Raw genomic sequence first — 60,948 nt, 5'->3', positions numbered from 1 at the left:
TTATTTTTTTCTTTTGAATTTCTTGATTTAAAAAAAACTTTATTCTCTGCGTTCTTTTCCAATGCCATTTTCCGCAGGACTCCCATCACCCTATTCCACCAACCCAAACAAATGCTTCAAACTTCTTCTTCGGCTGCTGCTACTACTCTTCCCGCCGTAGTGAGTGTGCGTGTTTTTCACACGAACGGCGTGCACAACTACGGACGCGGGACCTGTTGAGTCCATGGCCGTGCTCTGGAGCGCAGGAACTCCAGCTCCAGTGCTCACAGGGGAGAGCACATAGAATCATTCGATTGCCAACATTTTCCCGCGAAGGGTGTGACGGGTCGTTTGAGTTGTGCCACAGCAAAGTTTCGCAGCCTTTTTGCGTGTTGGATTTACTATTGCTGTGCGTGCGTTCCAGATTGATAAAAATGGCCGCCAATCTGGCCAAATCGGCGGACCCGCTGGACATGAAGAATGCCGTCGAGATTCCGCTCACGGACGAGGCCACGGCAGCTGCTGAACAGAAGGCCCAGCAGCAGCAGCAACAGCAGAAGAGGCAGATCAACTGGAAGTTCTGGGAGGCGCTCAACTGGGAACCGTTGAAGACACCCCGGAGCGTGCTCAAAGGCGGACAAGTGGTTAGTGATAACGATTTGTGACAGTGTGTGCGTGGGTGTGTAAGTGTGTGAGTGTGGGGGTGCGTGTTTTGGATGCTGCGAGGTTGTGAGATTGCATTGAAGACAAAGGGATGAAAATTTGGGAAAAAATTTCAGTGGGGGCGCGTGATGCTTTGAAGAGAAATTGGAGAATAAGGTGCTAAATGATAATACAATTTTACTGTTTTCTGTAAAAAATAGCTAAGGTTTTACAGAATGATGAAATGAATGAGAAATGAAATAAACAGACCTCAATCCGTGCCAAATGCAATGCAAATGTTGGAATTTCTTGAGCTGTAGCTGTAATGCAATTTTGTTTATTTGGATTGTTTCAGTGCCAGTTCTGGCAAGACGATGCTAAACTAGAATCAATCTGTCTTGATTAATGTGATTTTCAGTCAACTGCACTAGCGTATAATGCATATTTAAACACAATTTTAATGAATTATTCTTAATTGTTACTTGTCTTAATTGTTTTGGAAATGTTGTGATAGTGCTTGAAAAATGCCTTATTTGTCTCATAAAATACAGTACTTGTTCGGTAACTGCTGCTTGCTAACTGGGCTGAACGAAATGACGAAAGAACCATAAAAAAAACAATTCGTCCACTTTAACGACCCCCAGGTCTATTGCAAGTTTCTGCTCAAACGTAGGAGTCCAAAGGCTTGAATGGGGAGAGCACCTCTTTCTACTCCAAGGAACCTTCAACCCCAGGGTTCAAACTGATAACCTTTAGATTGCGAGTCCAACCGCCACCAGCGATTCCACCAGAGCAGGCTTGGTTTCGTCTGTTGTTTGTCTTTATTGCATGGAGACGACTCCTACACTTGGAACGCCTTAACGGACTAACAACAACCATTGCCAGGACCGACGTTTTACTTTCCCATCCGATGGAAGGAGGCTGGAGCAGATGGGAATCGAACCCATGATCATCCGCTTACAAAGCGAATTGCGTGACCATTAGGGTGGAATCAAGTTGTATGGGAAAAATGAAAATGGCAAAAATCCAATCAGCAATTTTTTGGGTCCCTTTTAGGGTCCCAAACAACCTTCCAAAATTTGGGAGTGATTGGTTAAGCCCACGATTGGCGCAAATCGATTGAAATTTGTATGGAAATTACTATGGGGAAACTAGCATTTTCACATTTTTCAATTTTAAAAATTCATTTTATATTATTTTATGAAACTAACACCGTAGCCCTTGATGACCTTAACAACTCTCCAGTAGACGGTATGGTGCTAAAGTGCGTCACAAAAAAGATACAGAGTTTTCAAAAGTATTGTATTGAAATAATCAGTGAAACTTACAGTTTCTGCCAACATTGCCAAATGAACCATAAAATAAAAAACAAACATGATTGTTCTTATTTTTTGATGAACCTAACGTATAATCGATATGAAGAAATGTTCTGAAGATGTTATTTAGTTCAGTTGTGCCCCAATTCCTCAAATTTATTATAGTTTTCGAAAGTTTCCACCTGACTTGGCAGTGTTGGCCAAAAGTATGATTTTTACCGAGCATGTCGAAATGTCTCATTTGAACGCTCTGTAACTTTTGTTAGAAGCAATTCAGCACCATACTGTTTTCGGGAGAGTTGTTCAGGACATCCAGGGTTATACTTTTACGGTGTTAGATTCATAAAATAATAAAACTTGAATTTTGTAAATAAAAAAATGTGAAAATGCAAGTTTCCCCATAGTAATTTCCATACAAATTTCAATCGCTTTGCGCCAATCGTGGGCTTAACCGATCGCTCCCAAATTTTGGGAGGTTGTTTGGGACCCTTAAAGGGACCCAAAAAATGTGTTGCTGAAAAAAAACTATTTTTGATTCCACCCTAGTGACCATTCGGCCAAGCCGAGGATTCCGAATATGTCAAAATTGAGACCAAAATGTGCCGTCTTTGTGGCCCACAAAAATACCTACAACTTTGCCGAAGACATCAAATTGATCAGAAAATTCACTCAAAAGTTACAGCTGTTTGAATATTTACGTACCATTTTTGTATGAACAGCTGCCAAAATTGTATGGAGACTTGTATGGGTGAACGAATGACACAAAATAGCTTCTTTGGTCTAAGGGAATGCCCCCAAAAAGTTTTGAGTCAAATAAAAAAATACAAATAACAAATAACATTTCCGGTTTTGGTAGAGATTTGCTCTTTTGTAAAATAGTCATCAAAGTAGCTAATTTTGACATTTAAAAAGAGTGTCTTTCAAAATTGGGACCAATTGAAGCAATTCTGGATTCGGATTCAGCAGGCAAAATTATACTAAGAACACATATATGTTGCATTTTATAGAAAATTGTCCAAGAAATTCGATAAAAATAAAATTTCAACCCTTAAATGCCCACTAATATTATATTTTAACGTTTTAAGTATAAAAATTCAGTTTTGACCAATTGCTTATATTTTTATTTGTTTTATTTTATCACCATCGTGTTCCCCGGACAATTTTACATAATAATCAATGTAGACTTCAAACTAATATGAACTATTGACGAGATACAGCGATTTTACTGAAAAAAGTTTGATTTTGCGCAGCACTCGGAAGTTCATGGTGTACTTTTCAACAAACAGGAATGAATCTCGCATAATTCGGTTTTTATATGTGAGAAACTTATTTCGGATTTGAATTCATAGGACAGAGTGCAGCGCAAAATCAAACTTTTTTCAGTAAAATCGCTGTATCTCGCCAATAGTTCATTTTAGTTTGAAGTCTACATTGAATGTTATGTAAAATTGTCCGAGGAACACGATGGTGATAAAATAATACAAATAAAAATATAAGCAATTGGTCAAAACTGAATTTTTATAATTAAAACTTTAAAATATAATATTAGTGACCATTTAAGGGTTAAAATTTTATTTTTATCGAATTCTTTGGACAATTTTCTATAAAATGCAACCTGTAGAAAGTCTTTTGCTCAAATAATTGCAAAGTTATGATTAAAAGAAAAAAAAGTTTTTTAGAAAATCGCCAAAAAAGAGGGCGGTTCCATAAATAGAGGGATGGTCCAATCAGCACCAAACTTGGGATTTCTGTTAACTATCGATAGATTAACGTTCCCTCCAAGTTTGGTCCAAATCGGTGAAGGTCGAGTCCAAAAGTGTACTCAGTTGACCTGGAATGACTAGTCATCCTAGTGCGAAAAGATTCTTCAACTATCAAGAATGTTGATGATGATAATGATGATGATGGTCCTACCTCTTACCCCTATAAAGGTTTGAGCTGGACGAGTTATCGTTATGATATTTTATTTGAACATTTAAATCAGTAATGCAAAAAAGCGAGCTGATTTTCAAAGCAAAAATAAATAAGCCTTTCAATTAACTTCGTCATTACATTTTACTTTCGTAGATTACTAGTTGATAGGCCTATAACTGTATCAGCTTCAAGGAATCGCATTTGGTACTAGGGGAACTATACCCTTTTTCAGCCTATTTCTATTATCGGCCTATCAGCACTTTGATCACAAATTACAGCTTTCATAAAGTGTTTTTGACTGTTCCAAAGTAATAAATAGCTCAAACAAAAGTGAGCAAGCAACTCTCCATTGTTGATACATCTGAAAATGTTGATTTAATAGCGGAAAACGGCAAAAGTGATGAGAATTGGTCGAACGGCTTAGGGTGATTAAAATGGGTATATTTCCAACTACTGTTACAGAATTTATAATAACGTCGCTTAAAACTTCAATTTGTTTTTAAGCTCTTCTGGCAACCATCAGCTTGCATGGTTGCATGAGCGTCCGCGACGCCTACCTCAATCTTTTCTGCAGGAGCAGCAAGTGCTGCCAGAAGAGAGTGAAGAAACAATTCTTGACTTTTTTTTGATAAGGTCCTATAAACAAATGTAAACATTGAGTGTATCCCTTTCACACCTCATGTCAAAGTCCATCGGAGTAAGCGGGATACACTCAATGTTTACATTTGTTTATAGGACCTTATCAAAAAAAAGTCAAGAATTGAAGTTTTCAGCAGTGGTGTTAGGGGGGGGGGACTATGTCTCGGCAATGGTTTGGTTTAATTTGATTGTTATGTAAAATTTTCTGGGGAACACGATGGTGATCAAATAAAAACAAAAATCATGGAATGGGTCAAAATCACGTTTCAAATCACAAACTACAAAGAAACAATAATAGACGGCACTTGAGGGTTGATATTTTATTTTTAATGAATCCCTTTGACAATTTCCTATAAAATGCATCCAGAAGACGACACAACTAGACACGACGAATTGTTACAATTTTTTACAAAAGTTTGAGATCCAGTTTTCAACTTGACTAACTTGATTAAATTCGGTGTGCTACACGTGATAAAGAAACAAATATTGCAGTCTTCCCGAAACGCGCGCACGCCGTACACGCCGTACAAGTTTTCAGTGCAGATGAACCTCAAACACACCAGGCTACCATGTTCGAGTTCTCTCCGCACGGCGTACTCAAGTTTACACGCGGTGTAAACACGGGGTGCACACCTCGGGTACAACGCCGTGCGAGCGAAGAGCGTATAAAGAGACGAAAAAAATGACTGCTTCTCACTCTCTCTGTGGCAAACACTGTAGTGTGACTGCAGCGGAGAATGAAACACCACTTTACAGCAGAGGGAGAGTGAGGAAAATATTTTTGTCTCTTTTCTGCGTCGTCGGCCTGCACGGGGTTTGTACCCGAGGTGCAAGGTTCGGTTTAAACTTGAGGTTCGTGTACGGGTACAGCCTGTACACGGCAGAGTTTAGGTTTGCTTGTACGCGTGCACACGCGGTGCTGGTGTTTGATCGAGTACAGAAAACAGAGAACGCGGTTGAACGCGGTGCACGGGGATCACTGAAATATTGTATTTAACAAAAAAATTGCAGAACAATGAGCAAATTTACAAAATCAACACATTACTTCTCAATAACCCAATTCGAGTTTGCAGCCCTCAGCTGCTCGATCGCCTCGTGAGACAACTTCAAGCACCGAAACACGTTCAGCTGCTCCAGCCCGGGACGATGCTTCAGGATGTGCCCGGAAGAGGCATCGGTAATCTCCGGGCAAATTTCCACGGTCAGCTCCCTGAGTTGGGTCAGCTTGAGACAAACCGCCAGCACGACCTGATCGTTAAAGTGTCTCATATTGCTGAGGTGTACCTCGCGAAGAGCGGGACAGAGACCGACCAGTTTCGCCAGTGACTTTGCTGGGATGTCACAGTTGACAAGTTTCAGCTGGCGCAACGATGGAAACTCGTGGGAGAACCGGTTGTACTCGGTGGCCACTTCGAGCGTGGTGAGTTCTAGACGGCGGAGCTGGGAGTTGTTTTCGAACGAGTTGAACAGTTCGCCCCAGCTGCGGAACGCCGTGTGCCGGTTGGAACCGTGCAGAATGAAGGTGCGCAGTTTGGGAGCGTAGTGAAGGTAACGCTGCAGGCCGCCTGTTGTTTTGTTACCGTTGAAGTCGGCGAGATAGCGGACTAGGCGGCTGCCGTCCAGCTCCAGATGTTCCAGGTTGGGCGTTTCATCGAGGAACTCCAGGGCCAGATATTCGAACTGCTGGATGCGGACCTGGAGGTGTTTGAGCTTGGGATTTTCGGCGCCGATTTGGCGCAGGGTCTGGAAACAATAGAAGAATGATAGAAATAAATAAGACTCGATACTGAATTCCATACCATCGCCGTTCCCGGAATGCCAGCCAAATGTTCAAGCGATCCCTGCGTTCTGCTAATGTCGGCCAACTTCCGCATGATGTTGTTAATGAAATAGTCGTTTTCGTAGTTCAGCGTTAGGCGTTTCAGGCTGAGCCGCTTACATTTCAGAATTTCTTCCATCAGGGCGACCTTGTCGTCGATCTCGAGCGTATCCAAAGTATCCTGCAGTTTCTGCAAGAACGCTCCCAGCTGATCCTCGTCCAGGCAGATACTTCTGGTGATGGAGACGACCTTCAAATGGGGACATCCTTGGCCCAGCTTTTCCAGCACTTCTTCCGACACCGACTGGTAGTGCAGAACCAGTTCTTTCAGTTTATCCAAGCAGAAGGTCACCTTGGACGGTCGGGAATCAAAGTATCCTCCAGAGCACAGCTCCAACCTACGAAGATTCGGCGTCTCACTTAAAATCTCGAACAGCGTTTGAGGCAGCAAAGAACACTTCGAAAGTTTCAAGTAAACTAAATTTCTTCCAAATCCAGGCCACCACAAATTGCCCGGATTGAAGACGATCTCCTGCATCAACGCCCGGGACGCCTTCGGGTACAAATGGGCGGGCTTGACCCGTTGCTTCGGAAAGAACCCCGGCCCAAAGCGGACCATAAACTTGCCCGCCAACACAGGACTCCCGTCGACCAGACTCATCCAGTGGTGACAACAAAGACGAACGGGCATCAGTTGGGTGTCGCTCAAGTGGCGGAATATCTCCACCCATATCTCGTCCGGCAGTTGGTACTGCTCCTCTTTTGGTGCAGGAACTGCCACCGCAACCTGCAGTGCCGGACAATTGTCCAACCGTTTGAGGTTGTTGTTGTCATCCAATGTAGCTTTGGGAGTGGCAACCATCCCACGACAAACGTTGGTGGAGGAACTCCCAAGCAGCTGGTTCACCTTGTCGTCCAGCGAATCGATCTTCTTCTCCAGCCGTAGCACGGCCCGGTACAGGTTGCCCAGCGTTGGGGAGCAGTCTTTGGCCGCACGATTTCGGCGCGATCTGGCGTTCTCCGTCATAGTGGTAACGGTTTTTGGTTTTGAACAAAGTACAAAGAATAGCAACAAACCTAACTTTTAATTTTCGTACGATCTCACATCTCATCCTTCGGTCTCACACGCTGAAGATCTCATGCGATGTTTTCGAACACGCTTGTCTGCAGAAGTAGAGAAAACAGATTTCCCAAAAACAAATATCTCTAGAGTTACAAAATGTGTCGGTTGTAGAGATGTCGTAATAGATAAAAGGCATCGAGTCCAAAATTTAATAATCAAATAATTTCAATTCTGAGGGCAAACTGATTCATATATTTTGGCGTGGCCTTTTCTAGATATTTGAGTATCAAATTTGCATATATTTTTGCCATTAAATTGATGTAACTTTTGACTCATAAGTCCCAAATATTTTTTAAGACGAAAATGTTTGTTTTTAGGTGCTCAGATTCCAGGGTTTTTTTCTTAAAATGTATTTTCCCTAAAAGAGCACTCAGCTAGCAAAATCTAAACGTAGAAAAATTTAATATGTATCCTCCCTGCAAAGGCTTATGAATTGATCTCAGTTGAAAGGTTCTCCAAATCTCTGAATTGCAAATGCAGAACTGAATTGCATCCTGGAACAGAATTGCTAAATTCCAATAAAATCAAAATTGAAATTTAAAGTGCTCAGATCATCTCTTTTCGCTTAAAGATCTATCAACCAGGGGCGCCGACTCTAGGGGAGGGGGCATGGTACTTTTTGCCTATCCTAAAAATTGGACTAGGGGGTAGCCCATACAATGTGACCCCCACAAATTTATTTTGATTTCACATAATTTAAATAAAATTTTAAAGATGTAATAAAAAATAATATTGAAAACATTATTGGGACATTGTCTAACATAGATACAATTCTTGCCATCAAATCCGAAATTTTATAATATTATTTTCAAATTCGATGAAATTGTTTTAAATTGTTTGGATTTTGATGCAAATGAATTCAAAATCGACAACATTGAAAATTATTTTGAGGGAAAACATCGTCAACATAAATTGTATGGATTAGCTCACAAGATCGTACTTTTTCGATAGCATCCATCAAGTAAGAGAAGAAAAGTGTTTGGCTAGTAAATTTTTTAAAATGGTTTTTTTTTTTACTCTTTTTACATTTTTAAAAATGTTTATACATTTCATCAAAACCCTTCTTTGGGCAATTTTGGAAAATAAATTTTAATTGCATTGCATTGGATTTGTTCAAAATAATGTGTTATTAAACTTTCCAAAAAATCATTCCATACCAATTTTTACCAAAAAAAAAAACCATTGTTTCAAAAACAGCATCGCTTTACTAAGAAATCATCAAATCCAAACAAAAACTGAGACTATTTAAAATAACAATCTTAAAATTCTGTTCATTTCATTTGAGGTTTAAAAAAAATTATTTAAAAAACAGAAAATTTCTAGAAAAAAAACTTCTACAGCCGCTTTAATGCTTTGCGCAAAATTGATTTTTGAGATCACAGAAACTGATAAATACCACTTTTGGAAGTTTTTTAATTGACATTTTTGCACGTTTTTGAAAGTAGCATAACTGCCATATAGCTTTATCTATTTTAAGGTACCTTTTAAAATTTTATTTTTGAGGATTATGCATAAAAATAGTTTTTTTATTATCCTCCCTTGCCCGGGGCCTAGGAACAAAACCTTAAATAAAAGTTTGGCAATGCCGTTGCGCAAACACTTCTTTTTACTGTCCTTCACGAACAACAAAATCGCCAGCATTTAAAAAATAGTGTTCACTTATTAAATATAAAAATATGAAAATTGACATTACAAGCAATTATTTGGATGAAAAACAGTGGTTTAAATGCATTTTACAATCAGTAGATTTCAAAATATCAAAATAATGACGAATTTTTTTTTTCGCGATTTAAAATACTTTTTTCATTCCAATGTTGACATCATGGCCCAGGCATGCCAGATTTTGAAGATTTTCGGGCACATCACAAAACCGCAAATGAGTTTAACTTGAACGAATCCTAGATTGAATATTACCTCTTTTATGATGTAATTTTACCTCAATTTAGACTGAAAAAGTGACATTACAACAGATAAGTGATAAAATTACACATTTTCAGAGGTAAAATTACACATTTTTTCTGACATAAAAGATGTACCCCTTCCCAGATGTAATTTTACCATGATTTTTTTTTCTGTGTACACATATTTTCATATTTATTGCTCTAAAATCTTGTGTACCTTTTCAGACTCTAGTCACGATTTTCCCCACACAGAAAAAAATAATGTTTGGAAGCTGTAATTTTGGAAGGTTGAATATTACATCTTTTATGATGTAATTTTACCTCAATTTAGACTGAAAAAGTGACATTACACCAGAAAAGTGGTAAAATTACACATTTCCAGAGGTAAAATTACACCTTTTTTCTGACATAAAAGATGTACCCCTTCCCAGATGTAATATTACCATGATTTTTTTTCTGTGCAGCTGACGATAGTAACTAATAGATAATTTGTAAAATATGTTTTGTATAAAACATGAAATTAAAAAATAATCTTAAATTTAACATTGACTGGTATCGTTTTATTTGCTGTCGCTTTTTTACATTTTCAAAGAAATTTTTCAAGCTTTTCTTGTCATGCCACATAAAACATATTGTTTTTTTTTGGTCACTCATGGTCATTATTTTTAAAAATCGAAAAACTACCAATAAAAATTAAACACAACTAATAATTAATCAAACTTTCGATGGCTATATCTTGAAAATGGGGCCCTAAATAAAAATATATGTAAATTACTTTTCGATTGCAAATTGAACTTTATATAGAAAACCAGGTAAATTTGTTATTTTTTCAAAAAAATCATAACTCGGCGGCAGATTTTTTGACCATTCTTCTCTATGGCTCAAAAGTTGCGAGTTTTTGTCCCCTAAAACATATCAAAAAATCTCGAAAATCGAAAAAATACGTATTTTTGGAAATTGAGTTTTTGTTATTTTTTTCTCGTGCAACTATTTTTTTCGTAATAGTCTCCAACAATACCTACAACTTTGCCGAAGACAAGACTTGCCGATTGTTTTATCCTAATTTTCTCGGAAAAATACAACGTGATGTAAAATATATTTGTGCCCTAACCGTGGACTATGCCAACGACACGATATGATTGTGATGACGATAGTAATCTTTATTCTACAGGCAAAGGAGGTTAAAAAATAATAACAGAATCTGAATGAGAAAATTCACTCAAAAGCTACAGATTTTCAAATAATTACGTACCACGGACGAACGGACATGACACCAGCGTTTTGATTTTGAAGCTGTTCTTCTTTTTCTCCTTCTTATTCTTTTTCTCTGCATGCCTTCAGGGCGAGAATGCAAATGTCAAAACAAATTTTGACAGTTTGCTTGATTTCTGAGTTAGGTTCGTCGGTTGATAGAACGTTTTGAAATCGTCGATTTGCGTGTTTAATTTAAGGAAATGGGACGTAAGTGCAATGTTTCTTCGAATTTCCCCTGAATCCTGCTGTGGGTGGAGTTTTTTGGGTTGCGGTCATGCGTTGATCAGTACTCGTGCGCCTTGGAAACCAAGTGCGGGTCGAGCGAAGTACTAAGCAGTGCCATCATCCCTGCAGCCAAAGGCGGGTTGAACTCCGGCGGCTTTTTGTACCGGCAAGCTGAAGGCTGGTCCAGCGGAAACGCTGAGAACCCGAGCGTTCTGGAGAAGACGAAGACGTGGTGTGGACGAAACAAGCGGTTATCTCGAGTACTCGTGCGCCCTGGCGAGAACATACGGGTCAAGTCAAGAACTCGGCAGATTGAAGAGAACTATAAACAGTCTTAGGGAACGGAAAGGCTGCGCGAATGTGCCTTCCATTGCCTTGAGATATTTGTCGAGCAAACAATAAAAATGTTCGAAAATATAACATAAATTTTGGTTTTATTCAAACAAACGTAGACTTCACAAGAATCCACTGTTAATCCACCGCAGCGAAGCCATTTCAATGTGTTGAGAGGCCAATCCTCGAGTTCCGTGTGCTAAGCGCCCTTCTGTTTCATACGATCTATTTAGCCATATCTTGGCAATCTTTAGAAAGCTGGAAATCCGGAAAGTGGAGGAATGGCACGTCATATTGAGTGACTCCCTCTGTGACTCCTGTGTACGACTCCTGGAAATTTGAAGCTGCATCTCGAGCTTAAAATGAGGAAATACTCATGTATTCAAGAAAGTTGTAGGAAAATGAGCTAAACTTATTAAATTTCACATAAACTTTGCTCATTCTGCTTGTTTTGTTTATTTACATATTCATGATTTGCTCCAGATACTATTGTTGATATCAATCAAAAATGTACAACTACCGTTCACCGCAAAAAGAACAGCGCGCTGTGAAAAACTATTGGAAGCGGGAAAATCAACGACAATTTTCAATCACCGCAGCATGACAACATTTTGACTGAAAGTGGAATAATATCGATACAAATATAGTTCGCCAACGTAAACACATACGGCGCTAGTGTTTCATCGCGGTTTTAACGTATTTTTATTCGGCTGAAATTTGAATTTTGCCTCAGAAAATCGAGTGAAATTTGTTCGTGGTGTCATGTCCGTTCGTCCGTGTACGTACCATTTTTGTTTTGGACAGCTGCCAAAATTGTATGGAGACTTGTATGGGTGAACCAATGCAAAAAAAGGATCTTTGGTCATAGGAAAGGTCCCCAAAAAGTTTGAGCCAAATCAAAAAATACAAATAAAATCCATTTCCGGTTTTGGTAGAGAATTTCTCAAATACAGTTTCCACCTAACTTTGCGATCTGGACCACTATACGATGTAATAAAAAATGCCTTTTTTGGTTCTACAATATCAAAGACACATGAATTTGACAGCAATTCGCACCATGCCAAAATAATATGAATAATATCTAACACAAATTTTGCCTCTCTCCCCCCTCCCACAGCTTTTCGGCACTCTCTTCCTCTCCACCATCCACGACCAACTCCGACGCTACCTGAACCGGGCCTTCCCGGACTATTTTCTGCTGTTTGGGGCGTACAACGTGACCGTCGTGACCCTGGCCCTGCTCATCGATTCCGTCATCAAGGCCCAGCCGTTGCGTGCCAGCTTCACGCCCCGCCTCTGGGCCCGCGCCGAACTTTGGCTGACCGGCCTCGTCGCGCTTGGCTTTCACGTGTTGGCATTCCGCATCGGCGCCCTCTCCGAGATGGTCAACCGGGAGTACATAGAGGTGGGGGTCGTCGTGGTCTCCCTGCTCGGCTACCTCACGGCGGCCTTCTACGCGGCCGACTGGTGGCGCATGTACCGAGCCCGGCACGAGAAAACCATGGCCGGAACCACCAGCAGTAGCTTCGAGAAGATTGTCGTCGAGTGTAGTTAGATTTGAGGAGGAAAGCGCACCCTCTTTGGATGAATGTTTATCGTGTATTTGAAATTATACATATATGTAATGAAATAATGAAAACAATAATAGTCAAATCCAACCGAAACCAAAGTGTGTAAACATCGACCAGTTATATACAATCCATGTGTAAGCTTATATCAATAAAGGACCGTTTTACTCGTATCGATGTGAAACTTTTTGCAGTTTTTATTCAGCACTTCATTGAGAAATCAATGAAGTAGGTAAATTGATATGTAGAGTTATTTAAATCAGTTAGAACTAAAAGCACACCACAATTTTTGTTTAGCTTGTCGCAGAAAGCCATCAAGGTTTTTTTTTTTTGCTGATTTTCAGCCTTGACTTACATGCGCTAAGTTATTTACTGACCTCCTTTACCTGTAGCATAAAGATTACTATCGTAATCACAGTCTAACCGTGTCGTTGGCCTGTACCGTGGTTAGGGCACTAATATCTAATACATCAAGGTGTACACAGAAAAAAAAATCATGGTAATATTACATCTGGGAATGGGTACATCTTTTATGTCAGAAAAAATGTGTAAATTTACCTATGAAAATGTGTAATTTTACCACTATTCTGGTGTAATGTCACTTTTTCAGTCTTAATTGAGGTAAAATTACATCATAAAAGAGGTGATATTCAACCTTCTAAAATTACACCTTCCAAAATTACACTATTTTTTGCTGTGTATATTTTCCGAGAACATTAGGATAAACAATTTGGGAAGTCTAAACAGTTGGCACCACGAAAATGGACATATTTCCAGGTGAATTACATTATTTCGTCGGGGGCTTAGATCAACTTTTTTCGATTTTTTAAGATATTTCTTCAGAAACGTCGCTGAAAATAAATGGATCCATGTACATTAGCGTGGCTTACGGATGTATACATCATATATGAAAAAGACAAAAGTGTTTAAATTCGAGCACATCTACCGGAATTTTCAAGTATTTTGGCCCCAGAAAAAAGTTGATTTGAGCTCATTAGGTAAATGTTCAGTGAGTCCAGTTTTGACCTAAAGTTAGAATTGAATTTTAATCAATTTTATTTATATATTTTTTACTTTTTTACTCTGCTCCTAGAATGTTTGCCTAAACTCGAAAAAAAAATTCTTCTTAGAGATTTCATACAGGTTTTGATTCGGAGAACAACTGCGTAGAATATTTACAACGGCTAGGAATTGATCCCAAAAATATACATGTAATTTTTTCGAGCACGTTTTAAAATTATGCAAAAAAAATAAATAAATTCCAAACATCCTGCATCTTATTGGGATCAATTTCTAGCGCTTGGCGCTTTTCTACAAAGTTGTTCCTCGGGTCAAAACTTTTCAGAAACTCAAGAAAATGAAAATTTGATAGAGTTTTGAGAAACTTTCTCTAAGAAGATGATACGTGCAAATTCCCCATAGTGCAGTTTGGACTCAATTATCCGAAACCTTGATTATCCGAAGTTTGATTATCCGACTGTTTGTATATGACTTCGGATAAACGAATGAATAACAAAAAAATGTTGTTTATTCGTATTTTTTATTTTCTTACTTACCAAGTGCATTTTTCCTTTTTTTTTTCATCACAGTCGTTTTGGCCGCCATTTTGAAATTAAAAGATCTAAATAATTTTAAAGTAGTTAATAACCCGTACTTAAGGGGTTACAAACATGTAAATTTTCAAAAATGTCAGAGGTTGGTATGATCACACATTTAAATTTTTTATAAATCTTTTTGCAGGACATTAAAGTATAAATTTTCATCAATTAACAAAACAAATTTGAAGACATTTGGTTGTATCATTGCCGAGATTTTGCTATTTTAAGTTAGCAGTTTCAAAAAACGGGTGCCACGATATCTCAACACTGCCTTGACCAAATCGGCTAGAATGCATGATAAAGGCCAATTATCAAAAACTTATCCTTTAAGAGGGATGAAAATATTTTTATGTTTTACATGTAACAAATTGTCAGTTTTAGATTTTTGTATTTTTTTTAAGCAAAATTTCAAAACCAGGCTTCGTTATGCACATGAGATATGTCTTGAGAGTCTTCTTTCCAAATTTCAGCCAATTTGGTACATCCCATCTCGAGATATAAATATAAATCAACCCGGTGTTTAAAGAAAAACCCTCACAAAGTTTGACGGTTGCTTTGCGCATTGAAAAATTGTGAACTTAAATGGCCTTTTACTCAGTTTAGTCACGTCATCTTTTCAATGGATTCAGTGAATTTTCTTTAATATGAAATTTTGTGATTTTCTACATGTATGTAACCCCTTAGCTCAATCAAAAATCAGAAGAAGGAAAAAACAAATTTTCGTGATTTGATTTCCGATGTGATTTTTTACGAGGCCTTCGGATTGTAAATTGATTAAAATTTCATTCTAACTTCGGGAATTCCGGTGATAACTGAACCCACTAAACCTTAACCAAATGAGCTCAAATTTTCAGGAAATGAACTCAAATATTTTTAAGCACCCAACAAAGGCATGAAACGGGTATTCGCCTACTTGATACAGCATTTGACGTATTGATTCCACGGTAAACAAGATCTAACTTTTTTTTCAAAAATGTGTCATTTAATTATTTTATAAATCAAATTTACGACTCCAATACGTGAAACATACCTTAAATTTCCCGAGTATTCCGAATATGTCAAAATTGAGACCAAAAAGTGCCGTCATAATAGCCTACAGGGCATAATTTACCGTTGTTAAAAGTATGTTATAGAAAAACCGTAAAACTATGATAAAAACTGCGATTGGCCAAAATTCAATACCGTAGGCTTATAGTCCATGAAATTCCCTTACTTTTGCCCTAGGGGATTAGGGGCGTTGGAGGTTGTTGCAAAAAGATATTGAGGTTTTACAAAAATCAATTTTTAGCAGTGATTTGCAAAAGCTATGAGAAAAAGTCAAAACAAACTCGGATGTTTATGGCACATTTTGAAGGGCTTCAAAAGACCATTTGAATGCAACTAAGAGAATTGAAATTGATCTAGTTTAGCAATTATAATATTTTTAATGTTTTTTGGACCTCAAACTTCAGTGCCCGTTTTACCCTACTTCCCTTTGACGTAGAGGGCTCATATTTGGCATGAGTTCATCTTATGTCTAACCCTAGCGCAGACAGTCTTTGGCATGAGTTCATCTCATGTATAGACAAATAAACGCTGAAAATTCCATCTAAATCGGAGCACCTCGATACGACCTCTAAAACAAAACACAACTTTTCAACATATAAATATTTGCATTTATTTCCAATAAAACTCTATCGCTTTTCGCTACAACGTTCGATTAATAAAGTATGCTTCGATCGATTACAATTTGTTTGATTACTCAACTAAACTAACACGACTATGTGTGGATGGAAGTTATTAAACGTTTTAATTCCTATCCAAACTCTACAACTTAATCGCTTTAGGTACGCATTTCACAACTGCCACGTTAGTTTTCCCTCGAGGCTCTCCGTAAATAAGTTAGCAAACAACGGTTCTCCCACGGATGTCTCTTAACATAATCTTCTACTGTCAGACGACTTTACACGGTATTTAACTAGAATTGATTTGAAGCTTGATTTTTTTTTGTGGTGCGTTGATTGTCTTTACCAAAGTTGTTATTTGTTAATGATCTGTTAAATGGCTGTCAATCCGTTTTCTTTTGGCTTTTGTTTTTTATATTATTGCGCGTGTTGTTTACCTTCACATTTTGTTATTCTTTGCGAATAAACACATTGAAAATTGTGTCCTTAATTAATAATAACAAAAAAAAATATTATAAAAAATAACAAATGTTACGAAATAATATGCTTACATAGTAAAATGCACTGTTATTTGTTTGCTGCCTTTTTTGTTTCCGACCCTTAAACTATAGCAGCGACGTGATTGTGTATTTGTTTTTTTTTCTGTGCGTAATGTTACGATATTAGAAATGACTTTCAAGCACTGACAACCCCGGTCCAACAGTTGGACCTCCTTTAAACGCCGCTCGATTTGTGCTCCACGTACAGGAAGTAGGTGCCCGCCGCGTACGCCAAAAAGTTGAACAGTCCAAACACCTAAAAAACGAGATGGTTCGATTAAACAACTTAAGAAAAAAAACATTTTTGAATTCTTAGATATCGTGCAAAAACACACAAATATAATCCGATTTTGATTTTGTTTTATGCATTTGTTCAGAAGGATTTCTCTTGAGTGATAAATTTATTTCATTGAAAAAAAAACTTTCAAAAGATTAATAGGTTCTTTGGCTCTTCCAACTTACCCCCGCGGCAATGTTGGCACTTCTTCCGTAACCGATGATGTTGGACCACGAGGCCAGCTGCACGATGAACGCGATAAAGTACAGGAACGTCGCAATGCCGGTGTTGAGCAGTTCCTAAAAGATATGAAAACGAAGCGTTACAAACGAAACATAACCTCAAAAGTGGGCTGCCCGCATCTGCAACCGCAGAAATGTCATAAAATCCATTCCGCCCGACCGAGCACGGGAATCACGCTCGGTTGCGCCAGAATCGATTACCGATGATGACTCTGGTCTGGGTTTGTAGGTGGAACATCACTTGTGGACGCGCCCACCTCCTCCACTTTGGCCACACCATATTTGGGCCGAATCTCTCTCTCTCTCTCTCTCTCTCTCTCGGTCTATTTTGCTTTTCTTCATACCGTCAAGATCCAGTTGATGGGCAGATTCAGCACCTCGCGGATGCCCAGCAGGTACACGAAGCTCCAGAGGACGGTCGCGATGAACGAGGTGACCACGACGAACAGGAACCAGTGGGTTCCGCCGAGCAGGGCCGGGGACGCGCAGGCCATGCAGATGATGCCAAACAACTGTCGAGAAGAGAAGAGGAGACACCATTTAGTCATTAGAATAACCAGTTTTGGACTGCGAACGCAGTAGGCCGACAACTACACTGAAAGAAAGACACATAGCAATATCACATGTTTCACACGTGATTCTGCCCCATTCGACTTTACATGGGAATGTCATGTGCAAATCACTTGAACAAAATTCATCGCGCGACGTGGTAGATTCAACGGCAAATCACGTTAACCTCACGTGTCATTGCACATGATTATCACATGAAATATTTGTGGGAATGAAATGGATTGCACATTAATATCAAATGATTTTCTGTTCAGTTTCAAGTGAAAATTTTATGTAGCATATTATCAAAATAAGTTTCATATGTCTTTTAGTTTTGCCTTTTATTTTTATAATATAAATAACACTTAACAAACTTCACAAACACTTACACAAACTTAACTTTTTCGAGAAATTTAACTTTCACAATTGTTTTACAATTCACACTAAAAAATAAGATGCACGCACATTCTGGACGATCAGCGATCCGTGACTCCTTGGCCGCACACCGGATCTCTCACCTCACGGAGGTCCTGGAAAAGTCTCTTCCATGGAAATCCCTAAGTTTCGCTGGAAATTAGCCAATCCGTGATTTCCTGGAAAAATGGTATAAAATTGTCTGCTTAGTATTCAATTTTGCTAAGAATTAATTAGAAAATACTTACCACATAATCCTGAAATACTTAAAATATTAAAACCACTTTTTTCGGGAGCAAATTAAAATTAAAAGTGCGAGCTCCAACTCGTACCCATTGAAAATTGCCATCTTGCTTCAGGATTAATTTTCATCATCAATAGCATTTAAAACTAACGTGAATTTCGCCTGGAAATCAACGGACAAGTCGATTAGGGCAAATCAGAATGAAATTCATTTAAAACTCACGTGACTTCCACTTCAAAACCAAAGGACAAGCCGATTGGGGCAAATCAAAGTGAAATTCATTTGAATCCCGCGTGAACACCAAGCAAAAGATGAGTGAATGTTTCTTTCTTAATGATCAGCTGGAGCTGACTGATTTTCACATTCATTTGAAATGAAAAGCATGTGAGAGTCAAAGGAAAATCACGTGAAGTTATCGTGTTGGTTTTTGGAGTGACTCACGTGAAAAAACATTTGATTTTTCTATGTTAGATTTTTTCAGTGTAATGGTCATTAATATGATGATCACGATGGCAACACTGCCATCCGCGGGTCATCCCACTTTCCCTTAGGTTTTGGAAAGCGATAGCCCTAAACTATGCCATGAGTGATGCCCCTGTGACAGCTGGCTGTCGCCAAGTTATGGATCCAAGTAGCCCGGGGTTGGGCGCGTGCATGTCATTACGGCTGACCGCTGTCAGAGGGGCTGGCAACAAAGTCGGCGGCTGAAATGGTCGTCGCCTTCTTGGACGCAAAGACAGAGACGCTTCGTTGATTAGATTACGACGGAGTCATCAATTTATCGGCGAGGAGTTGCCGAACGGTTGCACAAAGTTAGAAACCTGGACGACGATGGCGACGACCGGAGGTGAAATTACAAACAAATAATAAAGATAAGTGACGCGGTGTCGTGCGACGTGTGACGATGGCAAAGATAGGGACTATCATATGATGGATCGGGTGACGAGTTTTTACGTGATTAATTTGGGCCTGCTAATTTCATGGTTGAAATGATTGAATAAAAATTTAAACTTTATGAATTTCAAAACCATGTTATAGGATCCGGAACTGGAACGAATGGAACAAATCCGAACAAAATCCGTTCAGCCATAGAACTTGATTCTGTCGATATGTGTAAATTGAGGTAGGTGAGCAATTCTCCACCAAACCCGAAAATGGATAACTTTGTTGGGGCCTTTCCTATCACCATAGAAGCCATTTTATGTAATTGTGTCTCCATACAATTTTGGAAGCATGTCATACATACAAAAATGGGACTTAAATATTCGAAAATCTGTAACTTTTCAAGGATTTTTCTGATTGATTTGGTGTCTTCGGCAAAGTTGTAGGTATTAATAAGACCATGCAGAAAAAATAGGAGTACGGATTTTTTGTGATTTTTTATTAACAAGTTTTCATAAAAAAATTAATTTCCCAAAATCCGAAAGTTTGAATTAATGAATTTTTATGCGTTTTAGGGTTAAACCCCCGCATCTTTTAAGCCATTCAGCAATATGGACATTGGGTCTGGGGGTGAGTTTGGGTCATACAAAAATGCCGAAAGTTAAGGACCCAATGTCACCCCTGATGACGGTACCTTTTTTTTACCTATAATCAGGGATGGAATAATCGTAAAAAACTAACTTAATCCACCTATGTGGTTGAAGCCTTCCTCACTCATCACCAACAATGGCTGTACACAAATTTCATCTATTTTTTAGATCCGGAATAAAAAAGTACATCAATATCACTTAAGTGGCCATATCTCAAGACAGGGTTGCCAGATCTTCATTGTTTTGGACTCGTTGGAAAGGTATTTTGATAACCTAACCAACGATGGGTCGAATGGTGGATCCGGACATAGTTTACATACATTGAAGTGAGATCCGGCTTCCAAAAAGTACATCAATATCACTTAAGTGGCCATATCTCAAGACAGGGTTGCTAGATCTTCAATGTTTTGGACTCGTTGGAAAGGTCTTTTGATAACCTAACCAACGATGGGTTGGATGATGGACCCGGACATAGTTTACTTAGATTTATGCGAGATCCGGATATATGTGAAAACACATTTTTATACATAACTTTTGAACTACTTATCGAAACTTCAGTCTGTATAAAACTCGATCTATGGGACCTTAAACCAAGTCGAATGCAACAGGTTCGGGTCAAATCGGTTCAGCCAGTGCCGAGAAACATGAGCTAGTTTGTTGGTCACATACATACATACACACACATACACACACACACATACACACACACACATACACACACATACACACACACAGACATTTGTTCAGTTTTCAATTCTGAGTCGATATGTATACATGAAGGTGGGTCTACGACGTTTTTATACAAAGTTCATTTTTAGAGCAGGATTATTGCCTTACCTCAGTGAGGAAGGCAAAAATCAATTTCGCTTGCGAACTTTCTTCACTCGCGAAAGAGAGAGGAGGCAAATCACGCAAAAGAAAATCGCTTCCGAACTTCTCCAAGAAAATCAATCTGCTGAGATGATTTTTTTGTGAATTTCCTTGTCAGCACCACTTAAACATAATTATTTCACTTTTTTTACACACATTACCCATCTACAAAATGTGACAGGTCATATTTCAACGTGTGACGTTACACTTGCAAGTGTAGTAGTGAAAAAGATGTTCCGCCGAATAATCAAGATGATGATTTTCTTAGATTCCTTTCACCGATCTTTCGTGTGCGAGAGAGGAGAGCCATGCTCCCATCGTTTTTTTTTCTATTGATGAACGTCCAATGATTTTCTATTGATGATGATTATTCCATCGTTGCCTATAACATACAGATTTTCGAATATTTACGTACCATTTTTGTATGGACAGTAGCCAAAAATGTATTAGGTTTTACAGCGTGACGTCACGAGTGCACACGCACACACATTTTTACTTAGACACACGTGCAAAAAATGTAAACAGTGCAGCCGAACTGTCAAATTTCTAACCTAAAAATTGAGTCGGCGTAAAACCTAATGGAGATTTGTATGGGTGAACCAATGACACAAAATGGCTGCTTTGGTGATGGGAAAGGCTCCCACAAAGTTTGAGCAAAATAAAAAAATACAAAAAATAAAAATGGTCGAAATAGGCCGATTTCGTAGAGAATTGCTCAGGTATTAGAGGGCTCCTTGAAAAGTTCATTTTTCGAGTGATTTAATAGCTATCCTAAGTGAGGTATGAGTACCACCCTAGCGCGTGCCATTCTCGTGCACTGAGATTGCATTGCAACGCGGATTCCTCTCACTCTCTTCTCAACACCCTCGTGGAAGATTGAATAATACGGCGTGGTGCGCATCGAGCTGAAGCTGAATGAATGGTTTAACGGTTTCCCACAACAACAACATCAACAACAACTTTGAAAACACCGTGCAGACTTGGTGGGCAAGTCCAAGTAGGCTTGCGCTGGTACCTCCGGTCTACGCTGACCAAGTGGCGAATGAACTTGTTTTGGACCTCTTTAACTGAGTAGGCTTGGAATGCTTACCTTCTAATGATATCTTCCTTCCCCCTGCAGGTCTTTAACACACTGTTAGTGCGGATTGCGCGCTGGTCATTCTGTAAAGTGATCTCCCCCCCGTGAATGATGCACAGTTAGAGGGAAGGAGTCATTACATGATAAATTCACCAGGTTTGCATGTTTACTTTCTAGGTTATGATCGTTTGCTCCCTTCTTTCTGAGCAATGTTTGTCAATTTATGTTTGTTTTGTTTACTGGCTGCAAAGTGGAATATTCAAATTTCCAGCCTTCTCTGACCAACGAGGAACGTCTTGTCTCTTTGTGTCGTAGCATAATTTTCAGATCTGAGACACTGCCTGAAACACTGGTGATGGCAGCAGGCTTTGAAGAGAAAGACGACCCGTTGTGGATGTCGGCTGAGTTGGTCCACTTCCACACTAAATAATTGGTATGCAACAGGGTCATCTTGGGTTGGTTGGTTGGTTTTAATTTGACGGTGCTAAAACAAAGGAAGCTTTTCAAAAGAGCCCAAGGGAAATGTTGAAACGGTACAGTGAAAATTCAGAGGTTCATAATTTAAACAAAAAAACTAAAATTATTTAAAATCTAAATAAAAAAAATCAAATTATTCGCTCTACAGCATTGCCTTGGCGTTCTCGATTGCGAGATTCCTACTCGAAACTAGGTGTTCGAAGGCTTGATTGTTGAGGCAATTGCAAAACTCTTTTTACACCTTAGCTTCCATCCACCCCGGGATTCGAACTGACGACCTTTGGATTGTTAGTCCAACTGCCTACCAGCGACTCCACCGAGGCAGCACCCAGGGAGACGACTCCTACACTTGGACTGAGCTAACGACCTAACCTTTTTAGGTTAGTCCAGGGCCAACATTTACTTCCCGTCCGACGGAAGGTGTGATCAGACAAACCTCGTCTCGAAAAATGTCACCGGGACCGTCTGGGCTCGAACCCAGGCCGACTGGGTGAGAGGCAATCACGCTTACCCCTACACCACGGTCCCGGCTCTTTAAAATCACTTTAAAATTTAATTCATGACAAATTACTTTTTTCCCCAAAAAAGCAAAACGAAAGCCAACCAATCGCTTACGGGTCATAGTTTCCCTCTGTACGCTGATAAAGATCCAGCTGTAATTGCGATTCGTGATAAGCTTTGGAGGTGGGGTGCAATTCCAATCGAGTCAACGACATCCCGTCCCAAAACCGGTCCCCTATTGCAGTTCTGGAGGGCCACTTTCGATCGCCGATGTGCGGGTGAAAGTTAAAAAAAAAGCCCATTCAAGCACGATGGTGATGGCATACATGCATGGAATTTACACACATGCTTGTCGATGCGACCGCGATAAAGACTCACAGGTTGGGATTTTACAGATAAGATAACACAATACTTGAGCTTTGTACGCACAGAATGGGTTAACTTTTGTTTGAAGACTTTAACGACGGCCTGGGGTGGAATTTAGTTCCCACCATATAAATCACTGCAGTTGCACAATATTGCCCTGGAAGTCGAGCTACGACAATGTGGTTTACAAGGGGATTCCACGAAGATTTGAGTCATATACTCTTATAGATATTTTACAACTTATGTGGCATTCACGTGTTGGTAATTTGAGTCATACGAAGATCACTTCGAATTTTAAAACAGGAAAAGCACTTTTAAATGCACATCATAAAAAGCATTTAGAAATATTATAAATGAGATAAGATCTACAGTCAGCTAAAACGTTTTTGAAAAACAAATATTTTAAATTCTTCGCATTTAATGATATTGTTTGTTTATTAAAATGTGTCGTTTTGTCTTATTTATATGAAACTGACGTGCTCAAAACTCAAGGATCAATTCAAAATATCGATAACCCAAAAACAATTAACCCTCTATAACCCAACCCCGCCTCTAGACGGACTTCGATTTAAAAAATCGCCAAAAATCCATTTTTCAACCAATTTTTGATCTTCAAAAAGCATTGGAAAGAAGAACTTTTAAAATTTTGGAAAATTTTAGGGTTGGAAGTTTGACTTGTTTTATGTGACTTTGCCAATGTTTTTAAAAATGTAATTTTTTTAGGGGTCAACTTTGGCTGTGTTTTTTACTAACATTTCCTATATTTTAAGAAAAAAGAAGTATGCAGTAATTTTTCTAGTGCCCCAAACTATGCCTCTACGCATTTATTTACAATTAAAATGATAATGGTTCCATTTTATAGCAGAAAATGTGAAAAACATTCAAAAAATTGAAAAAGTTACTGTAAAAACATGAAAAAATTAGATAGGCAAAATGTAATGATAGGAGGTGGTAGAGTAGGCCAAATACTACCAAAAACAAACATAAACTAAACAAGATAAATGCAAATTAAAATACTAAAAATGAAACAAGAAAAACATAAAACAAGAGAAGTAAAGTTTTTTCGTAGAACAAAAGTTGCTCAAAATGACCTCCTGAACACGAGAAAAATAAAAACTTTCGAAAAAAAAAATTGGGCAGTAGAGGGTTAACGCTCTGATTCAATTTACGCCAAAGGAGATAAGAAATCCAGAATTAGATCGAATATTCATCAAGTGCTTGATTATATGTTAATATGGAACCATACAATGCCCAATGACCTACAAATTCTGCCATTATGAAATGAACCGGGCATCGGCATACGAGAGGATGAAGAGCACGATTCGGCAGTAAAATGGTACTGTGTGCGGACGGAGAGGATAAATCCCGAAACTACCGAGAGTACATTACTCATGGGTTCATCTTCAAAAAAAAGTTCATCTATCAAAAAAAAAGTACCGGAACCGAGACTCGAACCCAAGACCTCCGGCATATTGAACCGTGCCTTTGCCGTATGGGCCACCATGGTTCGGCGACTAAGTGGCGGTCATTTGTCCATATAAGCCACTCAATAGGATGAACTATTCCAATGAACGAATGAACACGCGAGAGGACTTTACTCTCGCAAAATAGCACTTTCCTCACGTTTCTTTTCGTGAGGACCATCTCCTCGTTCTTTAACTTTGGGTGTGAGTCTGCTTTATCCAAAACCAATAAAAAATATCCAAATATCGTGCAGTAACAGTAACAGTATTATTTTAAGATGCTCAATGTTTCATGTTTCAATCAATGAAAAAGAGTCTGAATCGGTAAATGGTCTGCATTAACGAATTGTTTGGACAATTTTACACTTAGGACAGTTAACAAGTGTTAAAACAGAATTCAAAAATTTATTTAGATTAAAAGAGTTTTCCAGTAAACAATGCTTCGCAGTGAATTTTTTTTTATTATTATTGCTGCGAAATTGCTTGTGCTTTTTAAACTTTTTTTTCTAAGCCTCAACGTTGTATACATTATATTAAAAGTAATAAACTTAGTTAAACAAACATTTGATTATAAAAGTATCATATGAAACATTGAAAATAACCTTACTAATGGTTTACTTGACAAAATAAATTCAATTTGCACACTATAAGGCAGATATTTGCAAGAATCACAGTGATTTTCAAAGTCACCCCGGTTTTTATAATAACAATTATTAATGAAACTTTTTTTAAGGACCTTTGAAAGAATATTTTTTAGAAAAAACGTGCATGGACATTGTGTGTCCTATCCCAGTATATGTTTTAATAATAGGAAACTTGAGACCAGTCATACCGTTTGAATAAGCTTTAAAAATAAATTGAAATCCTATGAATGTCACCTCGGTTTGCGGTAGTTCCTAGATCGCACTTCGCTGTCTCTGGGTAGTTGTAGAAGACGTCATTTTGAGCAACTTTCTCCAAAAAATCAAAGCTTTTTTTTAAGGGTGGCACAGCAACCAAAGAAGTTGTTGTCTTCTTATTCAAAAATTGTCAAACTTACGGAAATAATCTGATTGTAAAAATAGTCAAACTTTGTTGTGAATAACTATGTAGACAGTACTTTAGGGAATGAATAAAAAATTATATCGATAGTCCCATAGTTAGGCCGTTGCAAATATTTTTCAAAGATTATGAATAATCAGGGGGCAAAAATATATTTTTTTCGAAAAACCTAAAATTTGTAATTAGAATTAAATTTTAACTTTCAACCGAAAACCAGTTAAAATGCATTTTCCTGTGTTTATAATCATATTTAGCATGTTTGAACTCCTTTAAAGAAATTTTTGAAATACCAATGTACAGTCCCACAAAAAGTTTTTTTTTTTCGAAAAAAAAATTTCGTCAATACAACGATAATTTGAAAACTATTGATTGGAAAGCAACTGGACGCGTGTAAAATGCATTTTAAGACACTTTTTTCATCCAAATGTGGAAACCTAGGCTTGTAATTAAATTTTTTATATTTTTTTTTTTTTTTTGCCCCCCCCCCCCCCCACACCCCCTCGACTTTGGTCAGAGCCGAGGGACATAAACTTCAAAAAATATTTGCAACGGCCTTATGAAAATACTAGAATGTTTGTAACAAAAATGTAGATGCAAAAGCTCTGATTGATGTGCACCGTTAAACGGGAATTTTTAAGAGCAATTTTTATCAATTAAGTTTTATCAATGTGGGCTTTCATCGAAGATTTGAAGACTTCAAGTCATGACTTCAAGACTTCAAGCTCATGAAAACGAACAATTCTATTAAAACAAATCAACAAAACATCGAGTCATGGCTTTTGGCAACATCGGAAAGTACACATTCTTTGGTGCATTTGCTGAAAAAAGTTCAGTTTTTGTTAAACTCATTTTATCCTCAATTGAAAATAAGCATTTTTATCCGAATTTTCAATGCTTAGTTTTCCTTTAACTATTTGAAGAAACAATTTCTGACAAAAAAATAAATAAATACGAAACCATATATTTTTAAATATGAACTAATTTTGCAAACTTGTTGTTTCAATATTTTCATTGAGATTTATCCAGGGAATAGTCCTGGAATATTTCGCTCATTATTTCGCCCCTGAGCAATTCTCTACGAAATCGGTCTTTTTTCTTCAATTTTAATATTTGTATTTTTTAATCCGACTGAAACTTTTTTGGTGCCTTCGGTATGCCCAAAGAAGCCATTTTGCATCATTAGTTTGTCCATATAATTTTCCATACAAATTTGGCAGCTGTCCATACAAAAATGATGTATGAAAATTCAAAAATCTGTATCTTTTGAAGGAATTTTTTGATCGATTTGGTGTCTTCGGCAAAGTTGTAGGTATGGATACGAACTACACTGGAAAAAAAATAATACACGGTAAAAAAAATTTGGTGATTTTTTCATTTAACTTTTTAATACTAAAACTTGATTTGCAAAAAAAACACTATTTTTATTTTTTTTTATTTTTTGATATGTTTTAGAAGACATAAAATGCCAACTTTTCAGAAATTTCCAGGTTGTGCAAAAAATCATTGACCGAGTCATTTCCTTTGTGGACCATCATTCAGTGAGCTACTCCTGGATTTTAGCTCCTGAAAAGTGCTTAAAAAGTGCAAAAATGCCTCAGGGTAAGAAAAAGAGGCGGTCCTCACCAGCAGGATCGGCAGATTTGAAGAAGCTAAAGAATGCCGAAGCGCTACCTGCAAAGCCAGGCAGTTTGAGCAAGGACGCTCAAAAATTGTCTGGAAACCAGTTCGCTACCCTCCCTGTGGACGTGAGCGAGAAGGAAGAATTTGAACGACGGGAAAAGTTGCCACCCATTTTTGTGAAAACATCGTCATCGGATTCGGTGCGAAAGTGGCTGACCGGGTTTATCAAATCTGGTGCTTTACGAGCTTCCATTCGCTTGTGTGCTGATGGACTCAAAATTCTGCTACCTACCAGAAAGGATTACAACTACGTTCGGGATTTCCTGAACAACACTAAGATTGAATACTACAGCCATGACGATCCAGGTAAACGCCCCATGAAACAGGTCCTCCGTGGCTTGTACGACATGGATGTGAGTGTGCTGAAAGAAGAGCTCAAAACTCTTAAGTTGAACGTGATCGAAGTCTTCAAGATGACGAGACACAACAAGGACATCAAGTATCGTGATCAACTGTACCTGGTTCATCTCGAGAGAGGATCGACAACGCCGTCTGAGCTGAAAGCAGTTCGGGCAATTTTCAACATCATCGTGACTTGGGAACGTTATCGTCCAGTGCACCGTGACGTGACGCAATGTTCGAACTGCTTGCAGTTTGGACATGGTGGAAGGAACTGTTTCATCAAGAGTCGTTGTGCAACCTGCGGAGGTGAGCACAAAACTCAAGCTTGCAACACAATCAACGAGAACATTGAAGCCAAATGCTTCAATTGCGGCGGCGACCATTCAACCAAGAATCGGAGCTGCCCAAAACGTGCTGAGTTTGTAAAAATTCGGCAGCAAGCGACGACGAGGCACCAACCAAATCGTCGCAAAACACCTCCAGCATACACGGACGTGGATTTTCCTGCTTTGGCATCACCTGGAGCGGGATCTGTTCGAGTGGTTACAAATCTGCAGCCATTGCCGTTGAATCAGCGGCAAAGAGTTGCAGAGAATACAACACCTCCAGGCTTCAGTCAGCAACCGAGGGAAAACCAACCAACATCAACGGGTGAAGGCAGTAGTGACCTGTTTTCACCACAAGAACTTCTGAACATTTTCATCGAGATGACAACAACTCTGCGTGGGTGCAAAACTCGCCAGGATCAAGTAAGAACTCTTGGAGGATTTATCTTAAAATACAGTTCGTAGTTTACTCGTTCTAATGATTTTGAATATTTCAATGGATTTATTTTTTTAGGTTTAGGTTAGGATTAGTTGTTAAAGTGATTTTTTTCTTTTTTACCCAAATGTATTCAATTCAATGCAATAATGTAAAACAATTTGAAGCAAATAAATAAATGTGATCAGTTAATAATAAAACGAAAAATACAACAAAGATGAAGAGCATTACGCCATACCACTTATCATGTAAAAGAAATGTAATTATTATAAGAATATTCAATAAAGACATATTTAATTTCAAAAAAATTTCAAATTTCATTGACCGAGTTATGAATTTTTTAATCAATACTGATTTTTTCAAAAAATCGAAATTTTGGTCGTAAAAATTTTTCAACTTCATTTTTCGATGTAAAATCAAATTTGCAATCAAAAAGTACTTTAGTGAAATTTTGATAAAGTGCACCGTTTTCAAGTTATAGCCATTTTTATGTAACTTTTTTCAAATAGTCGCAGTTTTTCATTTTTTTAAATTAGTGCACATGTTTGTCCACTTCTGAAAAAAATATTTTTGAAAAGCTGAGAAAATTCTCTATATTTTGCTTCATCGGACTTTGTTGATACGACCTTTAGTTGCTGAGATATTGCAATGCAAAGGTTTAAAAACAGGAAAATTGATGTTTTCTAAGTGTCACCCAAACAGCCCACCATTTTTCAATGTCGATATCTCAGCAGCTTATGGTCCGATTTTCAATGTTAAAATATGAAACATTTGTGAAATTTTCCGATCTTTTCAAAAAAAAAATTTTCAAAATTTTTAAATCAAGACTAACATTTTAAAAGGGCGTAATATTCAATGTTTGGCCTTTTTGAAATGTTAGTCTTGATTTGAAAATTTTGAAAATATTGTTTTCGAAAAGATCGGAAAATTTCACAAATGTTTCATATTTTATCGTTGAAAATCGGACCATTAGTTGCTGAGATATCGACATTGAAAAATGGTGGGCTGTTTGGGTGAGACTTAGAAAACATCAATTTTCCTGTTTTTAAACCTTTGCATGGCAATATCTCAGCAACTAAAGGTCGTATCAAAAAAATCCGAAGAAGCAAAATATAGAGAATTTTCTCAGCTTTTCAAACATATTTTCTTCAAAAGTGTGCAAACATGTGCACTAATTTTAAAAAATGAAAAACTGCGACTATTTTGAAAAAAGTTACATGAAAATGGCTATAACTTGAAAACGGTGCACTTTATCAAAATTTCACTAAAGTACTTTTTGATTGCAAATTCAATTTTACATCTAAAAATGAATTTGAAAAATTTTTGCGACCAAAATTTCGATTTTTTGAAAAAATCAGTATTGATTAAAAAATTCATAACTCGGTCAATGATTTTTTGCACAACCTGGAAATTTCTGAAAAGTTGGCATTTTATGTCCTCAAAAACATATCAAAAAATAAAAAAAATTAAAAATAGTGTTTTTTTGCAAATCAAGTTTTAGTGTTAAAAAGTTAAATAAAAAAATCACAAATTTTTTTTTACCGTGTATTATTTTTTTCCAGTGTAGTCCGTATCCATACCTACAACTTTGCCGAAGACACCAAATCGATCAAAAAATTCCTTCAAAAGATACAGATTTTTGAATTTTCATACATCATTTTTGTATGGTCAGCTGCCAAATTTGTATGGAAAATTATATGGACAAACTAATGATGCAAAATGGCTTCTTTGGGCATACCGAAGGCACCAAAAAAGTTTCAGTCGGATTAAAAAATACAAAAAAAATCGAATGACCGAAATCCTAGAGAACTGCTCCCCTTTATAATGGTAGTGATTTTGGAACAATGAAAACATTTTTTTAAAATGGAAAATTATCACAATGGTTTTTTCCTTCATTGACAATGTGATCAATAGTAGCCATTCAGAAATACTTTTTTCAGAGATGGACGAGGATGGTCACTTTTCTCGAAAAAAAAATGACTGAAAATGGTTATAATTTAATAACGGTGCACTTTATCAACATTTTACAGAAGAGCTTTTCGGTTGTAATTTCAATTCAATTTTACAGCCAAAAATTACCTTTGGAATAAAAATCGAGTATTATTTTTAAACCTTTCAAAAATCATCTGTCGTGCACTGTTCTTTTTTCCTTGTAAGATCTTTAACCTACATAACTTACAGTTTTACTGAAGATATTAATTTGATCAGGAAATCCCTTCATAAGATACGGATTTTCAATATATTGTACATGGACAGCTCCTAAGTTTGTATGGAGACTTGTATAGTGAAACCAATGATGCAAAATGGCTTATTTGGACATAAGGAATCGATGGACGCTCATCAAAATAAAAAAAAAACTATGAAAAGCCGATTTGCGAAAACGCAGAGAATTGCTCACCTTTTTGCGTAGGACGTTCAGAACGTTCTTCAAGACAAGTCGACGACATCATCAGCTGCAATAAATTATTTATCGCCCATCATGCACCAAAACGGTGAACAGCTCACGATTCACGCAAATGATCATCATTGCTTTCGTAATTGTCTTTGGTTGCCTCCGTTTTTTTATTGGGCCATTCTCAGCACAGTAAAAGCTTGATTGGATAGGTCATTTTCAAGTGGTAGCTTCATGATTACACACAAACAGCTTTGAAAAACAAGGTGACAAACCATCGGGAGTATACTGTAGCTCAGTTTGCGAATAAACAGCGAACAATCTTGCACCAACAGCGCCGTTTAATGTGATGTCATTTAATTAAGCGTGGCTCTACACCCGCAGAGGGCCTCCCCAATCGTAGTTGGCCGTTGGAATTCAAGTGGTTGAACTTGGGGGTCAACGTGAGTGAATTAATGAGAGTTGTTTGAGTTTCGGTTTGACGAAAATTGCCAGCTGAGCCGATTCTGCCAGAATCAAACTGGAATCGTTCGTAATAGAAATTTCCGATTAAGTAATTGTAGAGGGTTAACACAATAAGTTAAAAATGAGCTTCGTAAAAAAAGACAAAAATTGTCATCGTTTACCAAACAATACTAATACTACTCCCAAAGCCGCTTAATTGCATCCCATTCGCCGCCAATTCCCATCAAAATCAAATCCATTTTGCGCGAGACGTCGAAGATGACGCCACCATAATTGGCAGTGCTGCCAAGTTAGGCCAACCCGCTAATATTAATTTCAAAACACCCCACTGACTTCGAGACCGGCGGCGTCGTTAGTCAGGGGACATTTCTAGAACAGTTTTACCTGGACACCCACTTCAAGGTGAGTCAGGTTGGGGCTGCTGCACCCCCCACGCGCGCGCCAATCTCGAACTTCCCCTTAAGTAGTTCTAATGGGTGCAACTGGAAGTGTTCAGCTTAAGCTGCATTCACCGCTGCCTGCAACTGAGGTGGTTTTGTCGTGTGAGTCTATTGGAAAATACACACACTTGAAAGTGTTTGTGTCGCTGATTGACTGGTTGTACTGGGTGGGTTCTCCCCTGTTTTTGAAGTACAGACACGCTTCCAACACTGCCAAACAATGCATCCAATTAAGAGGCTTGGTAAACAATCAACTGATACGAGCAACAAGTGGTTTACTGCCGTTCTACGCATAATTGTCCCATGTCAGTTTTGGGCGATTTTGACTTTATGACATTTTTAAGTTTAGTTTGATGTGTACTTTAAGAAAAACACATAAAATCTGGTACTTTGTTCGGAAACTCATGAAAAACAACACCAAGTCTGTTTGTCCCATCGTTAAACTTCTACGCATAATTGTCCCACCAAGTATTTTCTTACACGGAATCATTAGTTTTACTAAGTATTATGTCTTGTTTACCTTTTGTATAGCAAGAGAATCACAAAAAAGGGTGATCAACTGCTAACTGGGGCGATTAGGGACACATAGGGCGAATATAGACCCACGGGACAATTATGCGTAGAAACACAGAAAACGGTCGAAAAATTTCAATCGCGTTTTTCTCAGTTGCACTTTTTCGAACATGGGACAATTATGCGTAGAACGGCAGTTTACCTCTGTATGTAAATTGTGAACTTAATTTTTTTTCTAGTTTGAACACATTTTTGATAAGTGTTGCCAGCAAAAACATTACAACAGTGTTACCAAATTTGAAAAAGCTTATCTTTTAGCAAAAAACATAAATCAATCTTGGTTCAATCCTCTACCAGCTTTAAGACCGGCAAAAAAATCGCCATTCACTTTTTATCCACCAACCAGAAAATGGGTGTGGATCGTTAACCGTGCTGCCAGCCAGCCGGTATGCAATTTGTAATCAAGAAGAGCTATCGCAGCATTCGCAAAGCGGCACTACTGATGATTACACAAGATTAGTGCAAATACGGCGCGTAAGACGCCCCTTTGCTAGACTCTATTTGTACATCTTGAAGAGGAGAGCGAATTGTTTACCTTTTTTTTTGCTTCGTACCACCACCCGTTTGCGCATAATTGGAGGTTGCAGTTTGAACCGAGTTTAAGCATTTTCGTGAGTAAAAAACGATAAAATTCTTTGATAAAATAATGTTCACAGCAGTTAATGGTTATGTTAAAATAATAATTAATTCTCTAGATTTGTTTTTAATCGTTTTCGTTTTATTCATAGCTTTCGCAAAAAAAAAAACCCATAATACCCCAATATCTTTTCGCAACAACCTCGAAAACCCTTACCCCTTCAGATCATAAGTTTCGGGAATTTCGTGGACTATTAACCTTTTACAACCCAACCCCGCCTTTAGACGGGCTTCGATTTACAAAATCACCAAAAATCAATTTTCAACCACTTTGACAATGTTGCCCCCCCCCCCCCCCCCCTCGTGTGTGTACAATCAGCTGAAATTGATTCAAAATGCATTCCCCTGCGTTTAAAATCATTTTTAACATGTTTGGGTTGATTTAAAAACCTTCGATCTTCAGTATCGCAAGAAGTTTTTTTTCGTTGAAATTTTTGTTTTCGTCAAATCTTACACTTTTTTAACGACTAATGATTGCAAAACAACTGAACTAGCGTAAAATGCACTTTAAAATAACTTTTTGCATAGACCAAATGCTATCAAAAACAAACATGACCATAACAAGATAAATGCAAATTAAAATACAAAAAATAAAACAAGAAAAACATAAAACAAGAGAAGTAAAGTTTTTTTGCAAAACAAAAGTTGATCAAAATGACCTGCTGAACACGGGAAAAATAAAAAAAAATCGACATCTGGGTCTACTATCTGAGACTGAGAACGCTTTGGGTAAGGCAGTTTAACATATTAAATAGACACTTTTACTTTTAGTGAATTTTTTGGCTGCAAATTTTTGCTCGGGAGACCTCTTAGATCGAAATTTTCCGGTAATAATTTCATCATATTCGTGATCTTGAGACAATTTTACAATAGAAACATGCACAAAATGTTTATTTTCATCCATTTTAACCCTTTATAAAATTAAAGTTAAAAAATAATCTTCGATTCACATTTATTGAAAATCAAGTTCGTTCGTTTTTTTTACTAGATGTCACCAGAAAAAGGAACCCTTTTTAAATTTTTTAACTTTCATCTTTTAAAGGGTTAAAATGGATGAAAATAAACATTTTTGTGCATGTTTCTTTTGTGAAATTGTCTCACTTTCAATTCACTAAAAGTAAAAGTGTCTATTTAATATGAGCAATTCTCTACGAAATCGGTCTTTTTTCTTCAATTTTAATTTTTGGATTTTTTAATCCGGCTGAAACTTTTTTGGTGCCTTCGGTAATGTCCAAAGAAGCCATTTTGCATCATTATTTTGTCCATATAATTTTCCATACAAATTTGGCAGCTGTCCATACAAAAATGATGTATGAAAATTCAAAAATCTGTATCTTTTGAAGGAATTTTTTGATCGATTTGGTGTCTTCGGCAAAGTTGTAGGTATGGATACGGACTACACTGGAAAAAAATGATACACGGTAAAAAAATTTGGTAATTTTTTTATTTAACTTTTTATCACTAAAACTTGATTTGCAAAAAAAAACTATTTTTATTTTTTTTTATTTTTTGATATGTTTTAGAGGACATAAAATGCCAACTTTTCAGAAATTTCCAGGTTGCGCAAAAAATCATTGACCGAGTTAGGGGAAATATACCCTTTCTAATCAAACACCTATCTTCGTCATATGGAGAGTTTGATGCTCGATTAAAGCTCCAAAAATACTATTTAGGCTGTAAACTTACCAGCAACAGCACCGCCTCGAGTAAGCACGCAAATGTATGCCACTTACTGGCCAAAAAGATCAAATTTAATGCACTTTTGATCATAATTTCTATTTTGCGAGACCATTTCTCATCATTTTGGTGGCACACACATCCACACGCAAGATCAGAGGTTAACTGGTTAACGAAAGTCGCCATCAATATCTTTTCACTTGCGCTAACGATTTCAAAGCGCTTAAGATATAAAATTGCTTTCAACTACCCTGCCGTTTTACGGCGATATGATGTATACGCCATCGAGGTGATTTTGCTGTAGACACGATTTTCTGTTTTTGTTCATTTTTTCAATTTAAAATGACTAATTTAGGGTCTGCTCTGTAGAAACTGTTAAAAAGTACAATAAAAATGTGGCCCCTACAAAATTTCTTGTTTTTTCCTATTCTCTACGATTTTAAACCACAAACATCATTTGGCCGAAAAAATAGCAATAAAAAATCACTACTTTTACTTCCCAATGATGTATGTATTAGGATGTAACAAAAATGACTTTTTGGTGGGCATTCAAGGGTTTGTTCCGGTGGGCATACTAAGCCCAAATCCAAAATATGAGCTTGATTGGACGTAACAGGAGCTGGCGCTCCGCCCTTCAATTTTAAATGGGATTTAACCCGTAAAAAAAGATTTTTTCAAAAATGTCACTTTTTGAGGCATTTTGGCCACCAATGCGTTTACCAAAAACATCACTGGCGTGTAGGCCAGATCCTTGCGCATCTTTTGATATATATAACATTGACATTTGGAGCACCCTGGAGCTCGGTACAGGCGTTCAAAGTTTGGCATTTTTTCGAAAAATCGGCTCCGGCAAAATCAAATGGCGTCTAGGGCGTCGCGAGGCGCGACGCATATCTTTTTTGCCGGGACCGATTTTTCGAAAAAATGCCAAACTTTGAAGGCCTGTACCGAGCTCCAGGGTGCTCCAAATGTCAATGTTATATATACCAAAAGATGCGCAAGGATCTGGCCTACACGCCAGTGATGTTTTTGGTAAACGCATTGGTGGCCAAAATGCCTCAAAAAGTGACATTTTTGAAAAAATCTTTTTTTACGGGTTAAATCCCATTTAAAATTGAAGGGCGGAGCGCCAGCTCCTGTTACGTCCAATCAAGCTCATATTTTGGATTTGGGCTTAGTATGCCCACCGGAACAAACCCTTGAATGCCCGCCAAAAAGTCATTTTTGTTACACTCTAGTATGTATACATTGCTTGATCAAAGCTGGCTACTAGGCTGGCTATATTTTTTGTGCCAGCTATTTTGACAGCTGAGCGGATCCCTTAATGCATTGTCCACGTGGATACTTTAAGGGGGGGGAGGGTATTAGGGAGCGTTCTTTTATTACGTAACGCAGTTGGGTGGAGGGAGGGTTGGAGGCCGTGTTACGCTCCATACAAAATTTTTAAAATTTGTATGGAAATTTTGTTACTAATGGGGAGGGGGTCTAAAAATCCGTTTTTTGCGTTACGTAATAAAAGAACGCTCCCTTAGCAATTGTATAAGCTCCATAAACACATTTTTTTTGCATGAACAGTTGTCCACAAGGGAGGTGGGTGGGTTTTGAATTTTCAAAAAAGTATCTACGTGGATGTGGATAAGGTGTCATCCATTAAGTACGTCACATTAAAATCAGCCAAAATTTACTCCACCCCCCTTTGTCACGATTTCCCTATGCTTTTAACACGCAATTTCACGCTTACTCAAAACCCCCCTCTTCCCACAGAACGTGACGTACTTTATGGATGACGCCTATTGGACGTCCCCTAAGAATTAAATCGAAATAATGTAATAAAATATTGCCAAGTCTTGATTTGGTCCCAAAACCTTAAATCATCATTCAAACAGAATTTAATTTGACTTCTAGCAATTCTCAATGTATACATACATCATGATGAGTAAAATTGGCGTATACATCATTGTTTGTTTGCTTAATAAAAAGGGCCCCAGAGCAGTTTTTTGAAAAATTCTTTCGTCAGGAGGTAGCTTTTAAGATTCTTTATCAGACTGTACAATAAAATTGAAAATGTCCAAAATGGCGTATACATCATATCGCCGTAAAACGGCAGTACCGGCAACATGTTCTTTTGACCGTTACTTAGTTACTCACTTGAAAAATAATCCCGAAACATGTAAATAATTAGCAAGCGCCATCAAAAAAACAAACGCGCTAAGTCTTTTGACGTTTCAATTTCGACCATCCATTCTAATCGAAGGCTGAAGAAAACCGAGCGAGAAGCGAAGGCAAATAAAGAACAAAGGGTGGCCACCAACACCACCAGCAGCGCTTGTGGTGTTGCCAGGAAACTTTCTCTATAAATGCTACTTTTCGTGAGTGTTCGCTCAAAATTTCATCAATTTTGGCAGCACGAAGCAGACCCAAACGAGCGTTGGAAGAAAAAAAGAACTAAGCTGAAAATACAAAAATGGGCTAGGCCCAATGCACACGACTGATTAGAATGCGTTTTTGAAATATTTTTTTTAAAATGCTTGAAAAAGGAATAGCATAACTTTTAATAAAAGTGAAAATAAACAGAAATGTTCACAAAAAGTTGCTCTACTCGTTGGTGTACTTGGTTTTACTGAATTTCAAGGAACACTCCAGATTATCCAGCATCATTCAAACAAGACCGCTTATTAGGCTTAAAATGGGTTTATTTCCCCTATGATTTTTTTAATCAATACTGATTTATTCAAAAAATCTCAATTTTGGTAGCAAAATTTTTCAACTTCATTTTTCAATGTAAAATCAAATTTGCAATCAAAAAGTACTCCAGTGAAATTTTGAAGTAAAATTGAATGTTTGGCCCTTTTGAAATGTTAGTCTTGATTTGAAAATTTTGAAAATATTGTTGTCGAAAAGATCGAAAAATTTCACAAATGTTTCATATTTTAACATTGAAAATCGGACCATTAGTTGCTGAGATATCGACATTGAAAAATGGTGCGCTGTTTGGACGAGACTTAGAAAACATCAATTTTCCTGTTTTAAACCTTTGCATTGCAATATCTCAGCAACTAAAGGTCGTATCAACAAAGTCCGAAGAAGCAAAATATAGAGAATTTTCTCAGCTTTTCAAAAATATTTTTTTCAAAAGTGGGCAAACATGTGCACTAATTTAAAAAAATGAAAAACTGCGACTATTTTCAAAAAAGTCACTTCAATATGGATTTAACTTGAAAACGGTGCATTTTTTAAAGATTTCACTGAAGTACTTTTTTATTGCAAATTTGATTTTACATCGAAAAATGAAGTTGAAAAATTATTGCGACCAATATTTCGATTTTTTTTTAAATCAGTATTGATTAAAAAATTCATAACTCGGTCAATGATTTTTTGCACATCCTGGAAATTTCTGAAAAGTTGGGATTTTATGTCCTCTAAAACATATAAAAAATAAAAATAGTGTTTTTTTACAAATCAAGTTTTAGTGATAAAAAGTTAAATAAAAAAATCACCAAATTTTTTTTACCGTGTATTATTTTTTTCCAGTGTAGTCCGTATCCATACCTACAACTTTGCCGCAGACACCAAATCGATCAAAAAATTCCTTCAAAAGATACAGATTTTTGAATTTTCATACATCATTTTTGTATGGACAGCTGCCAAATTTGTATGGAAAATTATATGGACAAACTAATGATGCAAAATAGCTTCTTTGGGCATACCGAAGGCACCAAAAAAGTTTCAGTCGGATTAAAAAATACAAAAAAATCGAATGACCGAAATCCTAGAGAACTGCTCATATGTTAAACTGCCTTACCCAAAACGTTCTCAGTCTCAGATGGTAGTCCTAGATGTCCCCTACAAGCTGCAGGTCAAACCGAGTTGATTTCTGGATGGAACACTTTTTTATTTGAGTTTGAAAATGGTGCTATTTTTTCACTAAAATGCCAATAACTTCCTTTAAATTTAACCCATTGGGATGCTCTACCCTGCATTTTGTTGCATTTTTCAAGCCTTTTCAAGTGCATTTTGAATTTTGAAAATAAATTGAATTTTAACTAAGTTACAGCCTTTTTTAGATTTTTGACGTTTTTGAACCTTTAAACTTTGTGTCTCGATTTGCCCCACTTCTCGTTGACCTAGAGTGCTCATTTTTTGACTAGATGCTAGTTTTATATGTACAAACAACCCCTGAAAATTTCAGGCAGATTGGTGAGGTCCAAACGACGTCTCATACAAAGGGGTATGCCCTGTTCGTGGACTCGCTCTTAACTTTTTGGCAGATCAGTTTTCTCATAGTTTCACCCGCCTTATCTGACAAATTGTTTCAAAATATTTCAAACTTACGTGGAATCTCGAGTATTCCGAATATATGTCAAAAATGAGCCCCAAAAGAAAAGTTTTCTAGATTTTCGTAAATCATTTCGCAATTTTTAAATTTGTATTGTTGGATTTGGATTAAACTTTGTCCATACATTCCCTATCCTAAAAGTAGCAAATTTTGCATCCTAGGTTTTCCATACAATTTTGCGGGCTAGTCATACAAAATGGATACGTATAAATTTGAAAATCTGTATCTTGAGATGGGTTTTATTCTCGATTTGGTGTCTTCGGCAAAGTTGTAGATTATAATTAAGACTATTAGAAAAAAAAAGTTACACTCTAAAAAACTACCCATTTCTTCATTTCGATTTTTTTTTATTTTATGATTTTATGTTTCACGTGACTAAAAAAACTTCTTTTGAGCCAAAGTGCATTAAGGTGCAAATTCTGGTTCCAAAGTGGGATTTTTAAAAAATTGAAAACTATTGCAAATGTGCTGAAATGAATTCCTACGATTTTCTCATTTTTTTTTAAATTTACAATTAGTTTCTGACATACCTTACAGAGAATTTGATTGGATGAACGAACATCACTCAATTAGGCTGTAATTTTAAGCTGATGATATCTCGGAAACTATTGTTTCGAATTTCAATGTTTAAAAATTGAACATTTTGTAGAGTTTTCTGATCGTTTAAATAAAAGTAATCTAATTTTTTTTCATCTATGATGTGAAAGAGGAAAATAAACTATTTGTAATGTGACAAACTTTACAAAAAAGTTTAAATAAGTGAAGTTGGGATAAGGGTTTCTACTAAACAGTGTGTTTTATGTGTAAAATTTCCAATTAATTTTGTTTAGCTGTGTTGCGTAAAGATTCATTTCATATCTCAAAAGTTGAAACTTCCTCCGAATAATATGCTAACATTTTTATATATTTTTTCTTCTAAAAACCATTTAAAACTGTGACTGGAAATTGTTTACAGATAAGTATGGTGATTTAAGTTGCATATTCAACCAATTCGCAATTGGACAGATGTTGGAAATCTAACATAATTTTGGGTTCTGGGCTGGGTCGTCCAAAAATGATCATTTTCTAAAGTTGATAACTTTGCGGGCAAGGGTTTCCAGCAAGGCCTCAGACTGGCAAGTAATTAAAAATTACTTTGATTTTTTGCTGGTAATTAGGTAATTCTTTAATTACTTAGTAATTCATGGTGATTAGAGTAAATTAAAGTAATTAATTGGTATTTAAAGTAATTTTTGAGTAATTAAAGTAATTGACTTTTTAAATTGTACTTCTTCAACGAATCTATTTACTTTTATATATAATCTATTATAACAGTATTTTATTAATTTCAAATAAGAGTGAAACACAAAGATTAAAAGAGACTGGTTCTGTATGTAGAAGGCCTTATTCACCATAGTTCTCTGCTAAAACTCTCCTAAAATTTATTTTTATCATGTTGTTTATCTAAGCTGAATTAGAACATTAGAATTGATTATTTGTTTATGCTTTTTCTTCTAATAGGCAGTCAAAATTATTTGAAGTTTATGTGGATCAAATATTTAAAACCAAAATGTACTTAATTATCATTGATAAAAACAAAATTTTCAAGTGATAGCCATTTAAAAACCAATGAAAATAAAAATATGATTTATATATTTTTTCATAATCTGCAGAAATTTACAGTCCTGTAATATATCTCTATTAAGAGCTAAGCTATTTTCCCAAAAAAAATCCAAAAATTTCTGAGGCAAACGTTTCAATGTTAAAAATCAAACTGAGTGAAATTAAAATCGACTAATATTCAGATGCAGAAATTAAATCCAATGTAAATGTCACATTTCACATTATCCGTATTTTCAGTAACGGATTTTTAATTTGCCTGAGAAAAAAAAAACATGCAAAGTAATGTCAAACCAATGTTTGAAAAACATTTTAAAACTAAACGTTATTTTGATGAATTTTAAAATTTTCATGAAGAGCCGCTGCAAATATTTGTCAAAGTTTATGTTTGGCTCGAAAAATCAGTGGGCCTTTTTTTCAATCAACTTCTATATTTGAATGGCATTCGACTTGGTAAAATCGCATGAAAAAACATGCACATCACCTTTGTGAGCATGTAATATTGTATGAGAAAACGTGTACACAAAAAGCATGTAATATTGTATGAGAAAACGTGTACACAAAAAGCATGTACAAAAGAAAAATAAATAAATTTTGCACACCCCAAAAATAACATCAATCTGGTGAGAGTCAAATGCAGATTACCAAGTCCGCGCCACAACCGTCTCGGCTATCTCGCCGCCGCTGTGAAAGGTGATGTGCATGCTTTTGCATACGATTTTACACAGATTTTTTTTACCGTGTGAAAACCATTTTAAATTATTTATTAATTATATTAAAATTGATATATTGAAGTAAAACAGTACAGTATTTTTTTTGCTTTTATGACAAACACGACTCCAAAAAACGCAAGTCAACTTAAATAATCTTCTTTTGCAATTGATTGATAAGGGTTCGGTTGATTGAAACGTGAAACATAATGGAATTTCGAATCAGATAATGAACAGGTTAAATTGACCATAAAACAAATATTATTGTTCATATCAATTGAGCTACTTATTTTTTACCTGAAAGTTGTATAATTGAATACTAACATCATTTTTTTTTAAATAAAATAAAACAATTCCAAATTTCAAACCAATTAACTCGCTGTAGGATATTATGTAAACATCACCCAAAGTTTCAGCGCCCTCTAGTGGGGGGGCATTTTTGACGTTTGATTGCCTATAGCTATTTTCAATAAAAATTATACGCGAAATTCACAATATCCAGATTGGTATAAAAAAACAGCATAATATTTGGAAGAGCTTTCGAATGAGCTGTTTATAAATAATTGAGTTTAGAACCGTGGAAATGAATGCTTAAATTTGAATCAAACGATTTTTATCATAGTGAAAAGTAATTAAGTAATTTATGTAATTAATCATTTTGGACCAGTAATTTGAGTAATTAATTGGCAGACTGGCAAGTAAAAAACGCTTCTGGAAACCCTTGTTTGCGGGCAAAAATCCTAAAAATATGTTGAAAAGGTAGAAAACTAAAACAGTTGCTTTTCTCCAAACATTTTGACGATTTCGTCGTACAAACTTTAAGGACTCAGAGGGAGGAGTTCCCATGGTCAGATCGAGCTAAAATTTGTAATTTAGCCTAGTACAGTCCAAACTCGATTATCCGGAGGCCTCGGAAAAATTATACTTTGGATAACCGAAACTTCGGATAATCGAATCACAATTTCTTTTTCGCTCCCTTTTTTTCGATTGCCGAGCTTAAGTATGACCCCTAAACTACGCTAAAATGATTGAGAATTTTTAAATCCAAGATGGCGGCTAATATGGCGGTGATGAAATATTGAAAAAATGCCTTTTATAATTTAATAGGAAATCAGCTAAATACTGAATTTTCCTGAAATGTGGTCGTAGAACTCGAATTCATGTTAAAAACAAGAAAAAGAAAAAGACATATTTTTTCGGATAGTCAAACTTCGTATAATTGAAACTTCGGATAGGCCTCGGATAGTCGAGTCTGGACTGTATAAATCAATCTTTGATTTCAGGATAGCACCAAGGGATACCCGGATTCGAACTACCCTTCTGAACACAAATCCCGAGGTCCATTTTTTGATAACTCGTTACTTGTGACGGTGGGACAGCAAACCTCGGAATCCTGATCAAGGGACCAAAAATGCCCTTTAGAACAAAGTTTCAAGCCAAAGCTATGTGAGTTGGCAGATAATGCCACATTAGTGAAATCATTGTTTGATGGATAAATGATTTCAATTGGATTTCAATAAAACAGGACGGCTGCTCATAAGCTGCATTTATCTCAATCTCTAATGCAGCTAACAAATTCAAAGTGAACGCAAACCAACCAACCCTGACCCTTTCCGCAAACGCACATACCTTTGGCGAGTATTTGACTAATTTTCACACCTTTGCACGACACAGCTTGTACGTACTCGTTTGTTCGTATACATATCGCGACCAAATGCACATTTTTTTGTTACTCAAGCTGGCATGTAGGTGTTACATATTCAACACCCTGAAGGAGAAGAAAACAGTTGTTTTTAATGTTTGTTTAGTTGACACTACTTTGCTAGTGGATTTCTCTTCAACAATTCATTAAACAACGTTTTTCATGGAATTTTGATTCCTTTTGAAACTGAAATTTTACTAATAAAAAGAATATTTTTAAGAGATGGTTTCAAAGACAAGCTCAACACAGCATCTTACACAATGAGCAAGTTAGGGGAAATATACCCATTTTAATCACTCTAAGCCGTTCGACCAATTCTCATCACTTTTGCCGTTTTCCGCTATTAAATCAACATTTTAAGATGTATCGACAAAGGAGAGTTGCGTGCTCACTTTTATTTGAGCTATTTATTACTTTGGAACAGTCAAAAACACATTATGAAAGCTTTAATTAATGATTAAAGTGCTGATAGGCCGATAATAGAAATAGGCTGAGAAAGGGTATAGTTCCCCTATATGACTATCAAAAACGCTCGATGTCGAAATCGAGCAGTTTAGGAGAACATTTTTTCCAAACTGCTTCTGCTGCTGCTAGCTTCGAGGCCCAAGTTTAATGGAACAGCTGTTACACTGGTGCACTCTGGAAGAGCTGAGACGACTGGAAAAAGCGTTCAGAGACGATAATGGTAACGCTACTCTTTTTTTATTTCTTTTTAGTTGCTTGGAATTGTTCTAATGATCTAGTTTTTTTAACTCACTGCAACAAGATGATGGTTTGGGGTTTGATGGTGGTTTTCCCAGTACATCCGATCGTTTGGGTTCACTTAGTAACTGTTTTAGCTCGCTGATTGCTGGGAGTAATATTGTACCAATTTTATCGAATGCGTCGTTCTCTGCTCTGCGAGCTACGATTTATAATTATGTTGAAATAAATATTACTTAATTTTGAGACACCCAACTACGGGTCACATTTTTTTGCAGAAAATCTGCATCTTTTTTCGCGATACAGAGCTGCTTTTTTTGCTGCTTTAAAAAAACTGCTTTTAACTTAGCAGAATCAAATTTAAAGTTATACTAATTAGATTTCTTTCAAAATGTTGTAGAACATTAACATTCCCAACAATACCACATTTTTGGAAACAAAATATGAGAGCTGACAAACCCGTAAAAAATAGTACAAATTTTGCTAACAAGCTTCACCATAGAATATCAATGATTTTTGTCGAACAATTTTGTTCATATTAAGCCCCAAGTGCTTAAAATAATCAAGAAGGAATATTCTGCAAATAATTGAAGATTCGCCTGTTATGCCAAATCAAGTATTTATAGAAAAAAAACGAAGTTTTGTGTTCACCACCAAATCTTTGCCACGGTTATGTCAAAAGGGAATGGGATATTAACTGTTTGGGTTTTCGCATTGGCAGCCAAAACAAAACAATATTTTAGTGAAATTCTAGTTTCTGAAGATGCGTTATAACATCTTCAACCGCTTGGAGCAAAAATATAGATTTTGACAAAAGAGGATAAAAGCCGTTTTTTTCATTGATGGGCAGTATTCAGCTTCAGGTTTTGAAACAAACAAACAGTCTTTTCGAAACATTTTTCCATGGCACCCTAGTTGCTGAATGTTTGCTGGACTACATTGCACAGTGGTCAGATCGCCAAATTACAATTAAGTGGAAATTGTATATTCAAAAAAAAAAATAGGTGATGTTTTGAAGATTTGCTATCTTCATAGGAGTATTCATATTCAAAAAAAAAAAGGTGATGTTTTGAAGATTTGCTATCTTCATAGGAGTTGGTGCCAATGACAAGGGACAACTTTTGGCTTGGTTGAAAATAATAGGGGGAGAGGGGGTAATATGCACCCCCGGGGCAAAATGCACCCCCAGCATTTCTCGATATTAGGAAGAATTTTCCGGGGAAAAAATCATAGAAATTGGAAGCTTAACATTGTAAAACTATGCTGGAAAAGTTTGAGCATGGTAGGATAAAAACAGCCAAAGTTATTTGCAAAACTTTAAAATGTTGTGTTTTGATCTAATTTTTATTGAACTTCCAATATGATTTTTGGACAATATAAAATGCATTTATTGATATTGTAAGTAATTGTTTATATAGTTTTTACCAAAATCTTCATTTTTCTATACATAAATGAGTCCAAAAACATTAAAAAATGTATTTTTAATTGAATTTTATGTAATAAGCGTGGTCGGGGCAAAATGCACCGCTGTGATGCTCCTTTGTAAAAACAGCGGTGTCATCTAGTGGTGACTAGTGAAAACTGCTTTTACCCGGTGCATTTTGCCCCATTGTTGTGGTGCATTTTGCCCCGTTGTTGTAGTGCATTTTGCCCCAATGTTGTGGTGCATACTGCCCCGCATGATTGTTTGGAATGAATCAAAAATATTTTTAGAAATATGAATTTTTAAACAATTTTTAGGGTTTTTCAAGACTTTTTACATATGGGTGACGAAGAATAATAGTTGTTTTAGAACATCTAAGAAAATTCTTCCACCGAATTGATGTTATGGTTGAGAAATCACAGTTTTCCCTTAGGGGGTGCATATTACCCCCTATCCCCCTAATGGTTTACGCTTGGGGTTTTTAGGGCTCTTTTGAGCATGCCAATCCAAGCAACTATGTCGAAAATACCAACATTTTCGTTTTCCAATAATTGATTTTGGACTGTCAGTCAAAAGTTACAGCCATTCCAAGGGAAACAAAGATGCAAATTTGAAACTCAAATATCTAGAAAAAAAAGCAAGCCAAATTGTATGCACCAGGGGAAAGGGAGATCTATCACTACAATCACAGGACAGATTCAATTCTAAGGGCAAACATTTTATTGTGATTTTTTTATAGTAATCAAACCATCCACATTACCGACCCCCAGGTCTTTTGTGGTCCCTATTGCAAGTTTCTGCTCGAACTTAGGAGTCCGAAGGCTTGAATGGGGAGGGCACCCAAACTAGAGATCCTAAATAGGGAGACTGGACGAAGTGAATTTGACGTACCCAAACAGACGCGAGTTTGACGTATCCAAACGAGCCTTTGCCTTTACGCCCAGCAAAACTTATCAGTGTTGCCAAGCTCAAAACATACGTTGCCAGATCGATTTAGCAAGCTTAGACCAGTCTCCCTATTTAGGGTCTCTAACCCAAACCTCTTTCTACTCCAAGGAACCTTCCACTCCAAGGTTCGAACTGACGACCTTTGGATGCGAATCCAACTGCCGCCAGCGAATCTACCGGAGCAGGCTTGGTTTGTTGTGTTGTTTGTCTTTATAGCAGGGAGACGACTCCCACACCTGGAATGACTTTAACGGCCTAACAACCAATGCCGGGACCGACGTTTTACTTCCCCATCCGATGGAAGGTTGGAGCAGATGGGAATCGAACCCAAGATCATCCGCTTACAAAGCGGGCAGCTTAACCATTCGGCCAGCCTGCTGCTTTCCTTTTTCATAGTAACCAATGGTTTATTTGGCGTAATGAATTCAATATGCACACTTTTAGACTGAAATTTGTTAGAAACACAGTGACTATCACACCGGTTGTTTAAATAACAATTTTCAACTAAGGCCGCATGCAAATACTTTTCAAAGTTTTTGTCCCTCGACGCTGGCTTCTCAACAACTCAATGCAAAAACCATTGAAAAATGCACACGAACAGTTGATATGCAATCATTAGATTTCAAAAAATTAAAGGTCCAACGAAAACAAAATTTTAAACGAAAAAAACCTAAATACCAGCAACAGATTGCTGAATCTTCAGCAAATGATCTGTCAAACTGACACAAGAAAATAACTGAATTTTAAGCAAAATTATTTGACGTTTCTTTGCTGAAATTCCAATTCAATATAAAGTAATTTATATTTCACTGAATTCTCAGTTAACTGACATTTGTCACTTTGACAGATAGTTTACTGAAATTTCAGATTGTCAAAACAACTGAAATTTCAGCAAAAGTAACGTGGTTTATAGATGGTCCTCAAATTATTTTGCCTAAAATTCAGTAATTTTCTTATGTCAGAAGATTCAGCAATCGTTGCTGGTATTTAGATCATCAAAATTTTGCTTGCCATTAAACATGTTTCCAGTACTGTTATTTGTACATTTATTTCATCAATCCTTTTAACCTAAAAACAGGTGGTTAGCATCAAGGCATTTGTTATTCACATTTTTCTTACCTTTGTTTCTAAAGATCGCAATACAAAATTAAAAAAACACAGATAGATATACAGTTACTGATTTTTTAGCAATGTTTTTGTTCATTGCCAAATTTCAGCAAAAGTGGTGATTGGCAATTCAAAATTTGCTGTGTACTCTAAAGTGATTCAACATTTTTTGATCCAAGATGGCGGCCAAAAAGGCGGTGATGAAATATTGAGAAAATGTATTATGTAGATAATTTAGTAGGCAATTAACCATTCAAATTTGACTTAAATGGGGCCGTAGAGCTTGAATTTGTTGTTAAGAAAATGAAAAAAATGAAATCATTTTCTTTTTGCTCATGCAATCCCATTTCATGATTGCCCATACAATCTTTCGAATACTCAAGCTTCGGATAAACGAGGCTTCGGATTATCGATTCTAGACTGTATTTTTCAAAGCACCATTAAAAAACTTTTTAGTAAAAATATTAAAGAACCTTCTGTGGTCTATTCCCAGTGCGTATTTTGATAATATAAATCTTGAGGTAAGTATTATCATTCGAATAAATATGAATAAAAAATCTATGAATGTCACCCTGATTTACATTAGTAACAATTAGAAATAAGTTAAACGAGAAAAGTATAACATGGAAACAATAAAATAAATTAAAAAATATTTCGATCGAGGTTTGTTTCAATGCTAACAATGCTGCAATGATGAAAAACCTAAAATATAAACAGGCTTAGTCTTGAAATGAGTAATAATAACAACAACAAAAATGAAAAAAGCCATTAATCACTTGATTAATCATGTAAACCATTATTTCGAACAGTTTTCATGTAGTTTTTCTTACTGAAGAAATTACTATCTTATTTTTGTTGGTAATTCTAGTGTTTTTATTGAAAAGAAAATGGGATTTAATTATCATTTTTAATTTTTAATGTAATACGCATCTATTTTGAAAATCAAAAAAAAAATCTATCAATATAAAGCTTCCTATACCTGCTGACGTCAAAAGATATCAAAATGATAACAAAATGTCAATGGTCGTATAACTTGCATCCAATATCTGTTCCATATAAAAAAGATGACTAGTCATATTTTCTTGCCATGGTCCAGATTACAACCTGGCGATAAACCCCGTTCAAAAAGTTCCCCGCTTTACCATTTTCTTCGTCATATCGTGACAAATCACCGCCTACTAATCTTATCACACCCGGTACGCGACGTCCAAAAACTTGCGAAACTCACCAGCTGCACCAGCTTCAAGATGCCGGGAATCGACGTAAAGTACTGCACGTTGAACTTGATCCAGTTGAGGCTGTTGTCCGGCTTGGCCTGGCCGGCCGGTCCGGTGGCCGTGGTACTGCTCGGTGGTGCCGCATGGCTCTGGTCAACCGTAACGACCGTTTCCGTCATCATGGCTACTAGGGCTGTGCTGTGACGCTGTGTTTCGTTACACTCTCACTGCTTCGGTTGAGTTTTCAGCGCCTACTACGACACCGACTTTCTCCTTCGCGCCCGGCTGATTCAAGTTTTGTACGCGCGCGTGTGACACTTCCTCAAGATCTATTTTTGAAGCGCAGTTTCTTTGCGTTTTTTTCGGTACGCACCACGCAGCAAACAATGACTATTTGTCACGTTCAGGAATTATTCGCTAATTTACGGTTTCTTGCTTCTTTTATTTTTGTTAAGTGAGTTATTCACCTTAACGAGATTTAACGAGACACTTTTCTTGCTTCGTATTATCCAAAAAAACACTCAATTCACCTTAATTGCTTCTATTAAATATGCATTTTCTCTCTCTTAAGGCACACTCTTCGTCACACATACACACATGCACACGTACACGTTTTTCTTCGCCACAAACAACAATAAAAAAAATGCAGATAAAAAGAAAGAGCTTCAAAAACAGGTGTGCGGCTCCCGCCTGCTTTGCTTTTCCCCTGGCTTTTTTTTCCTTTTTGTAGGTTATCCACAAAGACCTGTTTTTGGACCGGGACTCGACGATCGACAACTGACTTCTTTCCGGGGGGACTGCGCGCTCAATACTGAACCAGTCGAGTTGTTGCGTTGCGCGAGTTTCCTCCTCGGGGAACCTGTGGGGAGCGTGGCGCGCGTGCGAGATTTCCTCTCTCACAGACTTGGAGAGTGGAGTAAAGTGGAGAGCGGAGACTCTCACACGCTTGTGCTAAGAGCATCTCCACCGGTGCGCACATAACTGAGTGACTATTTTGTTCACCCACAGCGCTACTATTTTAGTTTAGTCACCCTTCCCACACCGGTCGTTGATAAAACGGGTTCTTAAAATAGTTACAGCCAACCCCACCGGGGGTGAGTATCAGCTTATTTTGACGTTTCGATATAAAATTTGTTTTAATTTATTGGCATGACCAATTTGCCAAAATCTTCAAAGCCAGAAGTAATTATTTTCAAAAAAAAACTTGATTGGCCGCAACCTGGATTGGTCCGGGTTCCCCGGGGGATGTTCCGTTGGAGGGACATTGGCGACACCGTATAAATATGGACAATATTGGTGACAAACTTCACGATTTTCAAAATCACATATGAAAATTACGAAAATGGACATTTGCAGCGAACTGGCCACAACCCGGATGGTTTCGGTTTCCCCGGAGGATGTTCCGTTGTAGGGACATAGGTGGCACCGTATGAATATGGGCAATATTGGTGTCAAAATTCACAATTTGCAAAAACTGACATTTTTAACGGACTGGCCAGAACCCGGACGGTTCCGGGTTCCCCGGGGGATGTTCCATTTGAGGGACATTGGCGGCACATATGAAAATAACGAAAATAAACATTTTCAGTGGATTGGCCACAACACGAATTGGTCCGGGTTCCCGCGGGGATGTTCCGTTGAGCGGACATTGGTGGCACAGTGTGAATATGGGCAATATTGGTGTCAAACTTCACGATTTTCAAAATCACATTTAAATTACGAAAACTGATATTTTGAGTGGACTGGCCACAACCCAGGTAGTTCCGGGTTTCCCGGGGGAAGTTTCATTGAAAGGATATGGCGGTATCATATGAACATGTTGATGTCAAACTTCACGATTTTCAAAATCACCTATCGAAATTACGAAAATGAACATATTAAGTTTATTCGTCACAAACTGCATCAGTCCGAGTTCCGCGGAGTATGTTTCGTTGAAGGGACATTATCGGCACAAATGAATAAACAAGCGACTCCACCAAGACAGGACCCAGGGAGACGACTCCTACACCTGGACTGAGCTATCGACCTAACCTCTAGGTTAAACCAGGGCCAACATTTACTTCCCGTCCGACGGAAGGCGTGATCAGACAAATCTCGTCTCGAAAAATGCCATCGGGACCGTCTGGGATCGAACCCAGGCCGACTGGGTGAGAGGCAACTACGCTTACCCCTACACCACGGGTCCCGGCATCCACTCACAATTTAAATTAATTCAAAAAAATAATTCCTTCAATGTCCCTTCAACCAAACATTGTCAGGGGAACCCGGAACCATCCGGGTTGTGGCCAGTTCGCTGCAAATGTCAATTTTCGTAATTTTCATATGTGATATTGAAAATCGTGAATTTTAACACCAATATTGCCCATATTCATTCGGTGTCGCCAATGTCCGCTCAGCGGAACATCCCCGGGGGAACTGGGACCAATTCGGGTTGTGGCAAGTCCACTCGCAATGTCCATTTTCGAAATGTTCATACGCGATTTGAAAAATCTTGAAGTTTGACACCAACATTGTTCATATTCATTGGTACCGCCAATGTAAGCTCAACGGAACATCCCCCGGGGAATCTGGGTCAATCCGGGTTGTGGCCAGCCCAATGAAAATGTCCATTATCAATGTCTAGTTCCGTGGTACCAAAAAAAGTCCATTTCAAAAAAAAAAATCTCGATTCTCCTTTCACTTCAAGCAGATGTCAAATATTTGTGCGCGCTACTAGCGGGTGACTAAATTTGGTCACCCGCTGTTCACCGAGGGTCGAGCTGCTATTTTATGAGCGCGTTTATGAGCGACCGGTGTGGGGATGAGTGATGGTGGAGCGCTTCCAAATCCTTACTGCGCGCGCCCGGTGGAGATGGTCTAAGTGGAGCTTAAATGGGGAGCTGCTCTACCTATTAGGGCCAGGTGAGAAAGCGCGAGGGTGAACACACTAAAGGCAATTCATTTGGAAATAAATTGACTTGGAACAAACACTTGGTTCATTTTGGAGTTGGGATGTTCACAAAATCTTTCGCTTCGCTAGGAGACGGTGATCATCACAACCAGGTGATGTGATGATGTGATGATTCCGCGCCTCAACCGTCTCGGCTATCTCGCCGCTGTGAAAAAGTGGAATTGAAATTGGTAATCTGGATATGACTCTCACTAGATTGATGTTCCCATCTGCTCCAACCTTCCATCGGATGAGGAAGTAAAATGTCGGTCCCGGCCTTGGTTGTTAGGCCGTTAAGTCATTCCAGGTGTAGGAGTCGTCTCCATGCCATAAGTACAAACAACACACCAAAACCAAGCCTACTCCGGTGGAATCGCTGGCGGCGGTTGGACTCGCAATCCAAAGGTCGTCAGTTCAAACACTGGGGTGGAAGGTTCCTTGGAGTAGAAAGAGGTTTGGGTGCTCTCCCCATTCAAGCCTTCGGACTCCTAGGTTCGAGCAGAAACTTGCAATAGAGACCACAAAAGACCCGGGGGTCGTCAATGTGGATGGTTTGATTTGATTTGATAGATTGATGTTATTTTTGGGGGTGTGCATAATCTTTTTTTCATCCGTACATGAGCAACTCTCTACACCCAAAGTTAAAGAACGAGGGGATAGTCCTCACGAAAAGAAACGTGAGGAAAGTGCTATTTTGCGAGAGTATAGTCCTCTCGCGTGTTCATTCGTTCATTGGAACAGTTCTAGAGTTTTTTTTTAAAAGGTCCTATAAACTATATGTTTAGAGGACCTATTCAAAAAAAAACTCTAGAGTTCATCTTATTGAGTGGCTTATATGGACAAATGACCGCCACTTAGTCACCGAACCATGGTGGCCCATACGGCAAAGGCACGGTTCAATATGCCGAAGGTCTTGGGTTCGAGTCTCGGTACCGGTACTTTTTTTTTGATAGATGAACTTTTTTTGAAGATGAACCATGGGTAAAGTACTCTCGGTAATTTCGGGATTTACCCTCTCCGTCTCGGGTCTCGTGGCGCAGGGGTAGCGGCTTCGGCTGCCGATCCCGATGATGCTATGAGACGCGGGTTCGATTCCCGCCTTATCCACTGAGCTTCTATCGGATGGTGAAGTAAAACGTCGGTCCCGGTTTCTCCTGTCTCGTCAGAGGCGCTGGAGCAGAAATCCCACGTTAGAGGAAGGCCATGCCCCGGGGGGCGTAGTGCCAATAGTTTCGTTTTTTCGTTTCCTCTCCGTCCACACACAGTACCATTTTACTACCGAATCGTGCTCTTTATCCTCCACGTATGCCAAAGCCAAGTTCTGGGTGTACGAAATCGGCCGATTTCGACCATTTTTATTTTTTGTATTTTTTATTTGGCTCAAACCCTTCCCTTTGACCCTTTGGCCCCCCTTCCCTATGACCAAATAAGCTATTTTGTGTCATTGGTTCACCCATACAAGTCTCCATACAATTTTGGCTGCTGTCCATACAAAAATGGTATGTAAATATTCAAACAGCTGTAACTTTTGAGTTAATTTTCTGATCAATTTGGTGTCTTTGGTAAAGTTGTAGGTATTGTTGAGGACTATTGAGAAAAAAATAGGTACACGGAAAAAAAATTGCAGATTTTTTAAACAACTTTTTTTTCACAAGAACTCAATTTCCCAAAATTGAGTATTTTTTGATTTTCGAGATTTTTTGATATGTTTTAGGGGACAAAAATCCGCAACTTTTGAGCCATAGAGAAACATGGTCAAAAAATCTGCCGCCGAGTTATGAATTTTTGAAAAAATATTGATTTTTGGAAAAAATTGAAATTTTATGCTAAAACAAATTTGAAGCTATTTTTTAATGCAAAATTGAATTTGCAATCGAAAAGAACTTTACAGATTTTTTGATAAAAGGCTCCGTTTTCAAGATATAGCCACCAAAAGTTTGATTTTAGCGAAATATTTGCAGTTTTTTGATTTTTAAAAATAGTGAGCATGAGTGACCATTTCTGAAAATATTTTTTTTTTAGAAGTTAAGAAAAATTGCTAAAAAATTGTCCAAGAGACATTGAGGATTGGACATCGGGTTGCTGAGATAGAGCCGCTTTAAGAAAAAGAAACACGAAAATTGAAGTTTTCTAAGTCTCACTAAAACAACTCACCATTTTCTAATGTCGATATCTCAGCAACTAACGGTCCGATTTTCAATGTTAAAATATGAAATTTTCCAATCTTTTCGAAAACAATATTTTCAAAAATTTTAAATCAAGACTTACATTTCAAAAGGGAGTAATATTGAATGTTTATCCCTTTTGAAATGTTAGTCCTGATTTAAAAAAAGTCCTTATACATACCTATAACTTTGCCGATGACACCAAATCGATAAAAAAATCCTTCAAAAATTACAGATGTTTGATTTTTCATACATCATTTTTGTATGGACAGCTGCCAATATGTATGAAAAATTATATGGACAAACTAATGATACAAAATGGCTTCTTTGGGCATACCGAAAGCATCATAAAAGTTTCAGCCGGATAAAAAAATACAAAAAGATAAAATTAAAAAAAGCATTTCGTAGAGAACTGCTCAATACTACCAAAAACAAACATAAACTAAACAAGGTAAATGCAAAAATAAAGCAAGAAAAATATAAAACAAGAGAAGTAAACTTTTTCAAACAAAAGTTGCTCAAAAAGACCTCCTAACACGGGAAACATAAAAGTCTTCAAAAAAATTTGGGCGGTAGAGGGACAATAATAAATAGTTGTAAAAGGATTTTCAACAATTATTCTTCCGATTTCAATAAAATTTGAGTTAATTTTGGTCTGACAGAATCAGATGTTAGTCACTCAGATAAGTTGCCCAAATTTCATGAGTTTTATTCCCGAGGCTAAACATTTTTAAGTAAAATAAATATGACTTTTGAAATCATATGGGAAACCTTTACTTTACACTAAATCCCCCATGTGCGCTCTTTTTGGGGGGGGGCGCACACCGGGGGAGAGCGCAATTCGGGGGAGCGTTATTTCGGGGTTTGAGCACAAATCGGGGGAGCGTACAATCCAACGTACCCCATAATTTCCATCGTGGTTCACTGAAGCTACCTGAAGCTACACCGATGGTTAATACACCCATATAGACCCCCGTTGATCAGGTAGATCATCAGGTCATAACTCCCGAGAGTTCCTGGAGGACCCATAACAATCCAACAAGGCGAAGGGTATCCATCGTGGTTCACTGAAGCTACCTGAAGCTATACCGATAGTTAGTTCGTCCATATAGACCCTCGTTGATCAAGTAAATATCTAGGGCATGACTTCCGAGAGTTCTTGGATACCCAGATTTGTGGATGGCCCCTTATCCGTGTTTTGTGGATGACCCCTTATTCATATGTTTCATTTATATGTAAATAAAGTACATTTTAAAAGAAAACCCCATTTTACGCCAAAAACCCGCAATAACGCTCCCCCGATTTGCGCCAATTAGAGCGTTATTTTGGGGAGCGTTATTTCGGGGTTTGAGCGCAGTTCGGGGGGCGCAAAACGAGGGAAGCGTATTTAGGGGATTTAGTAGTCGAATTTGAACGTTTTATAAGTCAAATCTTGTTTTGTTTGATCGGGATTAAATTAGCATAGCATTGGTGTCTTCCCGTAGTTGCTACTCTGTTATTGACCAGGACCTCCAAGAGTTGCTCCGTGGACCACAGATGAAGAGTAGGAACCAATCATCACCACTTCGCAACTTTCAAATGTCCCCATCATGCTAGCCAATCACAGCGCCGGCCACGACCAGTGGTAAGACACGGGGGAAGTGGATAGGAATTTTAGTCCGATACTTGAGTGATGAAGACCGCTAAATCGGCTGCGTCTTCGACAAAGTATCACGTGAGGTTTGAGGGTGTTAGTAAGATGGGTGTGAAGCCAGGATTCACCGTGGTAAGTGATGTGGCCGGTCAAATAGTTCTTAATTCTTCGTATGTTCTTGGGTTCATTTTCGGAAGCTTTCCAATTCGGTTCACCAAGCTTTTTGTGGTGAATTCTGGTCGTGTTGAAAGTTCAATATTCGCCTAACAATTATGCAACCAGTTTCCTTGAATTCAACTTGCATTCAATATTGCATTTTCCTGTTCTTAGGTTCACACAGATTCCAACCAAGTTTCTTGGAGATTCTTATAGCATTCTTAATCCTTCTAGACAACTAAGCCTCTGGTGGTTAGCATTTTTATCTGCTGACCCAAAGAACGGGGGATCGAACCCCGCCGCGAGCTAATGAATTTTTCGTTCATATTCAAGTGTTCAGAATTCCTTCTTTCCATAATATCTCGATAGGAGCAGATGGGAATCGAACCCAGAACCTTCCACTTACAAAGCGAACAGCGTAACCATTCAGCCACGCCTACCCCTTGTTTTGTTTGATCGGGATTAAATTATGAATAAATTGTTCGTTTTATTCTTTCAGAAAATAAAAAAAAGTTTCACAAAAAAGCTTCAACTATAACATAATTTGTAAAAATAACAAAATCATTTTATTGATGAGCCAAAGGGCCATTTTACGTGATCATTCAAAACGAGTCCGCGGGCCACAAAAAGTATCTTCGCGGCCACGTTTAGCCCGCGGGCCATACTTTGGTCACCCCTGGCTTAGAAAAATATGCTTTATCTGGGTGCGTAATAAAATCGGAATATCTTACTCAGTTTTAGGACCCAATTTTAGCAACAATTTATTTTTTTGAAAAAAAATTGGAGGGTGTATTGGCCTTACCTTTTAATAAACTTTATTCAAAAACACGGAAAGCTTATTATTCTAACGTACCTTCATTGTTGATTATATAAGAGCAATTCCAGCCCAAAAGAAGATTTTTTTGGTACGTTTTTCTCGACCCTCTCCGATTTCAATTAAACTTTGTAAACATGTTATCCTACACTTATATAAGCCATTTTTGTGTATATGGAGCCAGTTACACTCGATAATGACATTTGAGAAGGGCATAAGGCGTCATCCATAAAGTATGTCACGCTCTAGGGGGGGAGGGGGGGTCTGAGCAAGAGTGACATTGCATGTTATAAGTATAGGAAAAGCGTGACAAAGGGGGGGAGGGGGGGTAAATTCTGGCCGATTTTAGCGTGACGTACTTTATGGATGAAGCCTAAGTGTTTAAAATATATTTGTATTTCGTAATTTAAATATTGCTGTATCTCGAAGCCGTTGCTTCGTATCAAAAAGTGGTCAAAGACAAACTTATAGGAAATTTGCTTTCTGGTAAAAATATTTTAGAGACTGAAAAATCAAGTCTGTCATATATAAATTGCCAATAACCATCAAAAAACCTATTTTTTCAACATTTTTACTTTTAAAACCGCTGTAACTTCACAAGGATTGGACTTAGGACTTTTGTGTAAAATTGTCTGGAGAATCGATTTCCACTATCGGTTTCTGTAAATTTCGATGTTTAGAGCACTTTTGAAAAAAAAAAATTTCAGTAAATGATTTTTGTATTTTTTTAGGTGAGTTGCTCCATCCTGCATTTTTCGTGAGTCTTTTTGTAACATCTTAGGCTACTTTCACAAAAATTTGGAACGAAAAAAAATCGTGGGTTCACCTTCAAATTTGACTTTTAAACTTATAAATCAAAAAATCTCATAAAAGTTGAGTGGTTTTTTTGTTTCAGTGTATTTTTTTTTCGGATAGCCCGTCAAATTTCCTAAAAGTTTGTCATTGATCACTTTTTGATACGATGCAACGGCTTCGAGATACAGCAATATTTATATTCCGAATTACAAAAATATTGAAAACACTTACGTCCTTCTCAAATGTCATTATCGAGTGTAACTGGCTCCATATACACAAAAATGGCTTATATAAGCGTAGGATAACATGTTTACAAAGTTTAATTGAAATCGGAGAGGGTCGGGTACAACCGATTCCCTATTTGACATGGAATTGCTCATAACTAAACGGAGAACATTATTAAATCGTATTATTTCGGAGAAAATAAAATCACAAAACACATTTTTTAATTTTATTTGTATTTATTGTACAATAAATTGGGCTTAGTAACAATGCTTCTTTGATTTTATTTTTTTGCTTTTTTTTCCTTTTCATTATTAGTGTTAAGCTTTTTCTTTATCCTCTTAGTTTAAATCTTAGTTAAGTTTTTATTTCTTCACCACTTTTCTACTTGCGATCGCTTTCTTCTTCTTTTTTGTTTAAGTACTTGCTTTTATTCTCCACCTTGTTTTACACACACACTGTGTTAAGTTTTTTTTAGCTTCTATTTTTCTATGTATTTCCATTCGGTAAGTGTGTGTGTTTGTTGTATGTCTTTTTCTTTTTGCACGGGTTTTCTTCTTTCAAGAATAATTAGTAGCAATAATGTGTCTGAAAATATATGCATATTGTTATCGTACTCTTACAATGATAATTGTTTTTTATTTTCACCTTTTCACGCTGCGCTCGTGCACAAACATAATCCGGGTTGCGTTTGTGTAAGTGAGAACGCTGAAGCTTCTTTCTTTTTTTGGTTTGCTTGTGTGTGTGTCGGTGAAATTCTGCCCACTTTACTCATGTTATAGGGTTTTCCTTTTTGCTTTATGTTTTATTAGAATAATTCACAAGACTAAGACTGGCGATTTTTGCGACGATTTGCTTTTGTCTCTGTTTTATTTTTTTTATTATGTAAGTAAAGTGTGTGTTTGCATCATTTTTTTACAGAATGTTAATAACATTTGCTTGTTTTTTTTGTTTGTTTGCACGTAACCTTAACTGCTTTTTTTTCTCTTATATTTTATAAAAAAGTAGTTTGAAAACATTGCGGGATTATCTTGTTTTGCTTGGCTCTCATTTTTAAGCTTACTTTTTTACTCTCTCTAAAATGCTCGACGACTTTTTGCTTAATTTCGTCGTATCTGATAGTCTGCTTTAAAAAAAATTAAACAGGGTAGGAGGGATGAATGATTACTTTAAGTTTAATTACTTTTACTACGCTTTTAAAATATTAACTACCACTGTGTAAGTGTGTACGCGCGTGTATGTGTGTGTGTGTGACTCTATTTGCAGCGGTGCTGTTTACTATTTTTGTGTTTACTTTAAAGCAAACTGGTGCACTTTTTTCACACAACTCTTGCGTGTAGCGAATTCTAATGCATTTCATTTAATATTTTATCGATCTCAGTGGAAAGTGCGTAAAATTACACCGAGCAACCCAAATCGAAGCTGCCATATCTTGCTTTTAATAAACTAGCTAGTTGCCACATCAAAAATCGGTTGTTAAAATCTACAGCTCTGACTAAATGTTCACCAACACCAACGAATAGACTTAAACGTGAAAAACAACTAAAACTAAGGTTTCTTAAAAAAGGAATTAGGAAATAATAAGTACTTCGTTTTTTTCTCTTTTATCTTCATTAAGAATTTGCCACATCTTACTCAACAACTTTCAGTCTAGGATTAATAACATCGTTTTTAAGGGACTTTTTAAAGCAGAAATAAAATTTCAAAAATCTGGAATGAGCAATCATTGCTGGAAATTTTGGAATGGTTTGTTTTTGTTGCAGGGGTGGAACACAGCGAAATTTGGACGAAATCTGATCATATTTTTAAGACTAGGGCGATTTAAGTACTTGTTTGCAGAAAAATACTATCAAAAAACACAAAATGCCAAATTTGAGTTTGACGGTGGATTTTACAGACAGCCATTGATTTTTTGTTGTTGTTGTTTTGTTTTCAAGAGGCTTGAAGCAAAACAATGCAACTTTTGCGGGTTGATTATTACTATCTTCTGAGCAAAGCACTTTGAGCGTGTATTGTGTGAAGGGGAGGGAATGAAGCGAAACTGACAGCACTGCTTGAGCGTTTGACGTTTGTGGATCGGAAATTTTCTCCTTCTGCATTCTTTTAAGCAAAGATTAGGAAATTTATCAAAAAATGATGTTTTTTTGTCATCTCGGATTTATGTCAGAAATCCACTTTAATGTAATTTGTTTTAATAAAAAATATTAGAAAAATATGCCAATTTCAACTTATTTTCATACAACACAAAATTATTTAAAAAAATACCAGTGATTTATAAATCCAGAGTTTTTTTTAACACTGGAACGCCCAACGCATGTCCAACTTACACGGACGCCCAAGCCTCCGAAAAAAGGTGGAACGGTACACTGAGCAAAACTTACACAGCTCAACGAAGTGTTCTACACATGATCTGGCCCTGCTGTACAGAGCACTCAAATATCAATCGCAAAACACTTGAAATTTCGGTGATTGGCCACGAAATAATGTCAATAGCCAAACACTTGAATTTTAAATGGCGTTGAAAAAAAAAGTACGTACAAGCGATTTACAGGTTCTCGCTTGCTAGTCGTGCACGCTACCACTGCGCCGGCCGGCCAGTTGAAGACGGGAGTGTTTTTTGTGCTATTGGTTCTTGCCTCGCTTCTAGCCTTCGATGAAAGTCGCGCAAAAATCAATCAGTGAAACACATTAAATTCATGTGGATAATCACGTTGACTTTGAATAGTGCCTGTTTTGGGTAGATCTTAAGATCATTTTCAAGTGTTTTACTCATCACTTTGAATAGTTCAAGAAGGTGGGACAAATTCATGAGCAAAACAATTGAAAAGCTTGAGCCACCCGAATGAAAATAACATGTTAAAAAATACCAAAAAGTCAACCGCCCAAACACTTGCATTTGATAGTGGTTTGGATTGATGTTGAAACACAAACCAATTAGATCTACGATGTGACTTTATTCAATCATTCAAGTGTTTGGGCACTTGAATAAAAAGTGCGGCATATTTTCAGTGTAACTTCAACTCGCTGGTTCTCGGACATTACTCAACCAATTGGGACGATTCTTGTTTCCAGTGATTTGTAAGAATGTCTAGATAATCCTAAAATTTTGCAGAACTTGATTTGAACAAATCTGTAATTTCTGCGACCGAAAACATCGTTCCACCTTTTTTAAAACAATTGCCTCCGCGGAATTTTTGGCGATTTTTTTTTACACGCGAAAAAAAAAGTTGGAACGGTGTTTTTGATCGCAAAAATTACAGATTTGATCAAATTAAGTTCTGCAAAGTTCTAGAATCATCTAGACATCCTAACAAATCACAGAAGAAGAATCATCTTGATTGGTTGAGTTATGCCCGAGAACCATTGAGTTGAAGTTACCGTTCCAACTTTTTTGGAGCCTTGGGCGTTGGAATGTTAATAAGTCCTATAAACATATGAAAGACAAAAGCTTATTGAACCTTTTCAAAAACAAACTCAAGAAATATATTACTTATCACCACAAAATTAAATACGTAATTATATTTTGAAATATACTTCAAATTTTTTAAGTTAATTTAAAATACAAAACTAAAGTATTTTTTTATATCTGAAAAATATAATATTTTTAATAAATATTCTGTATCTGGAAATTTCTCAAAATTCTCAAATGTCATTAATTGTGCAAAAATGTGATTTACATTTTCTAAAATATTCTGTATTTTGAAAAAATAAGGTGAATAAGGCTTTCTAATCAGAAATTTACCAACACATTCAAAGTATGTTTACATGACAGCTGGAGGTTTGTTTGTATCAGATTTGCTATCTCTTTTTAGCAAACGTTTTTTTGTCAGGCGACTTCTTGCTGTTTTTTTTTTGCTGACCGCCCGATATGTCAGCCAACTTATTTCGCAGGGACAGTGACAGCTCGAGATCGATCATTGTTTGCATCAGGACACTGTGACGAGAAGTTCATCAT

At 37.1% G+C, this 60,948-nt stretch overlaps 4 protein-coding genes across 24 annotated transcripts in view; 1 reads left to right on the top strand and 3 right to left on the bottom strand.

Annotated features, from left to right (window-relative positions):
• Positions 1-253: 253 nt before the first annotated feature.
• LOC120412683 (uncharacterized) lies at positions 254-12,897 on the top strand. The gene is made up of 2 exons (XM_039573261.2): positions 254-623; positions 12,263-12,897. The coding sequence occupies exons 1-2, from the start codon at positions 414-416 to the stop codon at positions 12,698-12,700; spliced, it is 648 nt and encodes a 215-aa protein (XP_039429195.1). The 5' UTR covers positions 254-413; the 3' UTR covers positions 12,701-12,897.
• LOC120412677 (uncharacterized) lies at positions 5,068-7,438 on the bottom strand. Its single transcript, XM_039573249.2, has 2 exons — positions 6,290-7,438; positions 5,068-6,233 (listed from the first exon to the last, which is right to left on the bottom strand). The coding sequence occupies exons 1-2, from the start codon at positions 7,334-7,336 to the stop codon at positions 5,532-5,534; spliced, it is 1,749 nt and encodes a 582-aa protein (XP_039429183.1). The 5' UTR covers positions 7,337-7,438; the 3' UTR covers positions 5,068-5,531.
• A 3,046-nt stretch (positions 12,898-15,943) lies between the features above and the next one.
• On the bottom strand, positions 15,944-49,099 carry LOC120412590 (CKLF-like MARVEL transmembrane domain-containing protein 4). Of its 2 annotated transcripts, XR_005604829.2 has the most exons (5): positions 48,291-49,099; positions 17,378-17,545; positions 16,977-17,090; positions 16,527-16,770; positions 15,944-16,460 (listed from the first exon to the last, which is right to left on the bottom strand). XR_005604829.2 is itself a non-coding variant. In XM_039573116.2 (4 exons), the coding sequence occupies exons 1-4, from the start codon at positions 48,459-48,461 to the stop codon at positions 16,690-16,692; spliced, it is 534 nt and encodes a 177-aa protein (XP_039429050.1). In that variant the 5' UTR covers positions 48,462-49,099; the 3' UTR covers positions 15,944-16,689. The 2 variants fall into 2 exon arrangements, 1 of the variants encoding a protein (XP_039429050.1); XM_039573116.2 differs by having other exon boundaries at positions 15,944-16,770.
• Positions 49,100-57,391: 8,292 nt separating this feature from the next.
• The window catches only part of LOC120413005 (neurobeachin), a 283,022-nt gene continuing 279,465 nt past the window's right edge, over positions 57,392-60,948 (bottom strand). For all 20 annotated transcript variants that reach the window (XM_039573657.2, XM_039573665.2, XM_039573692.2 and 17 more), the window contains one exon: positions 57,392-60,948. This exon is cut by the window's right edge and continues 2,116 nt beyond it. The gene's annotated coding sequence lies outside the window, so the exon portion shown is untranslated.

The sequence above is a fragment of the Culex pipiens genome, chromosome 1, assembly GCF_016801865.2.
Source record: "Culex pipiens pallens isolate TS chromosome 1, TS_CPP_V2, whole genome shotgun sequence".
Taxonomy (NCBI): domain Eukaryota; kingdom Metazoa; phylum Arthropoda; class Insecta; order Diptera; family Culicidae; genus Culex; species Culex pipiens.
The sequence above is the reverse complement of the archived record's forward strand: the minus strand, read 5'-3'. Positions and strand labels throughout refer to the sequence as shown.

Bases quoted from the DNA above. Each gene is read 5' to 3' on its own strand.
- LOC120412683 (XM_039573261.2), top strand. From the start codon at position 414: ATGGCCGCCAATCTGGCCAAATCGGCGGACCCGCTGGACATGAAGAAT. The intron at 624-12,262 runs GTTAGTGATAAC...CCCCTCCCACAG, and splicing joins TGCTCAAAGGCGGACAAGTG to CTTTTCGGCACTCTCTTCCT.
- LOC120412677 (XM_039573249.2), bottom strand. From the start codon at position 7,336: ATGACGGAGAACGCCAGATCGCGCCGAAATCGTGCGGCCAAAGACTGC. The intron at 6,234-6,289 runs GTATGGAATTCA...TATTGTTTCCAG, and splicing joins GCATTCCGGGAACGGCGATG to ACCCTGCGCCAAATCGGCGC.
- LOC120412590 (XM_039573116.2), bottom strand. From the start codon at position 48,461: ATGATGACGGAAACGGTCGTTACGGTTGACCAGAGCCATGCGGCACCA. The intron at 17,091-17,377 runs GTATGAAGAAAA...CATATCTTTTAG, and splicing joins CCATCAACTGGATCTTGACG to GAACTGCTCAACACCGGCAT. The intron at 16,771-16,976 runs GTAAGTTGGAAG...CTCGTTTTTTAG, and splicing joins GTGCCAACATTGCCGCGGGG to GTGTTTGGACTGTTCAACTT.